The 72,089-nt window shown below is 37.2% G+C and overlaps 3 protein-coding genes and 2 pseudogenes across 4 annotated transcripts; 3 read left to right on the top strand and 2 right to left on the bottom strand.

The window, feature by feature from the left end:
- Positions 1 to 1,608: 1,608 nt before the first annotated feature.
- Or5d35 (olfactory receptor family 5 subfamily D member 35) lies at positions 1,609 to 6,193 on the bottom strand. The gene is made up of 2 exons (XM_087655041.1): positions 5,282 to 6,193; positions 1,609 to 1,665 (listed from the first exon to the last, which is right to left on the bottom strand). The coding sequence occupies exons 1-2, from the start codon at positions 6,191 to 6,193 to the stop codon at positions 1,609 to 1,611; spliced, it is 969 nt and encodes a 322-aa protein (XP_087511167.1).
- On the bottom strand, positions 28,996 to 29,928 carry Or9m1-ps1 (olfactory receptor family 9 subfamily M member 1, pseudogene 1; annotated as a pseudogene).
- Positions 46,911 to 49,567, top strand: Or5d47 (olfactory receptor family 5 subfamily D member 47). 2 transcript variants are annotated; one of them, XM_087653677.1, is made up of 2 exons: positions 46,911 to 46,939; positions 48,640 to 49,567. In XM_087653677.1, the coding sequence occupies exons 1-2, from the start codon at positions 46,911 to 46,913 to the stop codon at positions 49,565 to 49,567; spliced, it is 957 nt and encodes a 318-aa protein (XP_087509803.1).
- On the top strand, positions 69,070 to 69,338 carry Or5l14-ps1 (olfactory receptor family 5 subfamily L member 14, pseudogene 1; annotated as a pseudogene).
- LOC102555599 (olfactory receptor 5L1-like) lies at positions 69,170 to 70,108 on the top strand. The gene has a single exon (XM_087655337.1). The coding sequence runs from the start codon at positions 69,170 to 69,172 to the stop codon at positions 70,106 to 70,108; it is 939 nt and encodes a 312-aa protein (XP_087511463.1).
- The last annotated feature ends 1,981 nt before the right edge of the window (positions 70,109 to 72,089 follow it).

Below are 72,089 nucleotides of genomic sequence, written 5' to 3'. Positions count from 1 at the left end.
AAATTAATACACTTCGTATTGCAAAAGAGAGTGGAAATTGAGTTTGATGGCAATAGAATAAATACCTTTTATTTTATGAAAATTCAAATACTCTCTCATGTAGTATTATAGTCTGAAATATGATATTTGATAATATATTGGCTGAGAATTTTTAATATCTTGATTGTTACCTCACTCTATATGAAGAAGATTAATAATAAAATATTACAGATCTCAGAAAAACCACAAAGATGTTTAATTTGCTCATTGTGTAGAGAATAGCATTGTTGGGGCACCAGTGAAAGGAGAAGTCCTTGGTCCTGTCAAGGTTGGACATCTGGTGCAAGGGAATGTGGAGGGGGTAATGGGGATGGATGGGGAGAATACCCATAGGGGGGAGGGAGAGGGGATGGGGGCTTATGGGCAGGAAACTGGTAAAGGGAATAACATATGAAATATAAGTAAAGAAATATATCTAATCAAAAATAAATAAATAAATAAATAAATAAATAAATAAATAAGAAAATTTAGGTGATACATATGATTTGTCTGACACATACATGAAACAATAGGTCATATCTACATCTCTGAAGAGATATGTGGATCAAAAATGAAAAATAATTTTTAAAAAGTTCCAATTTATTCCCTGTGATGTCAAAGCACTCTTTTTAAAATATTTGTTAATTCTTCATTGAGAATTTCATAGCCATATACAGTCTATCTCATACAATCCAAGGCTATTATCTCTAACTTCTAGTATACTCCAAAACATCACTTTCAAAACTTAATTCTTTGTGCATCTTTTTAAAGAATATTAAGCCAAAGTAGTACCTTGTACTGTCATGGATGAGAGCCATCCTAACTGAGCATGAACAACTTACCAAGAATCATTCGCTTGAAGAAAAATGACTCTTCCTCTCTGAAGAGCCATTAACCTCTAAGAGACTGTCAATTAGGAGACTTCATGCGTCCCTACCACATCGATGTTTTAATGTTAATTACTTTGCTCTTGCAGGTAACTACAGTTACTGTGAGTACAAGACCCTAATGTCCTTATCATATTTGCAATAACTCACATAATACCACCTCAGTATAATAAAGGAGATAATTAAAAGAACAGCTTCTGGAATGGGATCAGGAAATATAGCAGTTCCTTTTGATTGGAAATATTGCTTTCAAGATGAAAGGGGAGACTCTTGAGACTCAAATAATATATAAAATGCTATAGAATTGCTAAATCAGAGACTTGAAAGAATCAGGAAGACCCCTTCAAAGTTTATTTAAAAAAGTAAACAATTGTTTGGAAATCAGACTCTGAAAAACCATGAGTATACCCTTAATCCTGTAGAGTAAGCCACTAGCTACTTATTCAGAGAGTGCTATGGTTGCAGAATTCATGAGTCCTCACCTGCACTGGCTTGGGGTTTTCAATGATGAAGATATTTCCTAATTCCTGCTTCTGTATTTCTTCATCCAACTCCGTTTGGTGACTCAATGAAATTCTAATGACACTCGACTTTGAATGTGGAACAATAAGTGGGTTCCCTTTCTGGGCTGAATAACCTAGTATGTATTGTGTCTCCAGGAAAAGGTCTGTGATACAAAAGACAGATCATCTGTAAATTAAGCTTAGGTCACAGGTTTAAACCTACTATATATAGGGAACTTCAAATTTTCAGTAACCAAAGTAAAGCAAAACAAAACAGAAATATCTTTATAAGGCTGAAAAACCAAATAGACATGCCAGGTAAAAAGCTGGGTCACATACTAGGGACAAGCATAATAAATCTAAATTCAACATCAGAAAAATGCAAATCAATTCACAATGGGAAATCACATCATTATAATAACAATGTTTGTTTAAAAAGTGGAAAACCAAGGAATGCTTACGAACATGTGGAGAAAAAGAAACCTTTACACAATGTGAGTTAAAATGTACTGTTATATCTATTATGGAAAAATGAGCTTTCTCTAAAATAACAACAAAATACAAACAAAAGTAAAGCTTATTTGTAATAATATGCTTTTTTAGTACCAGAACTTGGAAGGTTGGGGCCAGAATTTGAGACTGCATTGGTCTGTATAATGAGATTCTATCTTAAAATAATTCAAGCAAAATGGAACAAAATAAAACTGGTGAAATTAAAAACTACCTTATATTATCCAGAAGCTTTTATAGAGCACATGTTCCCAATGAGGCCATCATGTCAATCATCAAACTCTTCTTTTCTTCCCAATGAAGAACTGAAAAACTATGCATATTGTCAAAAGCAGGAACCCAAAGCACATCAATAAATACACGAAGAATGTGTTTCATAGTAGAGCACTAGGCATCCATAAGAATAATAAAGTTTGTAATTTACAAAATATAGATTGAAGTGTCAAGCATTTTATAAACTACAGTTAGCTATATTCAGAAAGACAGATGCTCTACCATCTTCATCGTAGGGTTGCTATGAATCACTGGTCTCTTCAAATTTGAGAGTAAAATGGTCATTAGTTTTATGTCAGGATAAAAGCTATGAACTTGCATATTTGTTTTTGTGGCTTATATCAAAATAAAAACATGATTTTTCAAGGAGGACAGAAGTAAAAACAGACTATGTGTTTAATTTAAATGTTAGTCTTGCACTTACAATTTAAATAATTTCCAAGTGATACATTGTAAAAGATAGAATTGTGAAATTCAAAAAAATAGAAATAAACACAATAGAAAAAAGATTCCTTCAAACAACCAATTCTAAAACTACTTTCCTATTACTTCACATATGCATATACATTGAAAATCTGTTCATTAGTTTAGAATTTATAACAAATAACATTTTAATAATTACCACATATACAAAATAACTTGATCAAGTAATATCTTTATTGAGCTTTTGTAGCATCATAGTACAGATTATTTACTTGTGCATTTCTTCCATTATTCAAGTTATATAGAAATGTATTTGTTCTATTAGACTAATCATCAGTTAAAATTATACACATTAATATTGGGTACTAGGACAGATGGCTGAAGAAGATAGTGCAACCAAGTGGTTCACAGAGGGAAAATCTGGTATTTTTAATCATGCATGGGTAATAAATAGCACATATTGACTATTCTCTCTTTTACAGTACTATTCTATAAGTAATAAGCTCATAGAATTTCAAATCACAATCAACTTTTCCTTTATAATAAATTTGAATTATCTGGGCAAAGACAAAGATTTTCCATGAACATTCAGTAAAAGTTCATTCAGGGTATTGTAATATTTTTGCAATCATGTAAATAGACTAGTATTGTACAATAGAAGCTAGGAAGACATATATGAATGTACATTCAATCATTTATAGACTTCAAGAGTTTATCATTAACTATCACACTTATTTAAAGTATATTTGGGGTTGGGGTTTTAGCTCAGGGGTAGAGTGCTTGCCTAGCGAGCACAAGGCCCTGGGTTCGGTCCCCAGCTCTGAAAAAAAGAAAAAAGAAAAAGAAAAATAAGAAGAAGAAAAAAATAAAGTATATTTAAGACAAATACCCAATAAATCATCTCATACAAGTTTCTATTCAGGTCATCTACATGATGCCTTGCAGAACACATGCACACAATAGAGGAACAACACCATGAAAATCATAAAAATTTTTTTCAATAAAGTAAATATCAGATTTTTGAACCCAGTACTACATTTTTAACTCATGATTTTATTGTTTCTTTTACCTTCTAAATAAAGCTTTGTTTTGCTTCAAATACATTTCTAATTACTTCGCCCTCATGCTTGGGCAATCATATTGGTGAGAGTTTATGGATGCTGCTTCTGAAATGCCTAGGAGACACAATCTCACAGGCACTTTCTGATCCTTTCTCTTAAAACTTTTCTGCCCCTTTCTCTTCAGTGCTACCTGATTCTTAGGCTTAAGACTTCTTTGTTCACATATCCGTTGGGACTCTACATTTTAATTGCTTGTGGTTTCTGGTAATGGCCTCCCTCTGTTGCCAGGAGTTCTATTTTGTTTTGGATAGGAGAGTTGTATAATCTCAACAATTTGTTTTTCTAAAAACACATCTTTGTTTTTCATTACCAACTTTGAAAGAAAGAATAATTTTAATTTAAATATTCTTCAGTAGTCTCAATATTTTGAGAATAATTATATTCATTATACTCTTATATATTGTCAGTACTAATTTAGTATCCTTTTGGCTATTATTAAATCTATTCTTTTTTTACCTTCTGACTTGGGTATATGTCTTTATTTCTCATTTGGGATTGGAAGGGTAGCAAACAATGGTGTGGCTAAGATTATTGTTATCTATTTATTTGCTGAAATCCCATATTTTCATCACTTGTTTTACATTTACACATGCATCAGTATAGATATGTATCAGATAAGATCTACTCTTAACTGAATTTCTTTACTTAAAGCACAAAGGAATATATTTGAGAATTTCATAGACTTCAGGCATATTATGAAATTGTTCCTCAGTTTTTATTCCATCAGTTATCTCAACCTTTTTCATGTGTTCCCACTCAACTTTGAGATACATTTTCTCTTATCAAGTCTCATTTTTGTTGCCCATCTAGTCTTTGGGGTAGGGTAGCTATGTTGTAGGGTAAGTATAGCAGGGAGCCATATTATTGCAAAGAAACCAATTGTTTCTTTCCTGGAAGCTTTCAAGTGACAGTTACTTCATTATTTGGTTTTTGGTGGACATATGTTTCTACCTTCCTTCCACCCTGTTTGACTGTCTGGAACTTACATAGGCCTTGTAGAAGCTATCATAGTTACTGTAAGTTCATATGTGTACTATCATATAAAAGTGTGTAAAATCAGTAAAATAGATACATATGATAGAAAATAGAGTTATTCACACAGTCAATTCGAGGAACTTTTGTATTACTTCACCAATGCACATATAATGAAATTCGTTTATTTAAAATATATATCAAATAATCATATGTCCTCTGTATCTCAGCTACATGAGGTGTCATAAAAAAGTGGTATAGTGGAAATGCTATTATGCAATGTAAAGTATCCTTGATAGTTATATTTAAATATTACAATGAGATTATAAATTATGATGTTACTTCAGTTTTGGAGATTGGATACAAATAATTTGTTATCTCTGATTTATTTCTGAAAATTGATACAGCAAAGAGGGAATTCTATTCAAAATAAAACCATTTCTGTTCAGTAGAAGAAGCTATTAATTTTAATATGATCTTATAATTAAAATTCTCTAAAACTTCTGTACTTATGACAGGATAAATTTATTTGAGAAGATGAAAGGGAGAAAGCTAGAATTTTAATCTAATGATTTTTTCTGATTGTATCCTTCACATCTTTATTCCTCAGACTGTAAATCAGAGGGTTGAGCATGGGGATCACCAGGGTATAAAACAAAGAGGCCACTTTGAATGTAAGCTGGGAGGTCTTTGAGTTGGGTACAGAATACAGAAACAGGATAGTACCATAGAAGATGGTGATGGTAGTCAGGTGTGAAGCACATGTAGAGAAAGCCTTTCGGCGGCCCGTGGATGATTGCACCTTGAGTATGGTGAGAAGGATGAACACATATGACAGGAGGATGATGAGAAGAGTGCTAACAGCATTCATAGTGGAAAGTGAGAACAGAAGTATTTGATTTACACGAGTGTCAGATAATGAAAGGACTAGAAGTGAGGAGAACTCACAAAAGAAATGATCAATTATGTTGAAACCAACAAAAGATAACTGGATAATAGAACATGTCATTGTCAAGGAACATGTGAGTCCCCATACATATGATCCCACCACTAGAGTGATGCAGAGTTTCTGAGACATGGCTACTGTGTAGAGCAGTGGTCTGCAGATTGCCACAAATCGGTCATAGGCCATAACCGCTAATAAAATGGATTCAGTTACCACAAAGATAGCAAAGAAAAAATATTGTACTATACATTCTAAAAGTGAGATAGTTCTGTCTTTTACAAAAAGATTCACGAGCATGTTGGGGGAAATGATGGAGGAATAACAGAAATCCACAAAGGAGAGGTGGCTGAGGAAGAAGTACATGGGGGTGTGCAGTTTAGGGTTAATTCTGATTATGACAATCATGCCAATATTCCCTACAACAGTGATGTTGTAGATGGTGAGAAGCACCAAGAAGAAAGTGACCGCTAATTCTGGGTAATCTGAGAAGCCCAATAGGATGAACATTGGCCCACTGTTATTCCCATATATTAGTAACATGTCTTGTCTTCTCCAGAATATGTAGTTTATTCTAAAGGTAAATAAAACAGAGAATGAAGAAAAAGGAATTTGTTATAGTTCTTGATTTTAAAAGAAAATTACTCTTTGAACATCTGGATTTTGGTATGCCAGAGAAACTACAAATCACACATTTTAGAAATTCTAAACCATTTTTACAGCTTCTTAAAGGCAATACAATTACTTACTTAAATTTATGCTAGACTGCAAGTTTTAGTGTTTATAGTTTCAAGAACATTGAATTATATCGTATTCATTTCCAGTTAATTTTATACCTAATATGATTTTTTCATAAATGAATAGCCTAAATAACATAATATTTTCTTTACTCTGTATTTAATAACAATGTAAAATATGTAAGTATTATATATAACATATTGTCACACATTTATAATATACATATATATATACAAATTGGTATATTCATTTTTGTTATTTCATATTTGATCTAAAAATTTGTTTATCTGACACTGGGAAAACTTCTATATGAAAACAGTCTTAATGACTTTTATAGGAAATATATTCATTAATTTTCTATATTTCATAGAGAATACAAACATAGAATAGAAGAAAAGGATATTATACTTTCTGGATAAGGGAAGACAGATCAGATTGTAGAGTACTTCCCTAGTGGTCCTGCAGACCTTGTGAGGTTCATTCCAGTTAGCTAGCTTTAAATAGAATGAGCCGCAATTGGGACATCAACATATGTAGATTTGTGTGACTTGCAGGCTAGTCACCATAGCCTTATTACCTTCCAATCCAAGGCGTATGGTATCTAAGGAACATTGCTGAAGTTATTCTCTAAACACATGAATATACACAACATAAACAAACACACACATATAGTGAATCAGAGACATAAAGACACTGAGAGTCAGAGACAAATAGACAAAGAAGCATGAAATCCTGATACACAGACACTGAAATACACACACACACACACACACACACACACACACACACACAGACAAACATGGAATATATTTTTATATGAGAATCATTCCATTAATGTTAAGATACAGACACATTTACAGATCTGTAACTAGACTAAAAGATTTTCATTAATTTCTCAAGTTAATCTTCCCATTATTCTCTTTTGTTGTGATATTAGCATAATATAATGTTTTTAAATAATCATGTCTTCATTTATGTAGCAAAGTAGAAAGTTTAAAATATCAGGGAAGAACAACAGAGATATACTGGAATACAGTATCAAGATAAAACATTGAGATAAGATATGAGAGAATCCTTCTCACTCAAGTATATATTGTATATCAAAAAGTGATGTTACTGATTTTGGCTCAGTGATACAATGTATCAAAATAGGTGAACTTATTTTTCTGATATAAGATAATATGTACCTTTCTTTTGTAGCCTTGAAGCAAACCTTTTGTGGGTGAAGGTGGAAACTGTGAGTGGGAGTAGTGTAAATATTTTTATACTTATGACTCTAGCCTTAGGGACAGAAACTCTAGAGACTAAATCTTGTTGATCTTTTGAGGCCTTACATAAGAAATTAATTACTTTAAACTGATGTAATATTTTCAAAATCACAAAATATTTTAAGTGTGTCTTAAATAACATGTTTCATGAAGTATTGTACGGCATTCAGTACTCATATGCAGCATACTGTGAAGGACAAGTTAAATGATGGGTATAAAAATGCCAGCCTTGTCATTCTAGTACTGAAAATGTACAAGACTCTCTGAAGGAAAATTTAAATATGCTTGATAACTGATACTGCCCATAATTACTCTACCCTGCTAGTTAGCATTAATAATTAATTCTCCCATTCAACTCCATGCTTGTCTTCAGGGAACATTTGTTCTGCAAGCTCTTCTCTAAGTTTACACAAGCTCTAGTAACATGGATCCATTTTCATTGTTACCCAGATTATTTCACTGTAATATCTTCCATTCTGTCCCTATAACTAAAAGCAATAGATGTCACATTTTACAAATAAATAAATAATCAGTTGTGTGCATGTATATGTTTTTAAAATCTATTTATCATGGGCTTTAAGTTTTGACAAATCATAAATGTAGGCAAAATATAAGTGAATTCATATTTTTCAGCACTAATTTTATTTCATGTATATAGCTACAATGAGAAATTTTTCACAACAATCCATGTTAATCAAAATCAAAATGCTAAAAAATGTTTAAGGAAAAAAACCTTTATGAGCCACAGTCTTCGCAATAAATGTCAGCTCATCAGCCCTTGTGAAAATACCTTTTAGACTCAATAAGTTAACATCCTTAGTTCATTAATTATTAATTGTTTATTTTTAATCACTCCTTTATAGAGGATTCTCCATATTTTCTGTAATGATTTCCTTATTTTTATCTCATATCAATAGTATATATAATTCTTTCTGAGGTGAAAAATAATACAAACCAAACTATATTTTCAGATGTTTACAAGTACTACATAAAAATAGGGAATATTTCTTATTTGCACAGGTACATTGAACAGACAATATGAAACCCAGAGAGAAAATCTAAATCCCAAGAAAACAATGAATCATAGCACCAATTTTTTATGGTCAAACTAATAGCCAGAAGCTGGAAAGAACCCAGATGCCCTTCAACAGACGGATGGATAAAGAAAATGTGGTACATCTACACAATGGAGTACTATTCAGTTATCAAATGAAGACTTCATGAAATTCATAGGCAGATGGATGGAACTAGAAAATATCATCCTGAGTTAGGTAACCCAATCACAAAAGAACACACATTTGTGCACTCACTGATAAGTGGATATTAGCCCAAAAGCTCAAGTTACCCAAGATAGAATCCACAGACCACATGAAGCTCAAGAAAAAGGATGATCAAAGTCAGATGCTAAGTCCTTCTTAAAAGGGGGAATAAAAATATTCATAGGAGGAAATATGGAGACAATGTTTGGAGCAGGGACTGAAGGAACAGTCATTCATAGTCTGCCCCACCTGGGGATCAAGTCCATATCTAACCAAACCTAGACAATATTGATGAATCCAAGCCAAAAAGTACATGCCAACAGGAGTCTGATATACATGTCTCCTGAGAGGTTCAGCCAGAGCATGTCAAATACAGAGGCAAATGCTAGCAGCAAACCATTGATCTGAAAACAGGGTCCCCATTGCTAGAGTTAGAGAAAGGATTGAAGGAGCTGAAGTGACTTGCAACCCCATAGAACAACAATACCAACCAACCAGAGCTCCAGGAACTGAACTATTACCAAATGCCTACACATGGAAAGAGTATGGCTCCAGCTGCATATGTAGCAGAGGATGGCCTTGTTGGGCACCAATGGGAGGGGAAGCCCCTAGTCCTGCCAAGGTTAGACCCCCCAGTGTAGGAGAATGTCAGGGCAGGGAGGTGGGAAGGAATGGAAGGAGGGTGATTGGGGAGGGGGAACCCTCCCATAGAAGAAGGGGTGAGGGATGAGAAACCTGGAAAGTGAATAACATTTGAAATGTTAATAAAAATATCCAATGAAAAAAAGAAAAAGAAAAAGAAAAAATCATCAAGATATTTTTCAGAAATATTATAAATATATGGAAGTAACAAAATCTCATGAATGATATATATTCAAATAAAAGATTAATTAATAAAATATATAGATATAAAAATAAAACGTACCAACTTTGAGGATAGAGAAAAAAAGAAAAAAAAGAAAAATTGTCGATTGTATTTCTTTATCAAATAAGTACATTTTAAATTATTTAATGATGTGACTAATGAACCTAAAATATCAAAAAACAAACAAACAAAAAACAAAGAAATTAACAAAAAATGAGTAGAATGAAACTACACACTACAAATAACCAAGATAAGGACAAAATTAAACATTCAATGAAAATGTATTTTATAAAGAACACATTCTATAAAGCATTTTGTTTCCTTTTCATTAATTAATGTTTACTCACTATGTATCCCCATTATAGCCACCTCTCCCCAACTTCTCTGTTCCCCCTCAGACTTCCTCCTCCCCTTCTCTGGGGTACCACCCTGGCACATAAAGTCACTACAGGAATTTCACACTGTGGCCGGCCCAGGTAGTTCTGTGGTTCTGTTAGGGGAATGGAATCCACAACCAGGCATCAGATTCAAGGAAATCCCTGCTATAGTTGTTGGGAGAACCACATGAAGACCAATATATGCTAAATATGTTGGGGGAGTGCTAGGTCAATATCATGCTTATGATTTCATTGTTGATTCAGAATGTAGGATCCCCCAAGCATTCAGATGAGTTGACTCAGACTTCTTGTGGAGTATCTATCACCTTTATGTCCTCAATTCTTTCACAAGGCCCAATCTAATGATTAGCATCTGTTTCCACTGTCTGCTTGGTAGAGTTATCAGATGACAGTTATGCTAGGCTCCTGTCTGGAAGCATAAAAGAGTATGAGTAGCAGTAATAAGGTAAGGTAATGGTTCTTTCCCATGTTATGGGTCTCAATTTGGGCCAGTCATTGGTTGACCATTCATTCCATCAGACACTGTTCCACCTTTGTTCCTGCACATCTTATTGGCAGGACACATTTTGGGTCGAAAGATTTTTTAGTGTGCTTGTGTCCTTATCCTTCCACTGGGAATCCTGACTGGTTACAGTTGGTGGCCACTTCAGGGGCCATATTCCCCACTGCTACATGTCTCAGCTAGAGGTACCCCCATATGCTCCCTGGGGGCTCCCACATCCCACATATGTGGCAAGTAATAAAGATACCCTCCATCTGCCAAGTGTTGATTTCTGCTCTCTCTCCCTGGCTCTCTCTAGTGTTGATCCCCCTACCAAATTCCAACCCCTATATTCTCTCCTACCCAGTTTTCTCCATTGCATCTACCTCCTATGTCTATTTTATTTCCCCTTCTAAGTAGCATTCAAGCATCTTCCCTGGGGACTTCCTTGTTATATAGCTTTTTCGTGTCTGTGAATTCTAGTATGTTTATCCTGTACTTTATGGCTAATATTGACTTATTAGTTACTACATACGGTGAATGTAATTTGGGGTCTTTTTTACCTCATTCACGATGATACATTCCAGTTCCATACATTTGCCTTCAAAATTTATGATGTCATTGTTTTCAATATCTAAGTAGTATTCCATCATGTAAATGAATCACATTGTCTTTAAATATTCTTCAGTTGAAGGACATCTGGGTTGTTTCCAGTTTCTGGGTATTACAAATTAAGCTGCTATGAACATAGGTGAACAAATGCCCTTGGGGTATGGTGGAATATACTTTGGTTATATGCTCAGCAGTGGTATAGCTGAGTCTTGGGGTAGAAATACCCCCAAATTTCTAAGAAACTGTTAAATTGATACCATAGTGGTTGTGCCAATTTGCACTCCCACCAGCAATAGAGGAGTATTGCCCTTTCTCCCCATCCTCACTGGAATGCACTGTCACTTGTCTTTGATCTAAGCCATTCTGATTGGTGTAAGGAATATTCTAGAGTTATTTTGATTTGCATTTTTCCTTATGACTAAGGGTGCTGAAAACTTAATTAAGTGTTTCTTGGCCATTAGAAATTCCTGAACCTCACTGATCCCAGCCTCCAGCTCACTGCTCCCAAACACCTTGGGAGAAAGAGCTCACTGCCCAGACAGGTAGGCACTCCTGAGACTGCAGAGCAGGAGAGACCACCAATACTGCCCACCCCTGCCCACATCCCTGGCCCAAGAGGAAACTGTATGCAGCCTCTGGGAACCGGAAGATAGGGGCACTGGAGCTGCAGGGCTCACGCTCCAGACACCGCCCGGACCTGAAGGGACCAAGAGTTATCTGCACCCAAATCCCATGGTAGAGACAGATAAAACTTAAGAGGGGCAGACACTCCTGGGAAGCCAGAAGAGTCTGCACTCTGCCCACATTTCTGACTCCAGAGGAAAACACCTAATGGAACCCCGGTGTAAGGGGTCTCCTGGAAAAGGCTGCACAGGCCCTCCTGGTTCCTGCCTTCATGGAGAGCTCAAAAGCAGTCCCCCATGAGCAACTTCAGCCACGGGACCACAGGTAAGACTAACTTTTCTGCTCCAAGCGACCTGCCTGGTCGACTCAGGACACAGGCCCAACAGGAACAGCTGAAGACCAGTAGACAGGAAAGAATACAGCCCAAAAGCAGAACACTCTCTTCACATAATTGGCTGAAAGAAAACAGGAAAACAGGTCTACAGCACTCCTGACACACCGGCCTATAGGAAGGTCTAGCCACTGTCAGAATAGCAGAACAAAGTACAACCAGAGATATTCTGATGAGGAGAGGCAAGCGCAGGAACCCAGGCAACAGATACCAAGACTACATGGCAACATAGGAGCCCATTTCTCCCACCAAAGCAAACACTGAATATCCAAACACACCAGAAAAGTAAGATCTTGATTTAAATCATATTTGGAGGACTTTAAGAAAGACATGAAGAACTCCCTTAGAGAAACACAGGAAAACATAAATAAACAAGTAGAAGCCTATAGAGAGGAATCACTAAAATCCCTGAAAGAATTCCAGAAAACACAATCAAACAGTTGAACGAAGTAAAAAATGGAAATAAAAGCAATAAAGAAAGCACAAAGGGGGACAACCCTGGATATAGAAAACCAAAGGAAGAGACAAGAGGCTGTAGTTACCAACAGAATACAAGAGATGGAAGAGAGAATCTCAGGAGCAGAAGATTCCATAGAAGTCATTAACACAACTGTCAAAGATAATCTAAAACTGAAAAAAGTTACTGTACCAAAACATACAGGAAATCCAGGAATCAATGAGAAGATCAAACCTAAGGATTATAGGTATAGAAGAGAGTGAAGACTCCCAGCTCAAAGGACCAGAAAATATCTTCAACAAAATCATAGAAGAAAACTTTCCTAACCTAAAGAAAGAGATGCCAATAAGCATACAAGAAGCCTACAGAACTCCAATAGATTGGAACAGAAAAGAAACTCCTCCCGCCACACAACAGTCAAAACACAAATGCACAAAATAAAAAAAAAGAATATTAAAAGCAGTAACGGAAAAAGGTCAAGTAACATATAAAGGCAGACCTATCAGAATCACACCAGACTTTTCGCCAGAGACTATGAAAGCGAGAAGATCCTGGACAGATGTCATACAGACCCTAAGAGAACACAAATGCCATCCCAGGTTATTATATCCAGCAAAACTCTCAATTAACACAGATGGAGAAACCAAGATATTCCATGGCAAAACCAAATTTACACAATACCTTCTGCCGAAGCAAACTGGAGTAGCCATTCTAGTATCGAATAAAATAGATTTTCAACTAAAAGTCATCAAAAAAGATAAGGAAGGACACTTCATATTCATCAAAGGAAAAATCCACCAAGATGAACTCTCAGTCCTAAATATCTATGCTCCAAATACAAGGGCATACAAAAAAGAAACCTTACTAAAGCTCAAAACACACATTGCACCTCACACAATAATAGTAGGAGATTTCAACATAAAACTCTCATCAATGGACAGTTCATGGAAAAAGAAATTAAACAGAGATATAGATACCAGGTACCAAAGAAAAATCAGGAACAGATAAACCATTTAAACAATGCCATAACTCCTAACAAAATAGAAGCAGTCATCAAAGATCTCCCAATCAAAAAGATCCCAAGTCCAGATGGATTTATTGCAGAATTCTATCAGACCATCATAGAAGACATCATACCAATACTATCCAAACTATTCCACAAAACTGAAACAGATGGAACACTACCGAATTCCTTCTATGAAGCCACAATTACTCTTATACCTAAACGACAGAAAGAAAGAGAACTTCATATCAATTCCCCTTATGAATGTTGATGCAAAAATACTCAATAAAATTCTGGCAAACTGAATCCAAGAGCACATCAAAACAATCATCCACCACGATCAAGTAGGCTTCATCCCAGGCATGCAGGGATGGTTTAATATATGGAAAACCATCAACATGATAAATTATATAAACAAACTGAAAGATCAAAACCACATGAACATTTCATTAGATATTGAGAAAGAATTTGAAAAAATTCAACGCCCCTTCATGATCAAAGTCCTGGAAAGAATAGGAATTCAAGGCCCATACCTAAACATAGTAAAAGCCATATACAGCAAACCAGTCGCTAACATTAAACTAAATGGAGAGAAACTTGAAGCAAATCCCACTAAAATCAGAGACTAGACAAGGCTGCCCACTCTCTCCCTCCTTATTCAATATAGTTCTTGAAGTTCTAGCCAGAGCAATCAGACATCAAAGGAGATCAAGGGGTACAGATTGGAAAAGAAGAAGTCAAAATATCACTATTTGCAGATGATATGATAGTATATTCAAGTGATTAAAAGTTCCACCAGAGAACTGCTAAAGCTGATAAACATCTTCAGTAAAGTGTCTGGGTATAAAATTAACTTAAATAAATCAGTAGTCTTCCTCTACACAAAAGAGAAACAAGCCGAGAAAGAAATTAGAAACACCTAAAGAAATGTTCAACATCTTTAATCATAAGGGAAATGCAAATCAAAACAACCCTGAGATTTCACCTCACACCAGTGAGAATGGCTAAGATCAAAAACTCATGTGACAGCAAATGCTGGCGAGGTTGTGGAGAAAGAAGAACACTCCTACATTGTTTATGGGATTGCAGACTGGTACAACCATTCTGGAAATCAGTCTGGAGGTTCCTCAGAAAATTGGACACTATCTGAGGACCGAGCTATACCTCTCTTGAGCATATACCCAAAAGATGCCCCAATATATAACAAAGACACATGCTCCACTCTGTTCATAGCAGCCTTATTTATAATAGCCAGAAGCTAGAAAGAACCCAGATGCCCTCCAACAGAGGAATGGATACAGAAAATGTGGTACATCTACACAATGGAGTATTACTCAGCTATCAAAAACAATGACTTTATGAAATTCATAGGCAAATGGATGGAACTGGAAAATTTCATCCTGAGTGAGGTAACCCAATCACAGAAAAACACACATGGTTTGTGCTCATTGATAAGTGGCTATTAGGCCAAATGCTTGAATTACCCTAGATGCACAGAACACATGAAACTCAAGAGGGATGACCAAAATGCAATGCTTCACTCCTGTAAAAGTGGAACATGAATACCCCTGGCAGGGAATAGGGAGGCAAAGTTTAAAACAGAGGCAGAAGGAACACCCATTCAGAGCCTGTCCCACATTTGGCCCATACATATACAGCCACCCAATTAAATAAGATGGATGAAGCAAAGAAGTGCAGGCCGACAGGAATGGGATGTAGATCTCTCCTGAGCGACACAGCCACAATACAGCAAATACATAGGCGAATACCAGCAGCAAACCACTGAACTGAGAATGGGACCCCCGTTGAAGGAATCAGAGAAAGGACTAGAAGATCTTGAAGGGGCTGGAGACCCCGTATGAACAACAATGCAAACCAACCAGAGCTTCCAGAGACTAAGCCACTACCAAAAGACTATACATAGTCTGACCCTGGGCTCCAACCTCATAGGTAGCAATGAATAGCCTAGTAAGAGCCCCAGTGTAAGGGGAAGCCTTTGGTCCTGCTAAGACTGAACCCCCAGTGAACGTGATTATTGGGGGGAGGGCGGTAATGGGGGGAGGATGGGGAGGGAAACACTCATAAAGAAGAGGAGGGGAAGGGATTAGGGGGATGTTGGCCTGGCCACCGGGAAAGGGAATAACAATAGAAATGTAAACTAGAAATACACACATTAATAAAGAAAAAAATGATAAAGATGGAAGCCATTTTACAATTCAGGATGCTCACTATTGCTGAACTTGACAGTATGTATATTTGAGGGCATGGCACTTTTGTGAATACTGCATAATGTCAGTGTTAATCTATGATTAGAAAAAGCTAAAACAGTGTAACCCATTTAAACCCCCCCCCCAAAAAAAAAGAAAAGAAAAGAAATCATACCAAAATGGTTGTGAAGAAATGCTGTCATGAATCATAAAACAATGAAATTCAAAACTTCAGTGTGACATCATTTTGTTAGTTTCATTTACTGTTGGCATGACTTAATAACTTTCAGGAACAACTTAATGAAAGAAGGGTTCATTCCGGCCCACCAGTTAAGAAGATCCAGAATGGTAGCAAACAAATGATGGCAGAGTATATGTCTAGGATTCCTCACGTCTTGGTGGACCTCAGACTAAAAAGAGCTTGGACAGGAAAGGGGTCAGACTATAGTCTCCCCAGGTAACTGTTAGTGTTTCATATCATCTAGCTAAACTCTACATCCCAAAGGTTCTACAAACTTCTTAGAACAGAACCAAATCACCTTAGGTTTAAGTTATCAAATAAACACACAAACCTCTAGGGAATGTTTCATGCTCAAAGACAATAGAGCAGCTGTTATTAAGAGGAGGAAGAATAGCAGTGATCCATGGTTAGGGAGAATGTGAATGAGTATCATTGTTATGGAAACCAATGTGCAAGTTCCTTTAGAACCACTATAGGACCTGGACATTTGCTTCTTAATATATGTCCAAAGAGAATGACAGTGTCTCAGGACATATCTTCATTCTTTTTTTTTCCCCCTGTGGTACTACTTACAATAACTTAGAAATCAAATGAAAGATTCATAAGCTGCATTATTATATTGGCATTCTACTCATATATCCTCTGTTTTATATATTTGTGTGACTATAGTTCATAGTGCATTATTTATACATTTAAAGTTTATCAATAGATTAGGTACCAAATAATCTCACCATCTTCCCTAAGACAATAACTGTGTGAAGTAATGAATATATTAATTATCCTTAAAGCAGTAATCATTTAAAAATATAATTACACATAATATACTTTATTATTTGCCAATTATATCTTAATTATATTGGAAAAATCCCAATGCTGATATTTTGGCTTAATGCCAGAATTCGAATTAATAGAGTGGTTCTTTGGTTAGATATTGCGTTTTAAAGTGTTTCTTGTAATTCACTGTGTAATGTACCATGAAGAGTATCAATTCATAAGATGCTTGGAAAACATTGGCTTTGTCAAATTTGCTCTCTTGGTTTTATGTGTGCTGACTTTCAGAGCTTGGTTATTTTAGTCTGAATATATATCTGTGTATTCCTTACGCCATTTTGCTTCTAAAGTTAGAAATATTATTGTAGTGTCCTTTGAAGGGGTTACATGAGTTCTTATGAAGTTATATTTGCTGACACCAAGATAGTTCATGAGAAAAAAAAAAAAAAGAACACAGTATGCTAATCAGAAAAAAGTCTCTACATTGTCATTTGGTAATGAAAGGTAGTTGAATGGGGAGACCATTTTCATACTTATTTTATGAACACATTCAAAAAATCACATTTACTTGGGGTTGGGGATTTAGCTCAGCAGTAGAGCACTTGCCTAGTAAGCACAAGGCCCTGGGTTTGGTCCCCAGCTCTGAAAAAAAAATCACATTTCCTATTTTAAATGACATAGGATTATATTTATATGTACACTGACATGCATAAAAAAATTGTCAGATTATCATTACTAGGAATTAAATATATAACATTTGATACATCTTTTATTATAACACTGCTCATTTAGAAAAATGAATGAACTGTCAATAAATATAATGATCGGTTGGGGATTTAGCTCAGTGGTAGAGTCCTTGCCTAAGAAGCGCAAGGCCCTGGGTTCGGTCTCCAGCTCCGAAAAAAAGAACCAAAAAAAAAAAAAATATATATATATATATATATATATATATATATATATATATAATGATTGAGATTTCAGAAATCTCACAGAAAAAAAGGGCAGAAACTAATCATAGAGGATTAAACTGAATAATTTTATCCAATATCATTTTTAAGTACACAAAATAACTTGTCATAATGCACATAATTGAAATGGCTGTTTAGTTTCATTTTTAATTGAAATTTTGGTGCAGAAGTAGTGTTATTTACAGAAATATACTGTTGATATATACATATAAAATGTACAAATACTTATGAACATGTAAATGTAAAAGTAGCCCTATACATTTGTATTTATTAAACATAAACATTCTTTATTTGGTTGTAGGGTCTCACTTTGACATTTAATGTTCTCAAGTTTCTTGACAAAATCAATATTGTGGTTATGTGTGTAAAGTTAAGTAATACAAAACTAGTACTCATAATTATCCTTGGTTGAGAAAATGACTCTGGGCTAATGGCAGTTGCTCCCAACCTGATGACCTGAACTAGATCACTGGAGCCATATGATAGAAGAAGAAAACCAGGAAGGCATCTTTTAACCTTCACCAGCACACAATAGCATATACATGTACACACAAAAGGTGCAGGGTGGTGGACTGAAAGGAAAATTATACAGATTTAAGGTTTAAAAATATAAAATTAAAAGAATAAGTTTCAAAATCCACAGACTCAGGGCTAAGCACTGTCCAGGCAGGGCGGGGCCCGCCCTGCAGCCAGGACTGACAGGCCATAAAGATAAAGAAAAGGAATGCAGGAACCAGCCCAAGCTATCAAGACTGACTCATAAACCATTTGACAGGAGGGCACCTCCCCCAGCTTACTCAGAGTCACACTTTAACCAGATGTCCTTCAAACCCTGATAAGGCCCTGGCTTCTAAAATCCTGAACGCCCCAGTCAGCACGTACTCTTCTGCTGTGCTGTAATCTCACTGCTATGTTTGAATGAGCCAATCACTTATAGCCACACTGACTCTCCCCAACCCCCTGTTCCTCACCCTATAAAAACCCCTTGCTTCTAAAAGTCCAGGTCGACACCTCTGTCTCCTGCGTGGGATACGTGTCGGCCCGGAGATCCCTGTAATAGATCTCCATAATAAACCTTGCCTTTGTTTATTTCATCCAAAATGGTCTCTCTGTTTCTGGGGTCCGCGATTTCCCAAGACTTGAATAAGGGTCTCTCTCTTCGGAGATCTTTCATTTGGGGGCTCGTCTGGGATCGGTGTTTCCTGGGGCGCGCCATCCTGGAACTCGAGCTAGGTTCTTTCAGGACCACAAGTGGAAGCCTGTTACTTGAGCTTAGGCTAGAAGCCCTGGAGTACCTGAAGGGATGGACGGATAGTAGGAGCTTTGCTGCTCCTGGCATCTGCCCCTTCTGCTATAGGTGCAGCCCTCCACCACAACCCCTCTTTAGAGAGGTTTGTGGTCATTAGTTATGTAGAGGCAACAACCCAAGCCCTTCTACATATAGATGAGGGCTTTCTATCTTTTCAGACCAAATCAATAGACACCACCGACTGTCAGATGCCAACCCACCCCACAACTGTACATAAAGGTTCTGTCCAAAAAGAATAAAGGTGTGCGAGAATCACTCCATTGTCTGAGAGCTCCTGCCATAAGAGCTATAACACCACCACCAGGGAAGGGATATGCTCTCCAGAAACACCAACAGAAACTCCCCTGCACCCCCTTACTGGCTAGTCAGCCTCCCTCAGCTCAATCCAGAAGGCTCAGTGCAGCATGACCAGTGTTGCCGCCAGGAGGAACAGCAGAGACAGCAGCAGTGGAGGCAGCAGCTGAAGTGATAGAGTCAATTACCCCTCCTTAACTCTTGGCTTGAACCCTCCTACCTGGCCTGGTCAGAGATGTCCATGGATAGCCTACAGTACACAGGCCAATGAAAAGGAAATTAATTTATAATATATATATATATATATATATATATATATATATATATATATATGCTATAAGGGAGATAGGGAAACTGGGAAGCTGGAGAGGTGGTGGTGGTAGAGGATTTGATAAGTATGGATTGTACCAATGTTATGTGATTAAAGAAATTAAAATATTTTAGGTAGTGAAACTCCCCTACTATATTCATGTTACTGAAATATACTGGTTTTCCTATAAATCAGAGTTGTTCCCATTTTTCAAACAGCATTTCCTATTTATGTCTAGAAAAACAGACTTATTTATTTATTTTTGGCATGAGCCACACCCTTTGAACTCACTTAACAGTAAGTTCAATTCAGTGCGAAATATTTTCTGAAATAAGGACTTCATTTCAGTCTCTGATTAATATGTATAGAAGTATAACTGCTGTTAGAAAGTCCAAATTTATAAATACAGTTTTACTTTGTGTTTACCTTGCTTCTTTGTTTCTGATGTCTTAATATTTACCTTAATTGTATCCTTTTCAGGATTAAAGAACCACCAGAAATTTCTTGAACTAATCTGTTTTTCACTATGCATTTTTCTCATTGTCCAAGGTTAATAGGAACATGGATGGGAACCACTTGGCAGGCAAGATTATTCCTTAGAAAAGTTTAGATGCTGTCATTCCCTGACCTGCAGGGGGTTCAGTGGAGACCTGAGGAGGGGGAAAGAATGGGGGACAGGAGGTGCAAAGAAGGAGAGCAAGTCATTTGTCTGATCAACCTCTCAAACTTTATTTCAATGCAGTGGCTTATAAAAACAAGCAAGCAAAAAGGCCACATAGGGCCCAAGACCAATTCATCACCATCACCACCCTCCCATTGTTCTTTTGGTTCCTGTACCATAAACCACAAATTTCAGGTGTGAAAACTCAGATAAGAAAAAATAACTGGCTAGGTTTCCCAAAAACAGAGGATATATAAATGGGACTGATACATTCCTGAGAACATTCCTGAAACAGAGGGCATATAAGTGGGCTTGGCTCCCGGCACTGTCGGAGTACGTGATAACCTATGCAAGGATACATCCTGAGAAAGAGAAGCATGTGAGATAAATGAGTTATGTAAAAGAAGTAGATCAGCATGACTACAGAAAATTTTCACATGCATCATGCAATTAACAAAGCTCTAGAGAAACAAGCTTTATTTGGATAACATGGTTTGAAACTCTAGGTAATTACTTTGCCCCATTATTTCTCAGAGGAATGCATTGGAATCTACTCTACCTACCAAAATATAGTAGATAGCATAAAAATTGTCTTAGAAATCAGTTGTGAAATATATAAAATCGTAAGAGTGTATATCATGAACATGGTAACTGTTAAGAAAGCTAACAAAGAGCTCCACAACAGCAACAACATAACAGTCACTGTCTTAGCTGGGTTTCAGAAGAAACATGAAGCATTCTATGAGTATTATGTTACATAAATCCTTATGTTCCTTGAACATCATTTTTTGTACATGTCATTCACATACAGGCAAATAACACTTTAAGAGTAACCTGGAGGAGTTATTATACATGACAGACTACCCTTTAAAACATAAGTTTAGAGTAAGTATATACAAGTAACTTTTCATACCCACTTTGTACCTATACGATGTGGTAATTAATTAATATTGGCCCCACTTCCAGTACTTTGTTCTGTAATGTATTTTAGGAAGACTGTTTGTTTTTCATGCTTACCTTTGTAAATATATAGAGATGTATCATGTTCATATTTTATACCATTAAATTGTATGACTCACTCTCTGAAGCATTTTCTCTTGCTAATTAGATATAAAAACTGGTACTAGTAATCTAGATTGGGTTAGAAATTTTTGCCTGTTAAAAGTTGAAGCCCTGACCTTGGTCATGATAAACTAGTGGCATAACAGTGAACTACAACACTCTTGAACTAAAAACAATTAACTCTTCTAGAATAAAAAAGTTTTAGTTGCTTGTGAATCACCCTACAAGTATAAAATTCCACATACTGAACCATATGGCTATAATTTACGATTAATTTGTAAAATATGTTATCAGATACAGAGTTGTTGATAGTCATGGTGAATAACTCAAGTTCTGAACCTTTAAGCAACCAGAGTTTCTTCCATGAAGACATCAATCGTCTACACATATTTTCAGGCATCCTGTATTTGTACTGTTAGTTTCATTTGTAATTCAAAAACGTATTACATAAGGAAAAAGAAATAACTTCTTGAGGCGGATATGGGTTCAAACCTCTATCTTATTTATATAACAACTTGTGGCTATAGTCAATTCTCATAGATACCAACTCTTAGAGAGTTAGTGAAAACATTACAAACTATCATATATAATATTATTCAAGAGAGTGTTTACTAATATATCAAACCACATATGAATAATGAAGTCCTAAGTGTTTAAAAGATAATAATATTTACATCATCATGTCATGAAGCACAGACTTGTCGCAAACCCTGTTCTTTTAAAATTCATCTGTCTATTTGGTCATAATAAACCTATGACTGCTAGCTTCAGGCTCCAAATGCAAATCTATGTAGCATTTAACTATGATGCCATGTTTCCTTTTTCTATCTTTAGTATTAGGTAAAACTGTACATAAGATTTCATATGGTGATACATGCAGTACATCTAATATTCCTGCTGAGGCTTTAAATACAATGATGTCTAAATCCCATACTCTACATCCCAAACCACATTTGACTATGAAGACTAAAGCACTATATTTTATATTAGCCTATATAGTCCTTGCCTAAGGGGCATGCTGAAATGCCACATTGACCTACAAAGAATCATGATCTATCAGGTAGTTCACATAATATTTACTCTTGGCTATTCAATCTGAAATAGTTACTGCATTCAATATCAAGGTGTCAACCTGTCTTCACTTTTTAAAGCCCCTTTCGCAGGTCTCTATCATATTATAGGTCTATTGGGGAAATTATTCCTTATAAAATATTACCTACTTCAGTGAATAGAAGCCCGGTATAGCATCAAAACTTTCCAAACATTTTTAGTATCATAATGTTTCCATTTAATTTGTTTTCTCTATTTAACCTCATATTTTACATTTCTTTTTTGCCATTCCTGCAAAACAGTATTTATCCCTAAAAACAACCAAATAAGCCTTTATCGCCAACTCTTTGATTCCAGTTTATGCCTGTACCCTCATTACAACAAATGCCTCTAATAATTTTACCACCATAATTAGAGATCAAGTAATTTAAATACCCCCGATCACTAAAAACACATATTTTAACAAAAGATTATATAGCATATACAAATATTCATACAATTATTATTACATTATTATTTTCAAAAGAGGCGTGTTGAGTAATGCCTTCCTAAATATACCTTTATCAAAAGGACCATTCATAGGAATAAAGTCAAAACACTACAAAAGGAAAATTTACAGTTTTGAATATCAAAGTTCTATAATTGAAACTAAAAGCAACCAATAGCAAACTGATATTTATTAAAAAAAAAACACTCAGGACACTAAGGCAGATACTGTCATCTATGTCATGGAATTATTTGATGAACAGGAATGGACAAATAAGGAAGTGGGAGACAAAACAACATATAACTAGCAAGATAGAAAGGATAGACAACATACATATTCAAAAAAGTTGATAAAATTTCTTATATACATAATTGAGTTGAAATTTAAAACACAAATTTCTTTTGTAAATAAATATGTGCTTAGAAAAAAGATTAGTTATCAAAGAATCAAAAGTTTGTTCTATCTGAACAAAAAACTACAATGTTTTTATATTATTTGTAATTGAAAAGAAAAGGAGGAAATATATGAATCAACTTTTTTATACTAAGGTAATTATTATGATGCTACAACTACCCTGCTCCTCCAATGATCACACTTTTGAGTGAACAATAAGAAAGACACAAAAAAGAATGTATTGTGAAGTATGATAGATCTGGGAAGAGTTGTGAGAGTGAGTAAATTTGATACAACTGCATTATAATATATTCTCATAGAAATGATAAAAGATTTATCTGCTACTGACCATTGTGGAGAAATTTAGCATAAAAGACAATTTAAGTGAAAATGCAATCTTACATGAAATATATACTAAATATTGCATGCCACAGGAGCATGTGTTCCACTATGTTTTTTGTCTCTCCAACTCTTGCAGGTCCTGACTATGAGGAAGAACCAAGTCTGTAATGAAGATCCTCCAGCAATCTTCCACTGCAGAAGTGCTGATGGCTCTTCTATCCCGTTACCCCACTAAAATGGCCCAAGTTCCCACGACCCCTCCTTAGAGATCTCCTTCGAGCTCTCATCCAGCATTCCTTTACCCCACCCTTTCTCAGGCCCCCAGCAAGGGGGTACCATGGGGAGGGCCCTCAGAACTAGGACCAGCTGTGGGCACCTGGAGCAAGAGAGCCACTGTTGTATTGGATGAAGTGTGACTTTGGATTTTATAGACCAGGCTACTAAAGCTACCAGGAAATAGCTTCAGAGGATAGAGGCACTACAGCATAAGTCATTGAGGGATTTAGTGCAGGCTGATGAGCAAGTCTACCATAACAGGGAGACAGAGGAGGAGAAGGAACAGAAAAAGAAAAAGGAAGAAGATGAAAGAGAGTTACAAAAAGAAAGGTGAGAGGAAAGGAATTTACTATAGAATCTTGGCTACAGTATTTAGGGAAAACAGAAAAAAGAGACAGAACCCATTTAAAAGAACCAGGATTCCTATTGCAAGGAGAGGGGCAACTGTGCTCAAGAGTGCCTTAACAAACAGAAGCCTGGAGCAGGAAATCCCAGGTCTTGGGAAAAGAGCTCCCAAAGGCAAAGGTGTAAGCCCTGAGGGAAGACAGTGACTAGGAGGATAGGGTTCAGACCCCCTCCCTAAGCCCAGGGTAACCCTAAAAGTGGAAGGGAAACCTCCCAAATTCTTGTTGCATACTGGTGCCCAACACTCAGTCCTCCAAGCTGATGAACCAGTCCCCAGGAAAGAAAAAAAATTAGTGGGTCCAAGAGGCCACAGAGACTAAACAATATACATGGACTACTTGACGAATGGTAGACTTGAGCGTGGGCTGGGTATCCCACTTGTTCATGGTCATCCCTGACTGCCCCTATCCCTTAGTCAGGAGAGATTTGTTCTGCAAAATGGCAAAAAGGTTCCTCTTGCTTGGACTGAAAGGGCTAGGCTAAGCCACATGTTTGCTTATCTGCAGGCTGTGTATGTGGAGCTTGAGACTCAGACTGACCCTGTCTCAGTGCACCAGTACCTGATGTTCGGGGAAGCATGAGAAGGGATCATGCCACACATCTCCCAGCTCCTCCACCTTGGGGTGTTCTTAGTGTCCTTTTGCCTGGAACACACAGCTCCTGCCAGCTGGGCACCAATGATTATCACCCAGTCCAGGACTTTGGAAAGATAAGTCATGGTAAAGTGACTGGCTTCCACCCTACTGTGCCTAATCTGTACACTCTGAGTTATTTGCCACATTCCAGAATTTGGTACACCATTTTAGACTTGAAAGGTGCTTTCTTCTGCCTGAGCTTGACCCCCAAAAGTCAAAAATACTTCACCTTTGAATGGAAAGACTCGGAGGATGGGACCACCGGTTAGCTGACATGGACTAGATTCTCCACCAGGTGGGATCATCTGGTGACCTTGCTGACCAATCCTAACCTGGAGCCACCACAGCATGAGTGTCAGATACTGGCAGAAGCCCATGGGTGCAGGGAAGACCTCTCCCACTGACTGACCGACCGACCACTGCTGGAAGCTGAGGCTACCTTGCCCTCAGATAGGAGCAGTTTTCTTCAGGAAGATCAAATATGAGTGGGTGCTGCCATGCTGGACAACGCAAATGTCATCCGGGATGGCTGAACCTCTACCCCCCCCCAGCACATCAGCACAGAAGCTTTTGCCACAGCCCACTCCATGGGGTTATATACCAAGAAAAATCAACACAGAAAATCTTGGATTTCTTTGATGCCATGATGAAAACAGCAATTGTGAGTATTACTCATTGCCAAGGGCATCAGAACTGAAGAGACTCAGTGGCACGGGACAATAACCAGGCAGATCAGGTGGCTCGATAAGTGGCTATGCAGGAGCCTATACTGATTATGGACCTGCAAGTGACAGCCATTGGGAACTAGGATTGGAGTAATGGATGGCCTCACCTGGAATATACAACAGAAGAAAAGGCCCAAATTGCTGAGAAAAGGAAGGACAATGGCACACTGAATGGGGAAAACTATACTCACCAGAGAACAAACAAAAGACTAACTTTGCCAAATACACAAGTGGACTCATTTAGGGGATAAGAAACATATTCAAGCAGTTAAGGTATATGTAATAGACCTTAGGGTTTTAGCCAGAGAGACAGTAGAACAGTGGAAGGTATGTCAGCAAGTAAATGCTTATGTAGCCAAAAGCAAACAGGACAAAGAGACCTAGGGAGTTTGTTGGGAAGCCAAATTTACAGAAGTTAAGCCAGGAAAATATGATTACAATTACCTTCTAGTGTTTTTACATACATTCTCTGAATTGGTTGAGGCTTTCCCCACCAAGCAAGAAACAGCTACTGTGGTAGCCAAGAAGATATTAGAAGAAATCTTCCTGAGGTTTGGGGTGCCCAAGGTAATTGGATGGGACAATGGTCCTGCTTTTGCATCTAAAGTAAGACAGGGATTGACAAAGATGTTGGGGACTAATTGGAAACTCCATTGTGCATACCATCACCAGAGCTCAGGGCAGGTAGAGAGAATGAACAGAAACCTAAAATAGACATTAATTAAGTTGATCTTGGAGACTGGTGCTGACTGAGTGGTGCTATTTCCCCTGGCCCTGTTCTGAGCCCAGAACACCCCCTACCATGTTAACCTGACCCATTTTGAAATTCTGTTTGATACCCTCTTGGCACTCCCTAGAGGTATCCCAACTCACAGATAGGAACTGCTTCTTGGGGCTCCAAGCCTTTCAGTCAATACAACATGAGATTTGTCCCTGTCTGTCTTATATGCTCCAGGAATGCCAGAGACCCCTCACCATTTCCAGACTGGTGACTGGGTTTACATCCAGCGGCATTGGGCAAGGTCGCTGGAACTCCTGTAGAAGGGACTCTTGCCTTAGGGTGGATGGTATTGTAGTCCTTGTGCATTCATCCCATGTGAAACCTGCAAAAACCTCACTCCTCAGGGACTCCTGCTGCCCACATGTGCCGTTCTATCAAACCTGGACTGTGGTTTCTGCTGGAACTGGAGACAGTGACACCTCCCTGGCTGCCTCCAAACCCCTCAACACCAGTGGCCTAACCTCACTTTTGACCTGTGTCTGCTGATGGGAGGAATTATTTGTGAAACATCCTCCACCCATGACGGGAGTGCTGGTGGAAGCAAACTGCCCCTATGGGAGAAAGAGGGCTTTGGGCTGGGAGGGGGTGTGATAAGATATGCATTCCCTGCACAGAGGTCCTGTGCTAACAATAAGAGACCCTGAGGACAAGACCTGAGGAATATGTGTTAGTTACCCAAGACCCCTGAACATAGCTACAGGATTGGAGCTTGTAAAAAAAAGGGGGGGGGATGTAAGATCCATACATAATGAATACAAACATAATGAATGCCACCTTAAGGAAAACACCAGGTGGCTGGAACTCCCCATTATCTGAACTAGAGAGAATTTCCAAAGAATTTAGAATAATATCCTGTCCAAAGAATTTAGGATAGAACCCTGTTCCAGGAAATGAGTTAACTTTGAAGAGGGAAGGGCACTTAGAAACCCAAAGATATTTGCATACCAAAGATATCTCACCCTTGAGGAATGTAAGGGTCAATGTGCATCATCAAAGACCAACTCAGGCTATTGCCAAAGTCTGTCCTTCACAAGAGTATAAAAAGTGCGTGCTTTTGTTACTTGGTGTCCCTTCTGTCCTTATTACAGGGTCACCTGGATGTGCTGGATCATTAAATCTCTTGCTTGATTGTAATGCTTTCAGTCTCCATGTTGTCCTGACTGGGACCTCCCTGACATAGGCCTGATCTGGTCCTACAAGGACTCCTTAGTCCCAGTTGGGAGGAAGAAGAAAACAACTACAAAAAGGGAGGGAGGGAGGGAGGGACACAGGAATGAGGGTGGTATGAGAAGTGAACATAGTCTGGTATTGGGTTGGAGAAAAGTACTGAAGTCCTGAGGGCCAGTGGAAATAATGGAATCAGGCAATCTCAGGAGATAGGAGGTTGGGAGGACCCTCCAGGATGTATCAGAGACCTGGGAGGTTAGACATTTTCAGGGCTCAAAGGGGTGGATCCTACATGAAATGCCCTATAGTGGGAGGGAGAACTTGTTGAGCCCACCTACAGCAGAAAGACAGGGCATCAAGTGAGGGGTGGGGATACTATTCTACAGTCAAAGCTCTGACTGATAATTCTTCCTGCCTGAAAGAAATGCACAGATAGAAATGGAGAAGAGCCTGAGGAAAAGAAGGTCCAGTGTCAGGCCCAAAGTGGGATCTAATGCAAAGGGAGGCCGCAAGACCCTTACTGAAGCAATGGTACACTCACGAAAAGGAACCTATCATGACTGCCTTCCTAAAAGCCCCAACAAGATGCCAATATGTGCACCCAATCAATGAACAGAAGCTGCTGACCCCTCTGGATCTATCAGGGAAAAGCTAGGGGAAATTGAGGAGGAGGGCAACACTGTAGGAGAACCAGCAGTCTAAATTAACCATGATGCTCGAGGTTTCTCAAACACTGGATCACCTACCAGGCAGCATACACCAGATGAGATGAAGTTCATGATACAAATACAACAGAGGATTCCTGGTTCTGGGTTCAGACAGAGAAGATGCACATAACACTCAAGAGACTGGAGGCCCCAAGAAATTTAGAGGTCTGGTGGGATGGGTTGGGTGGGGACATCATCATAGAGACGGGGTGGGGAGGGAATGGGATGTGTAACAGTCAGAAAGTGGACTGTTCGGGGAATAATATCTGGAGTGTAAAAATAAATTTTAAAAAATGATCTTCGGAAGATGCCCAGTTTCAATGTTAGACACTGAGCTTTCTTAATGGAAATTCATTATACATACAGTTGGGGAAATGAAACATTCAACTGACTTTGCCAAATTTTAGAAGGAGAAACTGAAGGAATTTGCTAAATTTGTGATGCATATCTTTATTTACCTAAGAAAATACATTCTTCCTAATGATTTTTCTGAAGGCAAATTTGACATCTCTGTTCCTGAGACTGTATATCAAGGGGTTAAGCATGGGTATAATCAATGTATAGAACACAGAGGTCATTTTGTCAGTATCCATTGAATGCCCTGTACTAGGACGCACATAAATGTAAATCAGGGTGCCATGATAAATGGTGATTATTGTCAGGTGAGAAGCACAAGTAGAGAACCCTTTCTTTCTTCCCTCTGCAGAACCTGTTTTAAAAATGGCCACGATAATATACGTATAAGAGAGGAGAACAGTAAGAAGAGAGAGAGCTTCCACCAAACTTGCAAAAACCACCAATATTATGTCATGTATATAGGTATCAGAGCATGACAGAGAGAAGAGTGGAGAGATATCACAAAAGAAATGGTTAATTTCTTTGGAGCAGAATGACAACTGGAATGTATTAGTAGTATGGATGATTGAACTCATAGTTCCACTTAAGAATGCACCAAATGCTAGCTGAGTACAGACTCTCTTGGACATAATTACAGTATAAAGCAGGGGGTTACAGATTGCAATGTACCTGTCATAAGCCATAGCAGCCAAAAGGAAAGATTCTGTGTTAGCCAGAGTGCAGACAAAGTACAGTTGTGTAGCACAGCCATTATAAGAAATTACCTTCTTGTCAGAAATGAGATCCACAAGTAATTTGGGGGCAATGGCAGAAGAGTAGCATGCATCTGTGAAGGACAGAATACAGAGGAAAAAGTACATGGGAATGTGTAAATTAGGACTGACTGTGATCAATAAGATCATGCGAATATTCCCCATCAGAGTAACAGAGTAGATGGAGAAAAACACAGCAAATAAAAGAGTCTGGAGTTTTGGATGATCACTGAATCCCAGGAGAAGGAATTCAGTCTTCACAGTGCTGTTCTCCAGGTGCATTATTTGTAGAAATTTTGGTTTCTTCAGCCTAGGTAAAATAAAAATGGAATAAACACAGAAACATTTTAAAATTAACAGAAAAGTGATTTATAATCTACTTTATTCTTGTAGAGTAAGAATTATAGCATATTAAATTAATACATTTCCAATATTGATGTTAAATTGGAATTCATGTCTTCTTAAAATTATTCATCACATTCACCATCACATTTTTGTGCTCTCTTAATATAGATGACAGTTTACTTTTAATTTCATTGCCTCTCTATCAACATTGTCAACAGGTTCCTTGGTGTTTAGTTTTATAACTGTAAAAAAATTGTTAGTTTCCAATATTTTCTCTCATCAATTTCTGAAGAAGATAAATATATCTAAGTTCCAAAAGAATCTACAAAAAAGGAGTTGAAGGACTATTTTTCAATTTAAGATGTGGTTTCCAGGTTAGGTACAAGGGTTGTCCTTAGAATTATTCAACTATTATTAATAATATAAAATAAAAATCAAATAAAAGTAGGAATGTTTATTTTGTGAGTATCAGATTTGTTCCTCAGAAGCTAAGGGATGTTCAGAAAGAAAAACATCTACCATGTCTGAGGCTCATCAATAATCTGAGAATGATTGAAATGGACCAATAAATCATTATCTTATTCTGAGTTTAACACATGAAAAGTCACACATCTTTCCCTAATTTTCTTTGAATGTTATAGTCTCTCCTGCAGGTTTCTTACATGCTTTTGCTTAAGAAGTAATGATCTCATTAAGTTAAAATAAGGAGAAATCAATGAATTTTACAAACTAAATTTACACCAATTTTAACTAAATCTTTCCTTTTTGTTTCTTCATGTGTATATTGGTGATGTTTTGAGGCTAGGTCTTATTGTTTAGACTTGGTTGTCCTGGCACTCATTAAAAGACCAGGCTGATCTTCCATCTATCAATAGAAATCCACAGGCATCAGCCTCCTAAGTACTAGGTTAAAGGTGTGGTCCATCATGCCTGGCTCTATTTAATTTATTTAGTTAATAGTTAATAACTTATTATGAGGTATTTATATTTGAATGTTGCCTCAAGACTTAATGATATGGATTAAAGTCTTAAAATAGCATACTTTAAGTGTACTGGGATTTATTGCTATACACTTATGAAAAAAACATGCCTTCTTGGAGTCATTTTCAATCACCAGCTTTCTAGATGGTAATTTTGAGAACTGAACCACTGCATTCCCACCCAGTGTCAATGTCTGAGGATTGTGATAACAATAGTTACCAGACAACTACATTTCTTTCATTCACCTCCTTCTTTACTGTTGTTAGCCACAGTTTATTTTTGAAAAGTGTAACACCTAAACAAAAAATATAAATCCATTATAGCATTTCTCATTTTCCATTTTTGACATACCTTCTGTGTTCTTCAAGGAAAGTACACTTCCCTTAAAAAGGCTGAGTTCCTAGGAAAAGCAGGACATTTTATGTTTGCATTTAGGACTTTAATCTCATATGATCATCTAGGAACCCAAACTCTAGTATCCAAATTCCCATGAGAAAATAAGTGAGCAATTAAACCGTTTCACTAAGGAATTAATTAAGCATAAAATGGAATGATGCAACAAATATTTGTCTTGGAAATGCCTCAAAGAAAATCACTTTGACTTTCCAAATTGTGGACTATGTAAATACATAATAGTATTTGTTAGACCTCTGATTGAAGTAACCACAACATGTTTTCATATGGCATTGAGAACATTATGTGCAAAAAAAATAGTAGAATGAATTGAAATAGAATATTTATTGACATAAGATATATCATAAATATAATAATTGCAATAAATAAAATAGTTCCATTGTTTATATTAGACTTTAAAAATAAAACTGTTAAAAAATAAAACTGTTGAAAGAAAACAAACTATGAATGTAATATTTTTATATCTATACTGAAATTCTAACTACCAAAGGCAACACTATTTTCAAAAATCTTCATTCATTAAACAACCATACTTTGTGAATATTTTGTTTCAGCTCCTTTTCTGATTAGAAAACAAAGAACAGGGAAATAATTTTATTTGGAAAGTAAGAAATGTATTAAGCATGACAGAAAATCCGCATCAGGTCATAAGAAAGTGTGGTAATAAAATACTATACTTCATGGTGTGTATGTCAAGGTACTTTAGTTTACCAATTTGTCCTTCTTATCACACATAATAAATGTGAACTAAAAGAAAGGAACATTTTACAAAAGCAATATAGTTGCTTACATTCAAGCATATGTGTCTAAAATTGGATGAAACCTTCTTCTTGGGCTTCATATGGTCTTTGGGTTGTATCCTGGGTATTTTGACCTAATTTCCACTTATCAATGTGTACATACCATCTGTGTTCTTTTGTGACTGTGTTACCTCTTTCAGGATGGTATTTTCTAGTTTCATCCATATGCCAAAAAATTTCATGAAGTCACTATTTTTAATGGCTGAGTAGTACACCATTATGTAAATGTACCACATTTTCTGCATTCATTTCTCTGTTGAAGGATATCTCAGTTGTTTCCAGCTTTAATAATTATAAAAAGACTGTAATAAACATATGAGTTTATGTGTTTAACTCATATGTCATAATAAACATATGAGATCATGTGTCCTTGTTATATGTTAGAGCATCTTTGGGATATATAGACAGTAATGGCATAGCTGGGTCCTCAGGTAGTATTATGTCCAATTTTCTGAAGAACCATCATAAATATGTGGATGCTTGAAGCCAACTATCCCACTCAACACAGGGACCTCAATGGAGGAGTTAAGGGGAGAATTGAGCAAGTGTTAGGAGCCATAATGGGACAAGCTAATAACTAGCAGGTGATCTTCCTGAGATTGTCTGCCTCATATTCTTATAATAATTATCAACAGGTTTACTCTCATGAAGCAAGGGCATAGGAGAATTCATTTTAGGAAAGACTCTTGGTAGTAATATATTTTTTTCTGCTATTAGGAAACATAGATGACAATCAATAAGTAATAGCCCACCCCTTTGGAGCAGACCTCTACAAATCTAGGAAGATGTACTATCTTGTAGTGATGTTATATAGACAAATAGATGGTTTCTTAAATATTAATGGTGATCCTTTAAGAATTTCTAAAATTATATCAGTGATGATTAAGCTGTTTTATAATGGGACTGATATCAGGTCCTTTTCTGGTAGTCACAACTGCAATGAGAACTCTACCAGTCTCCAAAGTGTTACCAGTTAATTGCTCTTAGATAGTAACAAGACTTTCTCCTACTCAGAGCACATTTCAAGAGATTGTAAAACAATTAACCAAAAACAAAAAGGGCACCTAATGATTTGTTATAGGTGCTAGGACAGATGATAAAGAATTGACTGGGTTTATCAATACAAAACTTCAATAATAATTTAGTTATGGTTTTAAACATTCAATTTAACTGTGGAGCTGTGACAGGTGATAGATGTTTAGCTCCCTATAGATATGTATGTAAAAAATCTCTATCATAAACTTCTAATTCAATTAATGATTTGATTTTTTATGTAAACTCGAGATGAACTGTGTAACATGTGATCACATATTCTGAATGATGTGTAAGTACTGAGGGCAAAGAAATAAAAGAGGAGTAGAATTTTTCCCTTACTACATTTTTTTTCTGCCTTTCCCTGCATAGAGACGAATTTTTTCCCTTTCTTGCTTAGGGTCTTTCTACTTTTCCCCTTAGATGGCTTTCACAGGAAACTTTTACAACTTAGTAATAAACACTACAGTCACTTTTCTAAGTGTCATTTTTTCTTCCTGTGATTACAAGTACCAGGGAAAATTTAGAGCCCAGCAGTTCCTGCTGAGATAAATCAAAGGCCTCATTACTTAGTAGCCTGCTGTTAAGCTACAGATAAGCCTTCAGAAAGAGTAAGTGTGCTTTTAGGGCTCTTTAGAAGTTATCATCAGCATTTCAGTTCATTTAGAGAGCTAGAATGTCCCGAGACCCTCAGAATTTAAAGCCATCACCAGGTCCTTCTCTGTATCCCTGCCACTACGCTCTCCATGATGGGAGGTTCCCAGCAGAGGAGCTGAAGGGGTTTGAAATGCCATAGGAAGAACAATATCAACCAACCAGACACAGCAAAGCTCCCAGGAACTAAACCAGCAACCGAAGAGTACACATGAAGGGACCCATGGCTCCAGCTGCATATGTAGCAATGGATTACCTCATCTGTATAGAGGGAGGCCCTTGGTCATGTGGAGGCTTGATGATCAGGCATAGGGGGAATGCTAGGGTTATAACTTGGGAGGGGTGAGTGCAAGAGTAAATTGGGAGGAGTGAGGGAGCACCCTCATAGAAGCAGAGGGGATGGGGGAGAAAATAGGGGAAGGAAGATAGCATTCGAAATGTAAATAAGTAGAATAACCAATAAAATTAAAAAAATGAAAATAACTTCAAAAAGATAGCGAAAATATAACAAAGTAAAATATTATAAAAACAAGAATCCTCATATCAAACTGAACACGCAACGTGAGCAATAGAAGCCTCGAGAAAGGGAACAAGTATCTGAGACACATTCAGGAGTCCAGTATACACGCAGAGATAAAAGGTATAGTCTATATCCTGGCAACCTAGTGAAAACCCACGTAGGTCTATGCATTCTGCTTCACTCTCTGTGAATTCATGTTCACTTTTCTTTTCTGATAGACTCTTTTTATTTTACTTATTTTTATCTTTTATTAGATATATTTCTTTATTTACATTTCAAATGTTACTCGCTTTCCCGGTTTCCTGTCCATAAGTCTCTATTCCTTATCCCTCCCCAATACGGGTGTTCCCTCCCATCCAACCACCCAACCGCCTCTTCTCCCCCAGCCCCCTGACAATCTCTGCACCGAGGATCCAACCTTGGCAGGGCCAAGGGCTTCCCCTTTCACTTGTGCCCCAACAAGGCTATTCTCTACTATATATGCAGTTGGCGCCCTGGGTTAGTCCCTGGAAGCTCTGATTGGTTGGCATTGTTGTTCTTATGGGGTTGCAAGACCCTTCTGCTCTTTCAATCTTGGCTCAAATTCCACAGAAGGGCATCCTGTTATCAGTTCAGTGGTTTGCTGCTAGCATTGACCTCTGTATTGGACGTCGTCTGGATGTGTCTCTCAGGAGAGATCTATATCTGGTCCCTTTCAGCATTCACTTTTTAGGTTCATCAGTCTTAGCTAGTTTTGATGAATGTATATATATATATATATATATATATATACACATATATACATTCTACATACACACACACACACACACACACACACACATATATATATATATATATATATATATATATATATATATATATATATATATATATATATATATATATACACATGCTACATGTGGGGCAGGCTCTGAATGGCCGTTCCTTCAGTTGCTGCTCTAAACTTTGCCTCCACATCCCCTCCTATGGATATTTTTTGTTCCCCCTTTTAAGAAGGAGTGGGAGCATCCGCATTTTGGTCATCCTTCTTCTTGAGCTTCAGGTGGTCTGAGGACTGCATCTTGGGTAATTAGAGCTTTTGGGCTAATATCCACTTATCAATGAGTGAATATCATGTATGTTTTTTTTTTGTGATTGAGTTACCTCACTCAGGATTACATTTTCTAGTTCATTCCATTTCCTATCAATTTCATGAAGTCATTGTTTTTGATTGTTGAGTAGTACCCCACTGTGTAGATGTACCACATTGTCTGTATCCATTCCTCTGTTGAAGAGCATCTAGTTTCGTTACAGCTCCTGGCTATTATAAATAAGGCTGATATGAACATAGTGAAGCATGTGTCTTTGTTATATGTTGGGGCATCTTTTGGGTATATGTCCAGGAGAGGTATAGCCAGATCCTCAGGTAGTGCACTATCCAATTTTCTGAGGAACCTCCAGACTGATTTCCAGAGTGGTTGTACCAATTTGCAATCCCACCAACAATGGCGGAGTGTTCCTCTTTCTCCACATCCTTGTCAGCATCTGCCGTCACCCGAGTTTTTGATCTTATCCATTCTGACTGGTGTGAGGTGGAATCTCAGGGTTGTTTTGATTTGCATTTCCCTGATGACTAAGGATGTTGAACATTTCTTTAGGTGCTTTTCAGCCACTTGATATTCCTCAGCTGAGAATGTTTTGTTTAGCTCTGGACCCCATTTTTAATAGGGTTATTTGGCTCTCTGGAGTCTAACTTCTTGAGTTCTTTGTATATTTTGGATATTAGCCCTCAATCAGATGTAGGATTGTTAAAGATCTTTTCCCAATCTGTTGGTTGCCATTTTGTCCTAACAACAGTGTCCTTTGCCTTACAGACGCTTTGCAGTTTTATGAGGTCCCATTTGTCCATTCTTGATCTTAGAGCATAAGCCATTGGTGTTTTGTTCAGTAAATATTCCCCAATGTCCACGTTTTCAAGACTCTTCCCCACTTTTTTTCTATTAGTTTGAATATATCTGATTTGATGTTGAGGTCCTTGATCCAATTGGACTTAAGCTTTGTACAGAGTGATAAGAATGAATCAATTTGTATTCTTCTACATCCTGACCTCCAATTCAACCAGCACCATTTGTTGAAAGTGCTATCTTTCTTCCATTGAATAGTTTTAGCTCCTTAGCCAAAATCAAGTGACCATAGGTGTGTGGGTCTTCAATTTTGTTCCACTGATCTGTCTGCCTGTGTCTTTACCAATACCATAAAGTTTTTATGACTATTGCTCAGTAATACAGCTTGAGATCAGGAATGGTGATTCCCTCAGAAGTTCATTTATTTTTGAGTATAGTTTTCGATATCCTGGGTTTTTTGTTATTCCGAATGAATTTACAAATTTCTTTCTATCGCCATAAAGAATTGAGTAGGAATTATGATGCCAACTGCATTGATTGCTTTCGGCAAAATGGCCACTGTTACTATATTAATCATGGGATATCTTCTGAGATCTAGTTCAATTTCTTTCTTCAGAGACTTGAAGTTCTTGTCATACAGATCTTTCACTTGCTTGGTTAAAGTCACACCAAAATATTTTATTTTATTTGGGAATATTGTGAAGAGTGTCATTTTTTTAATTTCTTTCTCAGCCTGTTTATCCTTTGAATAGAGGAAGGCTACTGATTTGTTTGAATTAATTTTATACCCTGGCACTTTGCTGAGGTTGTTTCTCAGGTTAAGTAGTTCTCTGGTGGCATCTTTGGGGTCACTTAAGTACACTATCATATCATCTGCAAATAGTGATATTTTGACTTTTTCCCTTCTAATTTGTATCCCTTTGACCTCCATTCGTTATCTGATTGCTCGGGCTAGGAGTTGGAGTACTGTATTGAATAAGTAGGAAAAGAGAGGGCAGCCTTGTCTAGTCCCTGATTGTAGTGGGATTGCTTCAAATTCCTCTCCATTTAGTTTGATGTTAGCTACTGGTTTGCTGTATATTGCTTTTACTATGGTTAGATATAGGCCTTGAATTCCTGATCTTTCCAGGACTTTTATCATGAAGGGGTGTTGGATGTTTCAAATTCTTTATCAGCATCTAGTGAAATGATCATTTTTCCCCCTTCGAGTTTGTTTATATAGTGGAATATGTTGATGGATTTCCATATACTAAACCAACCCGGCATCACTGGCATGAAGCATACTTGATCATGATGGATGATCATTTTGATGTGTTCTTGGATTCGTTTTGCAAGAATTTTATTGACAATTTTTGCATCAATATTTATAAGGGAAATTGGTCTGAATTCTCTTTCTTGGTTCGGTCTTTGTGTGGTTTAGGTATAAGAGTAATTGTGGCTTCATAGAAGGAATTCTGTAGTGCTCCGTCTGTTTCTATTTTGTGGAATAGTTGGACAATATTGGTATGAGGTCTTCTATGAAGGTCTGATAGAATTCTGCACTAAACCCTTCTAGTCCTGGGTTCTTTTGGGTTGGGAGACTTTTAATAATTGCTTTTATTTCTTTAGGAGTTATGGGATTGGTTAGATGGTTTATTTGTTCCTGATTTAACTTTGGTACCTAGTATCTGTCTAGAATATTGTCCAGTTCCTCCAGATTTTCCAGTTTTTTCGAATATATGCTTTTGTAGTAGGATCTGATGATTTTTTTTAATTTTCTCAGATTTTGTTGCTATGTCTCCCTTTTCATTTCCCATGTTGTTAATTTGGATTCAGTTTCTGTGCCCTCTGCTTAGGGATTATCTATCTTGTTGATTTTCTCAAAGAACCAGCTTTTGATTCATGATTTGGTGTATAGTTCTTTTTCTTTCTCCTTGGTTGATTTCATTACTGAGTTTGACTATGTTCTGCCTTCTACTCCTCTTGGGTGTATTTGCTTCTTTTTGTTCTAGAGCTTCTAGCTGTGCTGTCAAGCTGCTGCTCTCTCCTGTTTCTTTCTGCAGGGACTCAGAGATATGAGTTCTCCTTTTAGCACAGCTTTCATTGTGTCCCATAAGTTTGGGTATGTTTTATCTTCATTTTCATTAAATTCTAAACAGTGTTTAATTTCCTTCTTTATTTCTTCCTTGACCAAGTTGTCATTGAGTAGAGCATTGTTCAACTTCCACATACATGTGGGCTTTCTGTTGTTATTGAAGACCAGCCTTGTTCTGTGGTGATCTAATAGGATGCATGGGATTATTTCTATCTTCCTGTATCGGTTGAGGTCTGTTTTGTGACTTATTATATGGTCAATTTTGGAGACGGTACCATGAGATGCTGAGAAGAAGGTATATCCTTTTGTTTTAGGATGATTCCATCTATAAATGTCAGTTAAAACTATTTGGTTCATAAGTTCTGTTAGGTTCTCCACGTCTCTGTTTATTTTCTGTTTCCATGATCTGTCCATTGATGAGAATGGGGTGTTGAAATCTCCTACTATTATTGTGTGAGGTGTAATGGGAGCTTTGAGCTTTAGTAAGGTTTCTTTTATTAATGTAAAAGATATTTGGAGCATAGATATTTAGGACAGAGACTTCATCTTGGTCAATTTTTCCTTTGATGAATATGAAGTTTCCTTCCTTATCCTTTTTAATGACTTTTGGTTGAAAGTCAATGTTATTTGATATTAGGGTGCAACTCCAGCGGGTCCTCATTACTTATCCAGTCTGTTAGTTTATGTATTTTTATTGGGGAATTGAATCCATTGATGTTGAGAGATTTTAAGGAATAGTGATTGCTGCTTCCTGTTATTTTTGTTGTTAGAAGTAGAATTCCGTTTGTGTGTCTCTCTTTTGGTTTCATTTCAAGGAGATTATTTTCTTGCTTTCTGTATGGTGTAGTTTTGTCCTTGGGTTTGAGTTTTCCATCTATTATCCATTGTAGGCCTGTATATATAGAAAGATATTGCGTAAATTTTCTTTTGACATGGAATATTTTGTTTTCTCCATCTATGTTAATTGAGAGTTTTTCTGGATATAGTAGCTTGGGCTGGCATTTGTGTTCTCTTAGGGTCTGTATGACAACTGTCCAGGATCTTCTGGCTTTCATAGTCTTTTGTAAGAATCTGTTGTAATTCTTATAAGTCTGCCTTTATATGTCATTTGATCTTTTTCCTTTACTGCTTTTAATAGTCTTTCTTTGTTTTGTGCACTTGGTGTTTTAACTATTATGTGATGGGAGGAATTTCTCTTCTGCTCCAATCTATTTGGAGTTTTGTAGGCTTCTTATATGTTTATTGGTATCTCTTTCTTTAGGTTAGGGAAGTTTTCTTCTATAATTTTATTGAATATATTTACTGGCCCTTTAAGTTGGGAGTCTTCATTCTCTTCTATACCTTTTATCCTTAAGTTTGATCTTCTCATTGTGCCCTGGATTTCCTAGATGTTTTGTGGCAGGGGCTTTTTGCATTTTACATTATCTTTGATGGTTCTGTCGATGTTTTCTATGGCATCTTCTGCCCCTGAGATTCTCTCTTCTATCTCTTGTATTCTGTTGGTGATGCTTGTATCTATGACTCCTTGTCTATTCCTTAGGTTTCCTTAGGATTTCTGTCTCCAGTGTTGTCTCCCTTTGTGCTTTCTTCATTGTTTCTATTTCCCTTTTAAATCCTGGATTATTTTGTTCAATTCCTTCATCTGTTTGGTTGTGTTTTCCTGTCATTCTTTCAGGGATTTTTGTGTTTCCTTTTTAAGGCTTTTACTTATTTACTTCTGTTGTCCTACCTAAATAAGTGAGTTATTTATGTCCTTAATGTCCTCCATCATTATCGTAAAATGTAATTATAAATCTAAATCTTGCTTTTCCCAGTGTGTTTGTATATCGAGTATTTTCTTTGGTGGAAGAACTGGGCTCTGATAATGCCAATTAGTCTTGGTTTCTGTTGCTTAGTTTTCTGCACATGCCTGTAGCCATTGAATTTCCTCTGGTGTTTGCTTGTCTTGCTGTTCTCAGAGTGCCCTGACCCTCTTGGAGGCCTCTGTGTCAGCAGTCCCGTAGAACTGTTTTTCTGTTTTCTTTCAGTCTTTTCTGAGAATAGGTATTCTGATTCCAGGAATATTGGCATTGCTGGTGACAGTCTTTCAGCTCTAGTAGTGGGCAGGTATCAGAAAGGTCCTGCCCCTCTTTGCTCCTAGGTCCTTGCACCCAGGGGGCACAGTTGGCACTAGGTGATCCCCTCTTGGGTCTGGAATGTGGAGTCAGAGTGTAGTCTCCTCTGATTTCTCAAAAGTTTCCACACTTCTGAGGTTCCAGCTCTCTCTCCCACAGGATTTGGGTTCAGGGTTCTGTTTGGCTAGTTCAGTTCAGTCCTGGGCTCAGACCAGAACCACAGATACCAGTGGCTGACCATTCCTATAATCCTGTGTCCAGAGGCACTGTGCCATTTCCTCCTTCGACTAGGGATGTGGACAGATGTGTGCAGAAGTGGCAGTCTGTCCTGAAGTCTCAGGGTGTCTGCACTTCTGGTTATATGCACTTTTGTAGGTTGATATCCATATGCAGGATGCAAAGGTTAAGTCAAGGTACATGATTGTACAGTAAAAAGTAAGGTGGGTACAAAGTTTTGGAGGGAGAAGAGAAAATAAGAAGAATCAAGATGGAGACAGAGAAGGATGACCCAGATCTGGGTGGCCTTAATTGGCCATAGGTAGTTATGAGTATTTCTTAAAGGATGGATTTCTATAGGTCACTTTGTCTTATCTAGGTGGTCGGCTTATATCTTTATCAATTGGTTGTGAGTTTACTGTGTGGATGTATATTGGATTGAGACTTTAACATAAAAATCTGATTGCTAAACTATACATTATTGAGTCTTGATTTTAACAGATTGTTGGGAGTTTATATTTTAACTACCAGGTGGCTGTTGCTGGAAGTGATACGCCAGGGACCAGAGAATTCCCTGCTGGCAGAGAGACAGCCTGAAGAGGGTGGCTAACAATGGGGGCCAGGAGACTGCTAGGGTTAGAGTATAACAAGAGGTATGGTGCCACACTAGAACCAGCCACAACTGAGATGAAGGTACCCCACAGATGCCTTGTGGCCCTGCAGTGCCTGCACTAGCTCAGGATAAAAGATGCCATTTTTTATTTAATAATTACCACAACACATTGCGATCATTTCTCTAATAAGGTTTTGTTCTTCTTCTGTCCTCCATAGCTTCTGTTTCCTCCACCCATTTCTGCCTGTTCTTCCAGATAACCTGAGCTCTCAGTTAAGGGATTAAATAGAGATATCTCCTTAAGTTTTGGGTGTTCCATGATCTCTCTCTCTCTCTCTCTCTCTCTCTCTCTCTCTCTCTCTCTCTCTCTCTCTGTTATTTCTTAATGAGGGTCTGTAAAATAAACTATTAACCAAATGTACTTGTTTTCTTGGAGGTTTACTGCCTGTTTGCTGACCTAGGCCTAGTCATGAAAATATCTAGCTTGAATACAACGTAAGGTAGGTGTAGAATATTTTCATCCTATGAGAGTTGCCTACTGAATAAGCTCATATATTCTGGCTCAAACTCATCTCTGAGCTAATTCAATCTGTCCTGTCAGAAAATTGCTCTGTTAACCTCACAGTAATGTTGGCAATCTGTTCTAATTTTCTGGATGCTTCTCATTTTCTAGCTCCTTTTCTTCACCTGTGTCTAGCTCGTTTTCGCTGCAACCTGTCTCTATAAAACTGCCCTAATAAAAACTGCCTCTGAACTCCATGAACTGAAATGCCACAAACTCCACTGCATTTCACTGACTCAACTTAACTGACTGTCAAGAAATCAGAGATATACCTCGCTCTGCCCCCTAAGTGTTGGGATTAAAGTCATATACCACAATTGTTCCTGGCCCTAAATATTTTTTTTTACCTGAAACTTGTTCTGGCAAAGAACTTTAAACAAAGTGATCTGCTTGCCTATGCCACATAGATTAAAGGTGTGTGTGTGTGTCTACTCCAGCTGGATCACACAGACCTAGAAGGTCTTTGGATGTGATCGCTTGCCAGAACCGCAGCTATGTTGCTGAATTAGACTTCGTCTATAAGGGTCTACTTATGTGAACCCATCTGTTGAAGAAGGAAGCCTCTCTTATAATACCTGAATAAGGCACCAATCTGTATTGTATAGGACAATATCTTTAGGAGATATTTTAATCCATACTTTCCAGTATACTTGCTTTCCATGCTGTCTCTCAAATGCCATTTAATTATGGGGGTCTCTACCAACATTCCTTCCATCAATCCCATCTTCTCTCCCACTTCCTAATTTATTCTTTTCTTTTCATGTCCCCTTCCTCTACTTTATCTCACCTATAAAATCTATTCTATTTCACATACTCAGCGACATCCATGTATCTACATACACCCCTTCCTCAATGCCAGGCTATCCTTTCTTTGTCTGTGGATCATAGCATGTTTGTCATTTATGAAATGACTCATATGCAAATATACGTGAATATATTCATATTTATCTTTTTGACTCTGGGTTATCTAACTCAGGATGTTTGTTTTCTCCCTAGTTCCAGTCATTTGCCTGCAAATTTCATGATGCCATTTTTTTAACAGCTTAATAATACTGCATTGTGCAAATGTATCACCTTTTCTGATTTCATTCTTCTGCTTTTGAATACCTAGGTGCCTGGAGCCAAGCATGCTCTGTCTCAAGAATTTTTCTCAGGAATGCTCCTCTCACTTTATGACCTTTGTCCCCAGGAAAACCCAGTCAGACGTCTGTTCTTATCACTTTTACAGCCCCTGTCTCCAACTGTCCTTATCAGTTTTTACCTGCAATGTACAGCTTATGGCTAAAGTGAGGGTGGGGGCGGTGATGGATCAGTCTTGGGCCCGGCATGGACTTCCCATTTGTTTGTCTTTATAAGCCCCTGCACTGAAATAAAGTTTGAGAGCTTGGACATGCTCTCCTTCTTTGCACTTCCTGCCCCCATTCTTTTGCCCCCTTGTAGGTCTCTGCTGAACCCCCAACAGGCCGAGGTACCTAGTTTGTTTGTAGTTTCCAGCTTTTACAAATAGAACAGCAATGAACATGGTTGATTACATGTCCTTGTAGTAGGTAGTATACGCTATTTAAAGCATAGCTGGATCTTGAATTAGATTGCTTTTACCTTCCTGATCAACCACAACACTGACTTTCATAGTGAATGTATAAGTTTGAACTCCCACCAGCAATGGTGGAATTTTTTCCTTGCCGTACACTCATCAGCACGCGCTAACATATGTGTTATTGATTTTAGTAAGATAGAATCTCAAAGTAGTTTTGATTTTCATTTCTCTGATGGCTACAGATGTTGAATGTTCAAGTGTTTCTTAGTCATATGAGACTTCTCCTTTGGAGAAGACTCTGTTTAGATCAAACCCCATTTGAAATTCACTTACATGGGTTTTGCTATTGAGTACTTGAGTTCTTTTTATATTAGTCTTCTATGGAAAATGGACTTGGTAAGAACCCTGTTGGCTACAGCTTTCTGTGATTGACAGTGTCCATTGATATACAGAAGCTTCTCAATTTCATGAAGTCCCATTTATTAATTGTTGATATTATTTCCTGGGATATAGGTATTATGTTCAGAAAGTTGTCTCCTATATCAAAAGTGTTCAAGGTTTATCTTTAGTTTTATTCTATTAGGTTCAGTTATCAGGTTGAGAAATGTGATCAAATTAGTCTTGAATTTGGGCAAGATTATAAGCATGCATTTGGAGTCTTCTACATGTAGTTATAAAATTTAAGCAGAATCATTTGTTATAAATGCTGTCGTTTAACCATTATGTATTTCTTGCTTCATTATAAACATATCAGGTTATCATATATGTGTTTGGATTTATGTCTGAACTTTCAATTAGATTCCACTGATTGATATGCCTGTTACTGTATCAATACCATGGAGCTTTTATTATTATAGCTCTATGTTGGGGTCCAAGATTCACCCACAAACCACACAAACACTGATCTCAGAGAGAAACGTATTTTGAACACACATCCTATAACTGGTAGTCCATAGCTGTTGCTCAGTGTTTAGTGGCTGAGGGTATGGCAATGAATGTCTCTCTCTGTTAGCTTATAAAGGCTAAGACTGCCAAAACTACAATGAGTTGAGATGCACATGCAGGAAGTGCCACCAGTGGTTGACTCTAACTCAAGCCAATTTAGAACAACAATTCATATTGATCTTTAATTTGATTAGTCCTATATAAAGCATTCTGGAATTTGTTAAAACTAACAACCCTCATACATAACAAAATAGCACATGTGATCAGCCTGATCTTGCTTTAAATCAAGTTAATTTTCGGTATGTGTCAATAACTTTCAGGCATATTACAGAAACATTATGAAATAGATGGCAGGTATGGAATAAAATGGCTTCAGATACACTTGTGGAATTGGTGGTCAGACCTCAATACTCCTAACTTGAAATTAGGGATGATGATTTTTGTAACCAGACAACTCTACTGCCTGCCACAGGAACCTAACAAAACAGGATACATCATCTCTAGCTGCCAAGCTCTATCACATCTCCACGATCACTGTCACCACGAGTCACATATTCTCCTTATGCACATGAACTATATCCCCTTACCAAAAGCCACTTCCTCCTCTCTGTACTGTCTTTTTCCCTCCACCTTTTCCCAGATTAAGCCTCTCTATACTTCCTCCCCAATAACTCTCTCATGTGAGATCTGCCAGGTTGTGACTTGGTAGAATTCATCATGTAGATCAGCCGTTCTTTTTTAGGATTATTTTAGACATACTGTTTTTGTTTGTTTGGATGATTATTTTTTGTTTGTGTGTTTGCCATTTGTTTTTATTTTCCAAATGAAGCTAAGTACTGACCTTTAAATACCTGTGAAGAATTGTGTTAGGATTTTGACTGGGATTGAGCTGATTCTGTAAATTGTATTTGGTAAGTGAAAATGCACAAACATGGACTAGCTGAATAACTTAATCATTAGTAATCAAGGATTCAATGAAACAAAAGATAGTTTGATACATCTGAAAAACAACGATGGTAAGCATTGACTTTGGAATACTATGATAATCCTAAAATGGGAATTTATCTCAATAAGGCCAGTATTAGTGGCAGAATGATAATAGATGAATAGCTATTTAATTACGGCTTCAGGAATTATAATTTAAACTCAAAATACACCTCGAGATACACAGTTGGCTCTCTGGTTAAGAGCACTTCCTAGAACCCACATAGTGGCTAACAGTCATCTGTTACTACTTAACCAGATTATATGACACCCTTTCCTGGTTCTTTTGCTATTGTAGACTGACCAAGCCAGCTCAGTCATTCTCCAGGGCAGGAGTTAGGATTAAAAAGAAAATGACAATTAGACAACATTTAACATGATTCCAGCCAGTACTGAGGCTGAAGCAGATTTTCTATTTTCCAATATGCTTTTATACCACTTTAATTACATGCAGAATAATAAGATCAGTTTTAAGTCAAGTAACAAGTAAGACAAAAAACAAAATCCTGTAAACACATTTCTAGGGGCTAGCCAGGATGACCAAGACAAAAGGACTGCCACATACACCTCAGTTGAGCCCCCACTCTCAGCTTTGCATTAACTCAAATGTAAGTGTTCTTAATCTGGGCCTATTTTCTGAGTCCTGGCCCAAAGTCAGATTCCTGCCTTGAACTTATTTCTTTTGGCTTGATAATGTCGAATTCTAGCCCAAGTGTCTAACCCAAGCCCAAGCAAGTACCCCCAAAATGCTCTCTACAGTAGACATATAATGCATAGACAAAAATGGAGGTAAAACACATATGAACATAAAACAAATATAGATAGTCAAAAATAAAAAGAAAAGTTTATCTAAGTAGAATGAAAGAATTTTTTAAAATCACACTACAAATGGTGATATAAATGCTAAACCAAAGAATTAAAGTTTTAGCATGTTCATCTCCCCAAAATGTTAAATGTAATTGAGGCAACAAATGTCACAATCCCTGATTTACAAAAGTTACATCAAAAGAAGTGGTTAATTTCCACTGTCTATTTCAAGATCTCAAGAGAATGGGACTAGATTGTCCCAAAGGTTTCTGCATTCCCAAGGCTGTAACTATTCATATAAGGTAAGTGTCGCTTGCAGACAAAAAGACATCCTACACATTTTACAATAAGATTTCAGATTCAAAAGAAAAGTACCCCCTCCAATCAGCAAGGCACTTTTGAAGAGAAGATCCCAGCCCTTTTTTCTGCCCAGGTTTGGTATAATTTGTTTCTGCTGAACTTTTGTGAGGGACTCAGCCAGGCTTCTCAGCACTCTTGTAAAGAGGGCCAGGTGGGATATGAGGATAATACAGAACGGGAAACCTGAAAAATATTTGTCTAGCTTCTGTAAGTGGGTAGAATCACAGAGAAAATAAAACATATAATTATTTTTTAGAAATCATGAGAGGAAAAGCTGATTTTAAAAGAAAGTGAGTGAGGGTAGTAAAACCCATATTATTTGAAAGTGGAGAGGAACACTGGACAGAGAGTGGTACAATCAGAACAGATTTGGTGATGAGATGAAGACAGAAGGAAATTTTCGTAAAAAAAAGGTGTTTGCTTATGTTAACTAAACAAATTGATGTCAAACTGTCTACACTAGACAAAAATATCAAAAGTACCAATTTTCCATTACAATTATGAATTAAGTGTCAGTTTCCACTAGAATTGTGAGTTTTGGGAACCAAGAAATAAGAAAAGAGTATAAGAAAGAGTAATATCATTTTACAGCAATGTAATAACTACTATTCTCCTGAAGCCACTGCATTCTCTACAATGCAGGCTTATGTGACTTGAAATACTGTGTAAAATGAATCACACTGTGAATGAATGCATTATGACAACTAGAATCCCTACCTTAATAATAGGGTGCCTTAAGTCAAATTCATTAGTATAAGAACAGAAAGGACAAAGGTATGACTTACTTCTACATATATTTTCACCTCTTTGTCAATGGATTATCTAAAATTATCTCATGCTCTGTGTAGTCATAGGAATATTATGAGAAAGCAAAGAGGTAGATATTCTTGTACAGGGCTGAATCTGAGGGCTGAATCTAACCTCCAAGGAAATAATATAATGAAGAAATTTTGTGTTATTTTTGTTACCAACCTATTTTATAAAAAATAAAACCCTGTATAAAGCAATGTTAGTGTTTGTTTTTCATTTTTTTCCTCAGATAATTGAGGGACAGAATGACTATATTAACTATTTTGAAGGGAAACTAGAAAGACGGAAAAAAGTGTGAAAAGACAAGCAAACAGAGAGACTGACTTAGAAATGCAATATTTTTGTCAGGCTTCATGAGAGCTTATTCTTAGAAGAGACTAACCCCTTGCCTTCCATTTTCTTGTGCTTGTTCTTAGCAATAGTGTAAATGTATAAGCATATCTATTTACTGTTATAAATGCTCTGATTTCCCCAAGAGTAGTTTCTAACACTCATCAAGAAGATCATTAAACAGGAAGTATGTCATTTTAAGGACCTATAACATGAATTGTTAGGATGTATGGAAGTGTATATGTGGCTAACTATGTAATGAACTGAGATGTAGATATAAATATGTAGGTGGTCCCTATATGTATGCTATTGATAAAGTCAAATTTTTCTGCCTTAAATCTTATCAATTACTATAAAGAAGTAAAATACTACTAAAAAGAAGAAAAATGTCTGCTCTACTTTTATTATTTGATGTACAATTATTAATAATTAGATCTATCTGAAGTTAAGAGCATATTAACAAAAAATGATAAGCATTCATCTAATCTTAAATTGTACTAAGTAACAGAGTAAAGAATAAAGTGCCATAAGATATAACAAGAGAAGCACAACACAACTGTTAAGACTATGTAAAGATATGACAGAAATATAGCTCATAAATTTAGAGTTTGTAGTACTGAATACCAATTTAAGATAATCAGTGACTACACTGGCATAACCCCTATCATTCGGAACTTAGAGAATTATAAGAGAAACTCTAATTAACTTAAAGTAAGTGTAAAACAATCTTATTATTGTATAATCAGAAATAAAAGGCAAGGATTTACATTTTAATCCAATGTATTTTAAAAAGAAATTAAACTTTGGTGATTTTATTAGTTTATGCCAAGATCCTTCTTAAAAATTGCCTAAGGAATACGTACACAGATTATGTATGCTTTACTTTTCCTATAGGCTTCATAGGCAAAAATGCGTTTTCTAATTAACCTATTTCTATTTTTTTTTCTCATTTTCAGGGGTAATCTTCAAACTCTAACAGGCACACAATGTTGCTGTCTGGGAGAAACAATAGTGAGATGATATTCACCCTCTTGGGCTTCTCAGATTACCCTGAATTGAAAGTCCCTCTCTTTTTAGTATTTCTCATCATCTACAGCATCACTGTGGTTGGGAATATTGGCATGATCCTTGTGATCAGAATTAATCCCAAACTGCACACCCCCATGTACTTCTTTCTCAGCCACCTCTCCTTTGTGGATTTCTGCTATTCTTCTATCATTACTCCCAAGATGCTCGTGAATCTTGTTGCAAAGGACAGAACCATTTCATTTAGAGAATGCATAGTACAATATTTTTTATTTTGTATCTTTGTAGTAACTGAAGCCTTTTTATTAGTGGTTATGGCCTATGACCGATTTGTGGCTATCTGCAACCCTCTGCTTTACACAGTAGTCATGTCCCAGAAACTCTGCTTCACACTGGTGATGGGATCCTATACATGGGGGTTCACATGTTCCTTGACACTGACATGTTCTACTGTGCAATTATCTTTTCATACTGTCAATATAATAGATCACTTCTTCTGTGAATTCTCTTCACTGCTAGCCCTTTCTTCCTCTGATACTCGCATCAGTCAATTACTGCTATTTGTTTTCGCTACATTTAATGCTGTCAGCACATTACTCATTCTGCTGTCTTACCTGTTCATTGTTGTCACTGTCCTTAAGACGCATTCAGCCAGTGGGCTTCGCAAGGCTTTCTCCACCTGTGCATCCCACCTAGCAGCCATCACTATCTTCCATGGTACAATTTTATTCCTTTTTTGTGTGCCCAACTCTCAGAATTCTAGGCTCACAGTCAAGGTGGGCTCTGTATTTTACACAGTGGTGATCCCCATGCTTAACCCCCTAATCTATACTTTGAGAAATAAGGATGTCCTAGACACAATTAGAAAAATAATGACTATGGTCTCATGTGTTAAGAATGATAGACACAATTAAAATTGTCAGAAATTTGGAGTTAAGTAATTTCTCATTGTACATTATAGTATTTTGAGGTCTTTCATGAATGCTTATCTATGTCTTCATCTATGATATTAAACATACTTTTGCAATTTGTAGAGTTAATATTATGCATGGATAAATTTTGGGTTTTATTTAGACATTCAAAACAGTTCTTTTTAGCTTCTAAAAAGAACAATGATTTCTTTTATTTTAGCATTTCATCCCGAATTGGCTCATATAGTTTGAAATACAATATTTAGACTATTTGTTCTTATAACTATCATCTGAAAATATTGTGTCATCAAAAACCATTGTTTTGCCTTCTACTCCTATCAAATATTCAGGAGAAAGAAACATCTGTTGAAATACTAGAAGGTTTTCATGCTCATATGAAATAGAAATTATTGCGAATATGAGAACTAGTGCTTACCTTCTATGATGCAGAAACCCAATAATATAGCAAGGATAAATTTGATTATTGAATGCTACAGAAAATAACTTCTGTAAAGATTTTGGAAGAGAGGAATATTGTAATTGATTAAAGGATGATAGGAGAAAACTTTCACAAAAAGTATATAACTATAAATTTCTTTGTAAAATGAATATATACATATTTTATATATAAATTCTACTATAAAATCGATTTCACTCAAGAGAAAAACAAATACATAATTAGGCATATAAGAAAATTGATACTGTAAGGCTCAGAGTGAGTCTTAACTACCGGGAGATCCCCCAAGATACAAGACTGGAGTTCGATGCAAACACAAGACGTTTATTTTCAGGTGTGTAGGTGTCGACCTTCAATCAGCCCCTAGTGGAGAGTGACTGGAAGGCGACCCGGAATGGCTGTAAATAAGCAGTTTTTATACTTTTTACGGGTACAGGTTGCATTTGCAAGCAATTGGCTAAGCATATTGACCTTTGAATCTATTGGCTGGCAAGCATATGACATGCATTCGAACTATATCTGGGCCCAGTATATGTGACTATGTCAGTACATTCTTCAGATTTTTCGAGAATGTTCCTGCTCCTCCAGAGAACTGTGGGTGGAGAATGGAACTTGGCCTGGCCTTTACCTGAGGCCCAAAGCTGGTACTTGGCATTATCATGACCCGAGGCAGTGGGTATAAAGCTGGCAAAAGCCCTTAGGGTCCTTCACAGGAACTGCATAATCTACTTACTTTCTACCAGGCCAAACATCTTAGTAGCTTTTACACTTCAGTAAGAACTAGGGTCCTTCAATATCATATCAGTAATCTTTAAAACATTTTGAGAGAGCAAATATGATTTTATTGACGTGTAATTACATATCTGTGTGCATTTGCTTGGCAAACAACACACATACTCCTTCCATGGCTCCCAACTTCCCTCCATATCCAAGCATACACCCAACAAACTATATTCTACAGCAGACATACTTGCACGTGTATGTTTATTGATACACTGCTCTCAACAGTAAGAATAAGAATCAGCATAGATGTCCACAGACAGATGATACATATATGTCAAATGAAAAATATCCATAGGAGGGGATATGGAGGCAAACTTTAGAGCAGCAAATAAAGGAATGGCCATTTAGAGCCTGCCCCACATGTGGCCCATATATATACAGTAGTCACCAAAACTAGATAAGATTGAAGAACCTAAAAAGTGTATGCTGAAAGGGACCAGATATAGATCTCTCCTGAGAGACACATCCAAAGCATGTCCAATACAGAGGTCAATCCTAGCAGCAAACCACTGAACTGAGAACAGGACCCCCCTTGGGGGAATTAGAGGCAGGTTTGAAAGAGTTGAAGGGGCTTGCAACCCTATAAGAACAACAATGCCAACCAATCAGAGCTTCCAGGGACTAAACCACTACCAAAAGACTGTACATGGAATGACCCAGGACTCCAACTGCAAATGTAGCAGAGAATAGCCTTGTTGGGAGACAAGTGGAAGGGGAAGCCCTTATTCCTGCCAAGGTTGGACCCCTAATGTAGGGGAACATCGGGGGTGGCAGTAAGTGGATGGATGGGTGGGAAAACCCGTATGGGGGATGGGGAGGGGATGGGAGCTTATGGACAGGAAATGAGGAAAGGGAATAACATTTGAAATATAAATAAAACTATATCTAATAAAACAAACTGAAAAAAGAATAAAATGTCATTCAATGTAAAGAATATAGTTATATTCTTAATAAGAAATTGAATAAAACTGATTTTTATATTTTATATTAACAAGTCTGAAATACAAACATTAAATGTAATGCCTCATATTTAAGTCCTGGATTTAAATATTTGTAATTTGAATATATATTTGTTTGTTTTTCATGAATGTATAAAGGGATGACATGATAGGATAAAACAATCTTAAGTAGGCAGGGCCAGAATTAAATGAGTGAAATTGAATACATACTACATAGAAGTAGAAGGAGGGTTTCTATAGAGAAGAAGGGAACAAGTATGTGTAATCATTGTACATAAAAGAAGGTGTAAGGAATGATATCAGTAAAGAAAATATATTTATGAATAAATAATATAACAAAAACTACTCATGGTATGATTGCTAAACACACTAATATAAAACATGGACATAGCCAATGATATTGTCTCAGTAGAGAAGAGACAGCAAGCAGACAGGAGAATTAATTTAATGTACATTTTGAAATAAATCCAAGAGTTTTATAAAAAGAAAAGAAGGTTAGGTTCCCAATACATATGATACACATATTTAATAATTTAATTTAATTAATTTTGTAATGTAGAAGGCAGAAAGAAATTGGTAGAAATTTTTAATTATCATAATTTTTTAAAGTTGCATCTCTACAGATGCTCTTTCATTTCACTGTTGAGGGACTCTACACTTCAAGAGGCATACATAGCGTAATAATGTTTCTATTGTCAACTAAATTAAATTGGAGAATACTCTATGCCCATCAGCAATATTATGCCTGAATTTAGCATATTATTTGACAAACTAAGCTAAGCATCCTATATGATTATCTGATATTAAATGAATATATAATTTGAATTGTCAAAAAAGTCAGGTATCATGGCAAAAACACAAAGAATCCTCATGCTTTAGGCTTTGGGCATTTGCTCTTGATCATTGTTGTGGTTGACATAGAAGATATAAGTAAATAATGAAAATCTGTGTGTTTAAGAAGTAAGAAAAATATATCAAGATACAATGTATAAAATGACACTGATAATTTCTTCAGTATTAATAAAAGTCTCAAATTAATTTTAGGCAATTAGTATTATACACTACTGAGAATCAGAAACATAACATGAGTAGAACAATACTAATACAGTTTTTGAACACTTTGGTGCATCTGAAAACACGCAGGCAGCTTTGAATACACATAATAGAAGTCAATCTTGTATACTTAGGAAAATACCAAATATGGGTGGATATCATAAAGTATGTCTGTGCCATGGTCTCCCTCAATACACTTTTTGTCTAGTCTCCCAAATCTTCAGCAGCTATCATCTGTCTGTTGTCATAAATTTACCAACCAACTGCCTCTTTTAACAAATGTCACATATTTTCATGCTATCTTAGGAATAAATGCTGACCTCATTCAGATCGATAAATTTATATCACAAGAGTTCCTATTTTTAGTTTATTAATGGGGTTTAAGAAGGACTCCTGGAATTGAACCTATCCCACAATTCTCTGTACCCAAATCCCAGGGAGGGAAGAGAGCTGAAATCCCAAAGTGCAAACAATCCTGAGACCTCAGGACAGACAGCCACTTCTGCTCACTTCTGCCCACTTCTTCCCACATTCCCAGCCCAAGAGGAATCTGCAAAGTGCCTCTGGATACTGGAAGATAGGAGCAGTCAGGAGCAGGAACCTACTGGTTTCTGGCTGCACCATGAACTGAAGTGAACTGAACTGGTCACAGCTCCCTGCACCCAAATCCCATCTGGGAGAAAGCTGGACCCTCAGAAATACAGATACTCCTGAGTACTTAGAGACAACAAAAACTTTCTGCCCACATTCCTAACCCAAGAGGAAATTGTCTAGCGCCATCTGTGCCCCTGGGCACAGGGACCTAGAAGCAGTCAGGGGCAGGATCCTTCAGGTTTCTGCCTGCTCTAGGAGCTTAAAGCCAGTCGCCAGGAGTGCCTACACACCCAAAAGCAGAGGTTCCTGTTCCCAGATCTAGCTGAAAGGAAACAGGTCTACAGCAATGCTGTCACACAGGCCTACAGGAGGGCCATGCCACTTTCAGAGTCAGCAAGGCAAGTCAACAACAGACACAGACTGATGGCAAGAGGCAAGCATAGGAAACTAAGCAATACAAACCAAGACTCCTTGGAATCATCAGAGCCTATTTTCCACACCAAAGCAAATACTGGATATCAAAACACACTGGAAAAGAAAGATTTGGATTTAAAATAACATTTTATGATGATGATGGAGGACATAAATAAATCCCTTAAAGAATTCAAAAAATACAAACCCTTAAAGAGGAAACACAAAAATCCCAGAAAGAATTCCTTAAAGAATTAAATGAAAACACAATCAAATAGGTGAAGGAAAAGGACAAAACCATCCAGGATTTTTAAATGGAAAAACAAAGAATAAAGGAAGCACAAAGAGAGACAGCCCTGGAGACAGAAAACCTAGGGAAGAAATCAGGAGTCATAGAGGTAAGCATCACAAACAGAATAAAAGAGATAGAATAGAGAATCTCAGGGGCAGAAGTTACCACTGAAAACATCTACACAACTATCAAAGATAATGTAAAATGCAAAAAGCTCCTACTGCGAAACATCCAGGAAATCCAGGACACAAGGAGAAGATCAAACCTAAGGATAATGGATATAGAAGAGAGTGAGAACTCAAAACTTAAAGGGCCAGTAAATATCTTCAACAAAATTATAGAAGAAAATTTCCCTAACCTAAAGAAAGAAATGTCCATAAACATATAAGAGGCCTATAGAACTCCAAATAAGTGGGACCAGAAAACAAATTCCTCCAGTGACATAAAATGCAGAACACCAAATGCACAAAACAAAGAAAGAATTTTTAAAAGCAGTAAGGGAAAAAGACCAAGTAACATGTAATGCCATACCTATCAGAATTACACTAGACTTCACACCTGAAACTATGAAAACCAGAAGATGCTGGGCAGATGTCATATAGACCCTAGGAGAACACAAATACCAGCCCAGGCTACTATGTCCAGCAAAACTCTCAATTAATAGAGATGAAGAAACCAAGATATTCCATGACAAAATCAAATTTACACAATATATTTCTCCAAATCCAGATGGAAAACTGCAAGACAAGGAGGAAAATTACACTCTAGAAAAATCAAGAAAGTAATCTCCTTGCAACGACACCAAAAGAAAAAAGGCACACAAACAGAATTCGAACTCTAACAACAAAAATAACAGTAAGCAACAATAACTGTTCCTTAAGATCTTTTAACATATATGGACTCAATTCCCCCAATAAAAAGACATAGACTAACAAACTGGATATGTAAAGAGGACCCAGCATTTACTTTCCAAGGAAATGGTCCAAAGAAATAAGCTGGAGTAGCCATTCTAATATTGGATAAAATCGACTTTCAACCAAAAAATATCAAAAAAGATAAAGAAGGAAACTTCGAATTCATCAAAGGAAAAATCAACCAAGATGAACTCTCAATCCTAAATATCTATGCTCCAAATAAAAGATCACCTACATTCATAAAAGAAACCTTACTAAAGTTCAAACAAACATTGTATCTCACACAATAGTAGTAGGAGATTTCAACACACCACTCTCTTTAAAGGACAGATCATGGAAACAGAAATTAAAAAGAGAAACAAAGAAACTTACAGAAGTTATGAACCAAATGGATTTAACATATATATATATATATATATATATATATATATAGAACATTTCATCTTAAAAGAAAAGAATATACTTTCTTCTCACACCTCACTGTACCATCTCCAAACCTGACCATATAATCAGTCACAAAACGGGCCTCCACAGATACAAGAATATAGAAATAATTCCATGCCTCTTAACGTTCACCACAGAATAAGCCTGGTCTTTAATAACAACAAAAAACAACAGAAAGCCCACGTATACATGGAAGTTGAACAATGCTCTGCTCAATGAAAACATGGCCAAAGAAGAAATGAGGAAAGAAATTAAAGACTTTTTAGAATTTAATGAAAATGAAGGCACAACATACCCAAACTTATGGGACATAATGAAAGCAATGCTAAGAGGAAAACTCATAGCTCTGAGTGCCTCCAAAAAGAAAGAGGAGAAACAATACATTAGCAGCTTGACAGCATACCTAAAAGCTTTAGAACAAAAAGAAGCAAATATACCCAAGAGAAGTAGAAGGCAGGAAATAATCAAGTTCAAGGCTGAAATCAACAAAGTAGAAATGAAAAGGACTACACAAAGAATCAACAAAACTGGGAGCTGGTTCTTTGAGAAAATCAATAACATAGATAACCCCTTAGCCAGACTAACCAGAGGGCACATAAGGTATGTCCAAATTAATAAAATCAGAAATGTAAGGGAGACATAACAACAGAATCTGAGAAAATTAAAGAAATCATCAGATCCTACTACAAAAGCCCAAATTCAACAAAACTGGAAAATCTGGAGAAAATGGACAATTTTCTAGTCAAATGAGAGATACCACGTTAAATCAGGATCAGATAAACCATCTAAACAACCCCATAACACCTAAAGAAGTTAAAGCAGTTACTCAATGTCTCCCAACCAAAAAGAGCTCAGGACCAGATAGGTTTAGTACTGAATTTTATCAGAACTTTTACCTTTACTATCCAAACTATTCCATAAAATAGAAAAAGATGAAGCACTATCCAATTTCTTCTCTGAAGTAACAATTATGCTTATAACTAAACCACAAAAGGACCCAATAAAAAAAGAGAATTTTAGACCAATTTTTCTTTTTTTTTTTTTATTAACTTGCGTATTTATTATATACATTTCGAGTGTTATTCCCTTTCCTGGTTTCCGGGCAAACATACCCCTCCCCCCTCCCCTTCCTTACGGGTGTTCCCCTCCCAACCCTCCCCCCACTGCCGCCCTCCCCCCACCAGTCTAGTTCACTGGGGGTTCAGTCTTAGCAGGACCCAGGGCTTCCCCTTCCACTGGTGCTCTTACTAGGATATTCATTGCTACCTATGAGGTCAGAGTCCAGGGTCAGTCCATGTATAGTCTTTAGTTAGTGGCTTAGTCCCTGGAAGCTCTGGTTGCTTGGCATTGTTGTACATATGGGGTCTCCAGCCCCTTCAAGCTCTCCCAGTTCTTTCTCTGATTCCTTCAACGGGGGTTCTATTCTCAGTTCAGTGGTTTGCTGCTGGTATTCGCCTCTGTATTTGCTGTATTCTGGCTGTGTCTCTCAGGAGCGATCTACATCCTGCTCCTGTCAGTCTGCACTTCTTTGCTTCATCCATCTTGTCTAATTGGGTGGCTGTATATGTATGGGCCACATGTGGGGCAGGCTCTGAATGGGTGTTCCTTCAGTCTCTGTTTTAATCTTTGCCTCTCTATTCCCTGCCAAGGGTATTCTTGTTCCCCTTTTAAAGAAGGAGTGAAGCACTCACATTTTGATCATCCGTCTTGAGTTTCCTTTGTTCTAGGGAACTAGGGTAATTCAAGCATTTGGGCTAATAGCCACTTATCAATGAGTGCATACCATGTATGTCTTTCTGTGATTGGGTTAGCTCACTCAGGATGATGTTTTCCAGTTCCAACTATTTGCCTACCAATTTCATAAACTCGTTGTTTTTGATAGCTGAGTAATATTCCATTGTGTAGATGTACCACATTTTCTGTATCCATTCCTCTGTTGAAGGGCATCTGGGTTCTTTCCAGCTTCTGGCTATTATAAATAAGGCTGCAATGAACATAGTGGAGCACGTGTCTTTTTTATATGTTGGGGCATCTTTTGGGTATATGCCCAAGAGAGGTATAGCTGGATCCTCAGGCAGTTCAATGTCCAATTTTCTGAGGATCCTCCAGACTGATTTCCAGAATGGTTGTACCAGTTTGCAATCCCACCAACAATGGAGGAGTGTTCCTCTTTCTCCACATCCTCGCCAGCATCTGCTGTCCCCTGAGTTTTTGATCTTAGCCATTCTCACTGGTGTGAGGTGAAATCTCAGGGTTGTTTTGATTTGCATTTCCCTTATGACTAAAGATGCTGAACATTTCTTTAGGTGTTTCTCAGACATTCGGCATTCCTCAGCTGTGAATTCTTTGTTTAGCTCTGAGCCCCATTTTTTAATAGGGTTATTTGTTTCCCTGCGGTCTAACTTCTTGAGTTCCTTGTATATTTTGGATATAAGGCCTCTATCTGTTGTAGGATTGGTAAAGATCTTTTCCCAATCTGTTGGTTGCCGTTTTGTCCTAACCACAGTGTCCTTTGCCTTACAGAAGCTTTGCAGTTTTATGAGATCCCATTTGTCGATTCTTGATCTTAGACCATAAGCCATTGGTGTTTTGTTCAGGAAATTTTTTCCAGTGCCCATGTGTTCCAGATGCTTCCCTAGTTTTTCTTCTATTAGTTTGAGTGTGTCTGGTTTGATGTGGAGGTCCTTGATCCACTTGGACCTAAGCTTTGTACAGGGTGATAAGCATGGGTCGATCTGCATTCTTCTACATGTTGACCTCCAGTTGAACCAGCACCATTTGCTGAAAATGCTATCTTTTTTCCATTGGATTGTTTTGGCTCCTTTGTCAAAAATCAAGTGACCATAGGTGTGTGGGTTCATTTCTGGGTCTTCAATTCTATTCCATTGCTCTATCTGTCTGTCTCTGTACGAATACTATGCAGTTTTTATCACTCTTGCTCTGTAATACTGCTTGAGTTCAGGGATAGTGATTCCCCCTGAAGTCCTTTTATTGTTGAGGATAGCTTTAGCTATCCTGGGATTTTTGTTATTCCAGATGGATTTGCAAATTGTTCTGTCTAACTCTTTGAAGAATTGGATTGGTATTTTGATGGGGATTGCATTGAATCTGTAGATCGCTTTTGGTAAAATGGCCATTTTTACTATATTAATCCTGCCAATCCATGAGCATGGGAGATCTTTCCATCTTCTGAGGTCTTCTTCAATTTCCTTCTTCAGTGTCTTGAAGTTCTTATTGTACAGATCTTTTACTTGCTTTGTTAAAGTCACACCGAGGTACTTTATATTATTTGGGTCTATTATGAAGGGTGTCGTTTCCCTAATTTCTTTCTCGGCTTGTTTCTCTTTTGGATAGAGGAAGGCAACTGATTTATTTGAGTTAATTTTATACCCAGCCACTTTGCTGAAGTTGTTTATCAGCCTTAGTAGTTCTCTGGTGGAACTTTTGGGATCACTTAAATATACTATCATATCATCTGCAAATAGTGATATTTTGACTTCTTCTTTTCCGATCTGTATCCCCTTGACCTCCTTTTGTTGTCTGATTGCTCTGGCTAGAACTTCAAGAACTATATTGAATAAGTAGGGAGAGAGTGGGCAGCCTTGTCTAGTCCCTGATTTTAGTGGGATTGCTTCAAGTTTCTCTCCACTTAGTTTAATGTTAGCAACTGGTTTGCTGTATATGGCTTTTACTATGTTTAGGTATGGGCCTTGAATTCCTATTCTTTCCAGGACTTTTATCATGAAGGGGTGTTGAATTTTGTCAAATGCTTTCTCAGCGTCTAATGAAATGATCATGTGGTTTTGTTCTTTCAGTTTGTTCATATAATGGATCACGTTGATGGTTTTCCATATATTAAACCATCCCTGCATGCCTGGGATGAAGCCTACTTGGTCATGGTGGATGACTGTTTTGATGTGCTCTTGGATTCGGTTTGCCAGAATTTTATTGAGTATTTTTGCGTCGATATTCATAAGCGAAATTGGTCTGAAGTTCTCTTTCTTTGTTGGGTCTTTGTGTGGTTTAGGTATAAGAGTAATTGTGGCTTCGTAGAAGGTATTCGGTAGTGATCCATCTGTTTCAATTTTGTGGAATAGTTTGGATAATATTGTTATGAGGTCTTCTATGAAGGTTTGATAGAATTCTGCACTAAACCCGTCTGGACCTGGGCTCTTTTTGGTTGGGAGACCTTTAATGACTGCTTCTATTTCCTTAGGAGTTATGGGGTTGTTTAACTGGTTTATCTGTTCCTGACTTAACTTTGGTACCTGGTATCTGTCTAGGAAATTGTCCATTTCCTTAAGATTTTCAAGTTTTGTTGAATATAGGTTTTGATAGTAAGATCTGATGATTTTTTGAATTTCCTCTGAATCTGTTGTTATGTCTCCCTTTTCATTTCTGATTTTTTTAATTTGGACGCACTCCCTGTGTCCTCTCGTTAGTCTGGCTAAGGGTTTATCTATCTTGTTGATTTTCTCAAAGAACCAACTTTTGGTTCTGTTGGTTCTTTCTCTGGTCCTTTTTGTTTCTACTTGGTTGATTTCTGCTCTGAGTTTGATTATTTCCTGCCTTCTACTCCTCCTGGGTGTATTTGCTTCTTTTTGTTCTAGAGCTTTTAGGTGTGCTGTCAAGCTGCTGACATATGCTCTTTCCTGTTTCTTTCTGCAGGCACTCAGCGCTATGAGTTTTCCTCTTAGCACAGCTTTCATCGTGTCCCATAAGTTTGGGTATGTTGTATCTTCATTTTCATTAAATTCTAAAAAGTTTTTATTTTCTTTCTTTATTTCTTCCTTGACCAGGTTATCATTGAGTAGAGCACTGTTCAATTTCCAAGTATATGTGGGCATTCCTCCTTGATTGTTATTGAAGACCAGTTTTAGGCCGTGGTGGTCCGATAGTACGCATGGGATTATTTCTATCTTTCTGTACCTGTTGAGGCCCATTTTTTGACCAATTATATGGTCAATTTTGGAGAAAGTACCATGAGGAGCTGAGAAGAAGGTATATCCTTTTGCTTTAGGATAGAATGTTCTATAAATATCCGTTAAGTCCATTTGGCTCATGACTTCTCTTAGTCTGTCTACATCTCTGTTTAATTTCTGTTTCCATGATCTGTCCATTGATGAGAGTGGGGTGTTGAAATCTCCCACTATTATTGTGTGAGGTGCAATGTGTGTTTTGAGCTTTAGTAAGGTTTCTTTTACATATGTAGGTGCCCTTGTATTTGGGGCATAGATATTTAGGATTGAGAGTTTATCTTGGTGGATTTTTCCTTTGATGAATATGAAGTGTCCTTCCTTATCTTTTTTGATGACTTTTAGTTGAAAATTGATTTTATTTGATATTAGAATGGCTACTCCAGCTTGCTTCTTCTGACCATTTGCTTGGAAAGTTGTTTTCCAGCCTTTCACTCTGAGGTAGTGTCTGTCTTTGTCTCTGAGGTGTGTTTCCTGTAGGCAGCAGAATGCAGGGTCCTCGTTGCGTATCCAGTTTGTTAATCTATGTCTTTTTATTGGGGAGTTGAGGCCATTGATGTTGAGAGATATTAAGGAATAGTGATTATTGCTTCCCGTTATATTCATATTTGGATGTGAGGTTATGTTTGTGTGCTTTCATTCTCTTTTTATTTGTTGCCTAGACGATTAGTTTCTTGCTTCTTCTAGGGTATAGCTTGCCTCCTTATGTTGGGCTTTACCATTTATTATCCTTTGTAGTGCTGGATTTGTAGAAAGATATTGTGTAAATTTGGTTTTGTCATGGAATATCTTGTTTTCTCCATCTACGTTAATTGAGAGTTTTGCAGGATACAGTAACCTGGGCTGGCATTTGTTTTCTCTTAGGGTCTATATGACATCAGTCCAGGATCTTCTGGCCTTCATAGTTTCTGGCGAGAAGTCTGGTGTGATTCTGATAGGTCTGCCTTTATATGTTACTTGACCTTTTTCCCTTACTGCTTTTAATATTCTTTCTTTATTTTGTGCGTTTGGTGTTTTGACTATTATGTGACGGGAGGTGTTTCTTTTCTGGTCCAATCTATTTGGAGTTCTGTAGGCTTCTTGTATGCCTATGGGTATCTCTTTTTTTAGGTTAGGGAAGTTTTCTTCTATGATTTTGTTGAAGCTATTTACTGGTCCTTTGAGATGGGAGTCTTCACTCTCTTCTATACCTATTATCCTTAGGTTTGATCTTCTCATTGAGTCCTGGATTTCCTGTATGTTTTGGACCAGTAGCTTTTTCTGCTTTACATTATCTTTGACAGTTGAGTCAATGATTTCTATGGAATCTTCTGCTCCTGAGATTCTCTCTTCCATCTCTTGTATTCTGTTGGTGAGGCTTGTATCTACAGCTCCTTGTATCTTCTTTTGGTTTTCTATATCCAGGGTTATTTCCATGTGTTCTTTCTTGATTGCTTCTATTTCCATTTTTAGTTCCTTCAACTGTTTGATTGTGTTTTCCTGGAATTCTTTCAGGGATTTTTGCGATTCCTCTCTGTAGGCTTTTACTTGTTTATTAATGTTTTCCTGTGTTTCCCTAAGGGAGTTCTTCATGTCTTTCTTGAAGTCCTCCAGCATCATGATCAAATATGATTTTGAAACTAGATCTTGCTTTTCTGGTGTGTTTGGATATTCCATGTTTGTTTTGGTGGGAGAATTGGGCTCCGATGATGCCACATAGTCTTGGTTTCTGTTGCTTGGGTTCCTGCGCTTGCCTCTCGCCATCAGATTATCTCTAGTGTTACTTTGTTCTGCTATTTCTGACAGTGGCTCGACTGTCCTATAAGCCTGTGTGTCAGGAGTGCTGTAGACCTGTTTTCCTCTCTTTCAGTCAGTTATAGGGACAGAGTGTTCTGCTTTCGGGCGTGTAGTTTTTCCTCTCTACAGGTCTTCAGCTGTTCCTGTCGGCCTGTGTCTTGAGTTCACCAGGCAGCTTTCTTGCAGCAGAAAGGTTGGTCTTACCTGTGGTCCCGAGGCTGAAGTTCGCTCGCGGGGTGCTGCCCACGGGCTCTCTGAGGCGGCAGCAACCAGGAAGACCTGTGCCGCCCCTTCCGGGAGCTTCAGTGCACCTGGGTTCCAGATGGCCTTTGGTGTTTTCCTCTGGCGTCCAAGATGTGTATGCAGAGTGCAGTCTCTTCTGGTTTCCCAGGCGTGTCTGCCTCTCTGATGGTTTAGCTCTCCCTCCCACGGGATTTGGGTGCAGAGAACTGTTTATCCGGTCTGTTTCCTTCAGGTTCCGGTGGTGTCTCAGGCAGGGGTCCTGCCGCTCCTGGGCCCTCCCCCACGGGAGCCCAGAGGCCTTATACAGTTTCCTCTTGGGCCAGGGATGTGGGCAGGGGTGGGCAGTGTTGGTGGTCTCTTCCGCTCTTCAGCCTTAGGAGTGCCCACCTGACCAGGCGGTGAGGTCCCCAATTTTCCTTTTGAATATTGACTCAAAAATACTCAATAAAATTCGTGCAAACTTAATCCAAGAACATATTAAAACAGTCATCCATCATGATCAAGTAGGCTTCATCCCGGGGATGTAGGGATGGTTCAATATACAGAAATCCATCGACGTTATCCACCATATAAAAATACTCAAAGGAGAAAACCACATGATCATTTCATTAGATGCTGAGAAAGCATTTGATAAAATTCAACACCCCTTCATGACAAAAGTCCTAGAAATATCAGCAATTCAAGGGCCATATTTAACCATAGTAAAAACGTCTGCAAACCTGTAGCAGACATTAAACTAAATGGAGAGAAACTTGAAGAATTCCACTAAAATCAGGGACTAGGAAAAGCTACCCACTCTTTCCCTACTTATTCAATATAGTACTCGAAGTCCTAGCCAGAGCAATTAGAAAACAACAGGTGGTAAACGGGATATAAATTGGAAAGGAAGAAGTCAATATATCACTTTGCAGATGATATGATATCATACATAAGTGAGTCCAAAATTTTCAGCAGAGAATTACTAAGCCTGATAAACAGCTTCAGCAAAGTGGCTGGGTAAACTCAAACAAATCAGTAGAATTTCTCTACTCAAAGGATAAACAAGCTGAGAAAGAAATTAGCGAAATGACAATCTTCACAATAGTCCCAAATAATGTAAAATACCTAAGTCTAACTCTACCCAAGCAAGTGAAAGATCTGTATGACAAAAACTTCAAGTCTCTGAGGAAAGAAATAGAAGAAGATCTCAGAAAATGGACAGACCTCCCATGCTCATGGATTGGCAGGAATAATATAGTAAAAATGGCCATTTTGCCAAAAGCAATCTACAGATTCAATGTAATCCCCATCAAAATTCTATCTCAATTCTTCATAGAGTTGGAAAGAACAATTTGCAAATTCATTTGGAATAACAAGAAACCCAGGATAGCGAAATCTATACTCTACAACAAAAGAACTTCTGGGGGAATCACCATCTTTATTCTCAAGCAGTATTACAGAGCAATAGTCATAAAAACTGTATGGTATTGGTACAAGTAGACAGACAAGTAGATCAGTGGCATCTAATGAAGACTCAGAAATAAACATACACACCTATGGTCTCTTGATCTTTGACAAAAAGCTAAAACCATCAATAAAAAAAGATAGCATTTTCAACAAATGTTGCTGCTTCAACTGGAGATCAGCATGTAGAATAATGCAAATCAACCCATTCTTAGTGCCCTGCACAAAGCTTAAGTCCAAGTGGATCAAAGTCCTCCACATCAAACTAGATACACTCAATCTAATAGAAGAAAAAGTTGGGGAAGAATCTCTATCACATGGGCATTGGGGAAAATTTCCTGAACAAAGCACCAATTGCTTATGCTCTAAGATCAAGAATCGACAAATGGGACCTCATAAACCTGCATAGCTTTTGTAAGACAGGCACTGTCATTAGGACAAAACAGCAACCCACAGATTGGGAAAAGACTTTTACCAATATTATATCTGATAGAGGGCTGATGTCCAAAATATTCAAAGAATTCAAGAAGTTAGACAACAGAGAGCCAAATAACCCTATTAAAAATGAGGTACAGCGCTAAACAAAACATTCTCAGCTGAGTAACATAGAATGGTTGAGAAATACCTAAAGAAATCCTCAACATCCTTGTTCATCTGGGAAATGCAAATCAAAACATCCCTGAATTTCCACCTCACACCAGTCAGAATGGCTATGGTCAAAAACTCAGGAGACAATGGATGCTGGCAAGGATGTATGGAAAGAAGAACACTCCTCCTTTGTTAGTGGGATTGAAACTGTTAAAACCACTCTGGAAATCAGTCAGGGGCTTCCTCACAAAATTGGACACTGCACTACCTGAGGACCCAGCTATACCTCTCTTGGGCATATACCCAAAAGATGCTCCAACATACAACAAAGACACGTGCTTCACTATGTTCATAGCAGCCTTATTTATAATAGCCAGAAGCTGGAAAGGACTCAGGTGCCTTTCAACAGAGCATTGGATACAGAAAATGTAGTGCATCTACATAATGGATTACTACTCAGCTATTAAAAACAATGACTTCGGGTTGGGGATTTAGCTCAGCGGTAGAGCGCTTGCCTAGGAAGCGCAAGGCCCTGGGTTCGGTCCCCAGCTCCGAAAAAAAAAAAAAAAAAAACAAAAAAAAAACAAAAACAATGACTTCATGAAATTCATAGGCAAATGCATCATACTAGAAAATATCCTGAGTGAGGTAACTCAATAATAGAAAAACACACATGGTATGCACTCACTCATAAGTGGATGTTAGCCTAAAATCTTGAATTACCCGAGATACAATCCACAGACCAAATGAAGCTAAAGAAGAAGGATGACCAAAGTGTGGATGCTTGACTCCTTCTTAAAAGGGGGAACAAAAATATTCATAGGAGGGAATATGGAGGCAAAGTTTGGAGCAGAGTCTGAAGGAACGGACTGCCCGACATGTGGCCCATACATATACAGTCAAGAAACCTAGATAAGATTGATGAAGCTAAGAAGTACGTGCTGACAGGAAGCAGATATAGATGTCTCCTGAGAAACATAGCCAGAGCATGTCAAATACAGAGGCTAATGCTAGCAACAAACGATTGATTTAAGAACGGGACCCCAGTTGGAGGAATTAGAGAAAGGATTGAAAGGGATGAAGGGGATTGTAACCACATAAAACCAACAATGCCAACCAACCAGGACTCCCAGGGTCTAAACCACCACCCATGGAATGACCCATGACTTCAGCTGCTTATGTAGCAGTGGATAGCCTTGTTCCGTACCAATGAAAGGAAAAGCCCTCGGTCCTGCCAAAGTTGGATCCCCAGTTAAGGGGAATGTGCAAGGTTGTTTGGGGGGGAGGTGAATGGGGAGGGGAACACCCTTATAGAAGAAGGGGATGGGGATGGGATAGGGGGCTCATGAGTGGGAAACCGGGAAAGGTAATAACATTTGAAATGTAAATAAAAAATCCAATTAAAAAAACAAAAAAGGGCACCCTATATTCACTGTCACTTCTCTCTGATTTTTTGGGGAAACTCTAGGGTGACTTGACTCTTTAGTGTTTCTCTGGTGGACTATTGAAATAAAGGCAAACACATCTTATGTGATCTAGTTACATATTACGCAGAGGTAAAGGTTAGTTTTAGGATACATTATTCATCAAGACACTTCAATTTAATTAAGTTACATTAAAATACAATGAATCACACTAATGAATATTCCCATTTTGTATCTCATTATGTTAATAATTGAATCTCAAGAGGGAGTATTTTCTTGCAGTTACATTGATGTCCCACAGAGACTGGTGCTTGTTTTCAGAAACAGGATTATAAGATATAGGAGAACACACTGACACATAAAGACTGTGGCATTGTGTATAGTGACATCTTTAGGAGCAGAGGGATGTATGTACTGTTTGTTTTATCGGTGAGTTGTTTGGATATGCTTAACCACATTGTTTTCAGTGGAATAGACTGAAATAATAGTTTCTGAGAGCTCAAATTTTAAATTATTTCCTCTATGGGATAATGTGAGCTCAAAAAGAAAAGTTTGTAAAGGAAACTACTGAACAATACACTATTGCTATTTTGTGTTTATGCCTTGCTCCTAGAGTACACATTAGTAGATAACTTGTCATGAAAATGCATACAGGATAATATATTTCCTTCATGGTAATGAATAATCGTGACAGGAGCTGTTATTATTTAATCTATGAAAAGACATTGGATAGTTACTGGTCTGAGAGGAAAACCTGAAACTCAGATCAGAAGTTTGCTATTCAAATAAGAAAATAGTAAGGAACAATTTTTTTATGATATGGTCTACAAATATACAGATAACAAAACTTGAAAAGGTTTCTCATACATGGATTTGGAGATAGAAGATGATACAAAGATATACAGTAAAGTGAATGGAGCTAATTCTGATAGAGAAAGCATTATGGGTTAGTTTTGAGAACATGATAACATTTGCAATAAAAAGTTACTTGGATTTCCAAACTGAACAATTTTATTATTAGAGTATACATTTATTTATTGTATCATAGTTTATATATTCAACAATTTTAATAATATTGGTAAAAAGTTTCAATTTAGTAGAGATGTAATGTAGAATGTAAAAAAAGTCATAGTGGTTCAGTAAATCTTGGATTATGTAATACAAAGAAGATACCATTGTTTATTCTAGTCTAGTAATATTTTAAGAAGTAGAGAAACATTTTCATTTGCTTAATATTGCATATAATGCATATACATTAATATCCTTTACTTCAGTTGTAATATCATTACATCAACTCACCCTTCCCTTTCGTCCACTTAATGCTTTCCATTCCCTTAAGTTTTGCTCAAATCAATGAATAAGGTAATTACCTAAGCTTCTAGTACCAAGCATGGTTTCTCTCCTGTTGGACAGGTCTTAAGTTCAGTTAAGCATGTGTTCATTACTACCAAAACATTAATAGCACTATTACACCTGTAGGATATCTTGCTGTTCTTGTCAATGTCATCCATAGTCATCAAAGCTGGATAGGACTGTTTCTGCTTCAATACCCTGCCAGCTTGCATAGTATCTTCTGATAAGAGACTTGCTCAGTAATGATTATTGCCACTCTATTCGCAACAGCTAGAAAAATGGAAACCATGTGAACAAAAGGAAGTGTCCTCAGATTGTCATGAATATCCTATTTATCACATATCTTGCTAAGAAAAAAAAGGCAGTGGTTGGGGGCCAATGTGAAAGATATTTTTCATCATTACTCATGTTACTGGTCAAATCATAATGTGAATATGATTATTTGTTTAAAAGTAAAAGGGAAGTATATTGTTTGTGTATAATATTTACCCTATATCCAACACGTTTTTAACTTCTACTTATTCTCTTGTATTTTGTACATTGATCATACAAATTGAGAAAATTAAGTGATATATATTTTCATATCTATTCCACAATTTTTCTAATCACCCTTAATTTTCCACTTGATTTATACATTTTTACAACTTTAAATATTAACACTTATCAGTAGCCAATTATTGTAATGACACTTTTTCTATATCTTTGATTAGTATTCCCAAGAAATTCAAAGCAACATATTTGTTTTTAAAACATCAAGAATATTTATTCTTTAGTGGTTGGAATTAAATTCAAAATAAATTGAATCACTCAGTATATATAACTTTTATTTTCCTGAAATAATTGCTATTTCAGAGGCTTATTGCTGAATATGTTATATTCCAAGTTTATATGATTATTTTTACTCCCTCATTGTGTGTTGTCAGTCTCTCTCTCTCTCTCTCTCTCTCTCTCTCTCTCTCTCTCTCTCCCTCCCTCCCTCCCTCCCTCTTTCTCTCCTTATCTCTCTCTCCAGTAGTCTCTTAAGTAACCTCCCTCTCTTGTCTATTCTCCTGAGAGTTGGGCATATTTTATTTTTGATTAACTATGTCAAATTTTTCTCTGATTCTTCACTTTTTCTGCCCCTCGGTTAGACATGACACTCAAACAAGGTTGCTTCATTCTACCAATGAAACTGCCCTGCATTAAATGCCCTGAGATTAAATGTATGTACTGAAGTTATATCTGTATTCCACACTGAGGGGCTAAAGGTGTGTGCTCTGCATGCTTTCAAACTGGATCATACACATGTAGAAGCTCTTTGTATATAATATTTTGCCAGAACAAACATGTGGCTGAATTAAAATTCCTCTATGTCAGTGAAATTATTTCACAGGGGTACAACTACAATGTAGAAATTAACCCTGTTTCCATCTTAAAACCCATTAGAGGAGCAAATAACTCATCACATCAGTTATATAAGTTTCTCTCAAGTCTCAGTGGAGATCACCTTCGAACTTGTAAGGCATTTGCCAAAGGCCTAATATTTACAATATTCAGAGATGAGAAGTCAGAGTAAATATATTTTTAAATTTAGAGATAAGTGAAGTAACTAAATGAAAAGTACTTTATGCTGCTTCTGTGTAATTTAACTCCATGTTTGCAATTCTGATAAAACCAATTGAACTTTTAAATACAGTCCACAGATTTGAATTATGGTGTGATTTCTGAGTTCAACTGTGGGTTATAACCACTTCTATTATTGAAGTTTTAGTAATACTAATTCTCACCAAAAGACATTCTTTATATTTACAGATATGCACTGCACCCAACCATCTTACAAGTGTTTAAGCTAAATTGTAATCCATAAAATAAAGACTAATGTAGTTATCTTCTCAAGCAACACTTAAATGGGGCAGATGGTTGAGGAAAACTGCAGCATGGTAGCACAGTTCATCCTCCTGGGATTTTCAGATGTTCCTGAGTTGAGTGGTTTTCTCTCCTCAATTGTACTTCTCATTTATGGAGTCACTGTCCTGGCCAATCTGGGAATTACTGCACTAATACAAGTCAGCTCTCAACTTCATACCCCCATGTACTTTTTTCTCAGCCATCTTTCCTTTGTGGATTTTTGCTACTCCTCCATCATTGTGCCTAAAATGCTGGCTAACATCTTCAATATGGACAAAGCCATATCATTCCTGGCATGTATGGTCCAATTCTTCCTGTTTTGCACATGTGTGGTCACTGAAGTCTTCCTGCTAGCTGTGATGGCCTATGACCGCTTTGTAGCCATCTGTAACCCACTACTATATACTGTCATCATGTCCTCAGATCTACGTATCATACTAGTGTCTGGCTGCTACTTGTGTGCATCAGTGTGTTCTCTGGTTCATTTGTGCTTAGCCCTTGAGATCCCATCGTTTAAGTCAAATGTGATCAACCACTTCTTCTGTGATCTGCCTCCTCTCTTGGGTCTTGCTTGCTCTGATGTCACTATTAATAAAGTGCTGTTGTTTGTTGTGGCTACCTTCAATGAGAGTGTTAGTATTGTGGTTATCTTCACCTCCTACTTGTTTATCCTCATCACCATCCTGAGGATGCGCTCTGTAGAGGGGAGGCGCAAAGCCTTTTCCACCTGTGCCTCCCACCTCACAGTCATCATTGTCTTCCATGGGACAATCCTTTCCATTTATTGTTCTTCCACTTCAGACAACAGTGGGGATGCTGACAAAGTGGCCACAGTGTTCTACACTGTAGTGATTCCCATGCTGAACCCTTTAATCTACAGCCTCAGAAACAAGGATGTCAAAGATGCTCTCAGGAAAGTTGTAAATATTAAGATATGTTCCCAATGAATACAGTATTGTCAGGATGCAGAATCAAAGATAGATACTGGCAGAAAGAATATAGATGGAACAATATTTGTCTAGAAAAATAGAGAGTTCATGATAGTTTTGAGTGATTCTAGTTTTTGTCAGTACTGTGACTTCTAAATTTATAAGAATAACATTTAAAAGATTCTAAAATTTCAAATTAATTTCATCATTTAATTTAAATTTGTTATTTATGTTTCATATCCTATTACAGCACTTACATTTCATTTTCCGTGAGGCCTTCCCAAATCTAAAACGAAGGATTTTGTAAGGTTTCTAAATTTACTTCTGTATTCATAACAAACTTTATTTTTCACTTCAATATAGAATGTTTATAGGTTTGATAAAATTCTTGACATTAGCAAATAAGCATAAACAGAGCAAATATATCATGGGTATTGGCTCAGGATTATATTTAATTTTATTAATTTTTATTCCAGGCACCTAATCTACTTTATTTTAACTTTGGTAATGTTACAATACTCATTCCCTTAGAAATATTGAATAATATGCAAATCTTTAAGAAAATATTTGAGTAATAGTTATTGAGGAAAATAATTATCTGATACAAATGTGTCAGTATGTGATCTTTGTACATGAGTATAATTTCCACAGAGCATGGAAAAGTCTTAGGTCTTTGGGAGCTGGTGCTTCAGTCTCCTTTATCCCACCAAATGTGAGTCTTTAGATTTGAACTCAGGTCCTCTGGAAGACCAGAACTCTGTCACAAGTACTGAGCCATTTCACAGCCCCTCTACAGAGTAGAAAGCATGCATTGTAAAACTCCAGTCACACATGTAGCAGAGGATGGCCTTGTAGGCCATCAGTGGGAGGAGAGGCCCTTGGTTCTATGAAGACTCAAGGCCCCAGTGTATGGGAATGCCAGGATGGGGAGGAGGGGAGAAGTGGTTAGGCGGGTGGGGGAGAACCTTCATAAATTCAGGGGGAGTTTGATTGGATAAGGGGCTTCTGGAGAAGAAACCAGGAAATGTAGATAACATTTGAAATGTAAATAAATAAAGAAAATATCCAATAAAACAGCAAAATAAAACTTTGAATTCCTTTAAAATAAAGTTTTAGCCTTTTTTTCTCTCTAATGAGAACTGTCATTGAATTTCTGAACTCTCTCTTTTCTTGTTTTATTTTTTGTGCTCATGTAATTCATCTACTGATGAGTACTTATAGTCATGTTTATTCCTGCTCTATGTTTATATATAACATATTTTAATTACATACATGTATACAGTTCTGTCTCATTATTATCAACCATTTCCCTGACTCCTTCAGACCTTATACTTGCTTTTTTCCTGTATGTTTTTTCTATGCCGTTTTATTTCCCATAAGTGCTTTTTTAAAATTTTGTTCTCATTTGATTTGTTTTGTGATTTACCAACTTTAGCAGGGCCATCTGTGTGATCATGGATTTTAGAATATTGACAAAAGCATAATGCCTCATTAGTGAATTTGAAATGGTATTTTACTCTCCTTAGGATATCTACAGCTCCTTGTTGAACTCACAAATTAATATGATGCCATACTATTCATTTCCAAAATATCCATGTTATCAACCATTTTATCATGATCATTTTCAGTTTGAAATAAAAGTTCAGTTTATAAAGTATGTTTCTTTGTTGATAGATATCTTGCTCTTCGTATTTACAATGCTAGAAAATAAATGAGGTTGTTGAATCCAAGGAAGGCAGGTTATTGTCTTGAATCTGACTTTTCTTGATTGTTTTTTCAATCTTCTAATTTTTAAGTTTTGTACATATACCCAGGAACAATATGTGACAAAAATATACAGTATTTGTCTTTCTGATGCTGCTTGATTATTTGTGTTTGTGTGTGTGTGTGTGTGTGTGTGTGAGAGAGAGAGAGAGAGAGAGAGAGAGAGAGAGAGAGAGAGAGAGAGAAGTTAGAGAAAGGATTGAAGGAGCTGAAGGGGTTTGCAACCTCATGAGAT

Source organism: Rattus norvegicus, chromosome 3 (assembly GCF_021556685.1).
Source record: "Rattus norvegicus strain SHRSP/BbbUtx chromosome 3, alternate assembly SHRSP_T2T, whole genome shotgun sequence".
NCBI classification, from domain to species: domain Eukaryota; kingdom Metazoa; phylum Chordata; class Mammalia; order Rodentia; family Muridae; genus Rattus; species Rattus norvegicus.
This window is presented reverse-complemented; position numbering and strand designations above follow the sequence as displayed.

Coding starts and splice junctions, on each gene's coding strand:
- Or5d35 (XM_087655041.1), bottom strand. CDS start 6,193: ATGTTACTAATATATGGGAATAACAGTGGGCCAATGTTCATCCTATTG. Junction 1,666..5,281: donor TGAAGGATACAATCAGAAAA/AATCATTAGATT, acceptor TTTTGCTTTACT/TTGGTTACTGAAAATTTGAA.
- LOC102555599 (XM_087655337.1), top strand. CDS start 69,170: ATGGTTGAGGAAAACTGCAGCATGGTAGCACAGTTCATCCTCCTGGGA.
- Or5d47 (XM_087653677.1), top strand. CDS start 46,911: ATGTTAACTAAACAAATTGATGTCAAACT. Junction 46,940..48,639: donor AAACAAATTGATGTCAAACT/GTCTACACTAGA, acceptor GAGAAACAATAG/TGAGATGATATTCACCCTCT.